This window comes from Pleurodeles waltl, chromosome 9 (genome assembly GCF_031143425.1).
Source record: "Pleurodeles waltl isolate 20211129_DDA chromosome 9, aPleWal1.hap1.20221129, whole genome shotgun sequence".
In the NCBI taxonomy this organism is placed as follows: Eukaryota; Metazoa; Chordata; class Amphibia; order Caudata; family Salamandridae; genus Pleurodeles; species Pleurodeles waltl.
The window spans coordinates 588937304-589009392 of NC_090448.1; positions in this window are offsets into that span (position 1 = coordinate 588937304).

Here is a 72089-nt window from a genome sequence, read left to right on the forward strand (position 1 = left end):
AAGGTGGAGGGTGACACATCAGTTGCGGCAATCTGTTTCTTCTTCTCCACCTCACTGGCCACTTCCTTATCAGGAATACCTTTCTTTTGGTCATCTTCAAGCTCTGTCATTTAGCCGCACAAGCTGAATAAGGCAGAGGAAGACTGAGGTGGCATGGTGTCACTTTGTGCCAGCCTTCTGTTTGGTAGTACAGTGGGTGATTTCCCCGGTGCAACTAAAAACAAACAAACAAGAAAAACATTCTGTGAAATGTGGCATTTTTGCAATTTGAATTATTCATACAGACAGTATAATGTATTGAGGTTATCCCAAATAATGAACAACAATAGTGCATCCATTGACCATTCCAATCCAAACCATAACATAATATTTCAATCAGGATAACAACAACATACACATTTAAAAGTTAGCTTTATGTGCCTCCAATGTGGGATACCTGTGGCAGGTAGGCGGGTGTAGGGAGAAATTGAATAATCCTTAAGAAATGAATGCTTGTGGGCATATATTGCCTAAGAGACCCTTGGCAGGCAGAGGGTGCTGGGCAGGGAATAATGTAATAATCCGTAAAAAGATGAATGCAGGTGTATGCCTAGGGTCTAAGAGACCTATGGCAGGCTGGAGCTACAGGGAAAATTGATGAATCCTTAAATATGTAGATGCTGGTGTTCCCCTTAGGCCTTAGGGACCCATGGAAGGCAGAGTGTACAGTCCAAGAAAAATGGAATAATCCTTAACAACATGAATGCTGGTGGGCGCCTATGGTGTAAGAGACCTATGGCAGACTGGGGTATAGGGAGAAATGGAATAATCCTTTAAAACGTGGATGCTACTGTGCACCTATGGCCTAAAAGAGCTATGTCGGGCAGGGGTCGCAAGCCAGAAACAAATGGAATAATTCTTTCAAAGGTGAAGGCTGGTGTGCACCTATGGCCTAAGAGACCTATGGCAGACAAGGGGGGAGCAAGGAAATGGAATATTATAAAGAAATTAATTGCTGTTGTCTCACTAGGGACTATGGCAAATCCTTTGGGAGGCAAGGAGGTGCAGGTGAAAATGGAAATGGCATCTAATAGTATGTAAATACTGTACATATATACTACAATTATCATCAAGCACATTAAGCTGTCAGGGAAAAGAATAAAACAATGAACAAAAAAGGCACAGTTCTCTTCAATATCCTTTTCAATGTCCATAGAAAATAGTTTTGACAACTGGAAAAAAGTATTTAGCACACTGGCCATACAGGGAGTGCAGAATTATTAGGCAAATGAGTATTTTGACCACATCATCCTCTTTATGCATGTTGTCATCTCTGTAATGAGAAGGGGTGTGGTCTAATGACATCAACACCCTATATCAGGTGTGCATAATTATTAGGCAACTTCCTTTCCTTTGGCAAAATAGGTCAAAAGAAGGACTTGACAGGCTCAGAAAAGTCAAAAATAGTGAGATATCTTGCAGAGGGATGCAGCACTCTTAAAATTGCAAAGCTTCTGAAGCGTGATCATCGAACAATCAAGCGTTTCATTCAAAATAGTCAACAGGGTTGCAAGAAGCGTGTGGAAAAACCAAGGCGCAAAATAACTGCCCATGAACTGAGAAAAGTCAAGCGTGCAGCTGCCACGATGCCACTTGCCACCAGTTTGGCCATATTTCAGAGCTGCAACATCACTGGAGTGCCCAAAAGCACAAGGTGTGCAATACTCAGAGACATGGCCAAGGTAAGAAAGGCTGAAAGACGACCACCACTGAACAAGACACACAAGCTGAAACGTCAAGACTGGGCCAAGAAATATCTCAAGACTGATTTTTCTAAGGTTTTATGGACTGATGAAATGAGAGTGAGTCTTGATGGGCCAGATGGATGGGCCCGTGGCTGGATTGGTAAAGGGCAGAGAGCTCCAGTCCGACTCAGATGCCAGCAAGGTGGAGGTGGAGTACTGGTTTGGGCTGGTATCATCAAAGATGAGCTTGTGGGGCCTTTTCGGGTTGAGGATGGAGTCAAGCTCAACTCCCAGTCCTACTGCCAGTTCCTGGAAGACACCTTCTTCAAGCAGTGGTACAGGAAGAAGTCTGCATCCTTCAAGAAAAACATGATTTTCATGCAGTACAATGCTCCATCACACGCGTCCAAGTACTCCACAGCGTGGCTGGCAAGAAAGGGTATAAAAGAAGGAAATCTAATGACATGGCCTCCTTGTTCACCTGATCTGAACCCCATTGAGAACCTGTGGTCCATCATCAAATGTGAGATTTACAAGGAGGGAAAACAGTACACCTCTCTGTACAGTGTCTGGGAGGCTGTGGTTGCTGCTGCACGCAATGTTGATGGTGAACAGATCAAAACACTGACAGAATCCATGGATGGCAGGCTTTTGAGTGTCCTTGCAAAGAAAGGTGGCTATATTGGTCACTGATTTGTTTTTGTTTTGTTTTTGAATGTCAGAAATGTATATTTGTGAATGTTGAGATGTTATATTGGTTTCACTGGTAATGAAAAATAATTGAAATGGGTATATATTTTTTTTTGTTAAGTTGCCTAATAATTATGCACAGTGATAGTCACCTGCACACACAGATATCCCCCTAACATAGCTAAAACTAAAAACAAACTAAAAACTACTTCCAAAAATATTCAGTTTTGATATTAATGAGTTTTTTGGGTTCTTTGAGAACATGGTTGTTGTTCAATAATAAAATTAATCCTCAAAAATACAACTTGCCTAATAATTCTGCACTCCCTGTATGTTGAACTACCAACAAGTAAGAAGACATGGACAACAAAGCACACATGCAGTCCTTTGGCAAAAGCACACTTGCTGGCTACACAAAATGGCCACCCTTTCACATGGTCAAGCACCAAGCCTGGGGGCATGGTCAACAAATAGCATATACAGACCTATGGCAAAAGCACACTGGCTGACTCCACAAAATGGCAGCTGGACATATGGTAAAACAACAAGCAAAGCGGTATGGATAACAAAGAAAACATGCAGATCTTTGACAAAAACATATTGACTGACTACACAAAATGGCCGTTAGCCACTTAGTCAAACAACAAGTAAGGAGGCAAGGACAACAAAGAACCCAGGCAGGCCTATGGCAAAAGTGCAATGGCTGACTACACAATATGGCCTCTGGCCACATGGTCAAACAACAACAGCAAGCAAGGAGACATGGAGAACAAAAAAATATATGCAAGCGTATGGCAAAAGCACACTAACTGCCTACACAAAATGGTTGCCGGCCACATGGTCAAACAACAGCAAGCAAGGAGGCATGGAGAACAAAGATCACATGCAGGCCTATAGCAAATGCCCGTTGACTGGCTGCACCAAATGGCCGTCGGTCACATGGTCAAATAAAAATAACAAGCAAGGATGTATGTACTACAAGAACACATGGAGGCCTATGGATAGGCACTGACGACACAAAATGTAAACCAGCCATTTGTTTTGGAGAGCAAAGACAAAATGATGGCCTTTAGCAAACACACACTAGCCAGCCAAAGGAAGTATGGTAAACAATGAAGAAAACACTACCATTAACTCAGTAGTGCCAGAATGAAAATTATGTCAGCTATGAAAATGTTAACAACAACAATACACATTCTCCCAAGGCATAATATTACCTGACCAAAATACACTTTTTGCAGGGCAAAATGTGAAATGCAATTTTTTTATTTTTTTATTTAAGCCATTGCCATCCCAGGTCTAAGTCATAGATGTTTAAAACAACATATGTCACAGAAACAGTTGTTTCAGGGACCCAATAATTACTACTGGCTGGATGGCCCATGGGCACACTAGGCCACATGGTAATAGAGAAAGAATAGTGGAAACCTAACAAACATGGAGAAGATGTACTTAACTATGCAACCATTTTTCCTTATAAAAGCTGAAAAAGTTCAATAAAAAAAAATCTGTACCCCTACTGCAACTCCAGGTCACCCACAACAAACACAATTACAAATTTTTAAAAATGAATAAAAGTACAAAAATATACTGGCTTGATCATGCCCTCTATCTAACAACACCCTTGTCCAAATGTTTCTTACTTACTCATGTTGTTACAAAAACAAGGCCTTAATAAAATCCAATAGTATATATGCAACAGGAATTGCAGATGAAGGGAGTGATCCTTTCTCCTCAAAATTCAAATGAAAAGTGTCCAGAAGGTAGAAAAAGCACTGGCATGAGCCATCTGGAAAGGAAGAGGAAGTTGGAGCCTCTGAGGTACTTCCTTCCTGTTGAAAAAAAATAATAATAATAAAAATGATTTTTGCACTAAAAAAGAACCTGAACTGTATGTTTGAGTAGAATATCAACACAAAAAGGTATGTTTGAGATGATTTAGCTGGTTCTTGAGTAGAAACTCTACTCGAGAAGCAGTTGCAGCCACCCACGATCACTCATGTCACAAAATGGCACCGGGTGACTCTGTGGTGTCCGGATTTTGCCCTAGCTCTCAGTAAATCTCGCTTGCAAATGCACGTGACTGGGCCTCTCATTGTTTAGGTGAATTTTGCAAGGGACTAACTGGAAAGTAGTTCCGCCACACGCCAATGGGTGGAATTTGGCAGGAACTCCGTATTACACTTGTAATGCAGAGTTACCAAATTCCGCCAATTTTGAGAATGGAATTAGATTTTCCATCTGGGCCAACTTCTGGACAGGAAGAGGAAGTTGGAGTCTCTTTGGCACTTCCTTCCTGTTAAAAAAAAAATGCTTTTTGCATTAGAATATCAACTCTAAAGTTATTTTCAAGTTGATTTAGCTGCTCCTGGAGTAAAAACTAAAGAAGCAGTCATGGCCGCTTGAAATTGAGCTAGTAGCTGACAAATCTCACTCGCGCTTGCAAGTGGCATTTTAGAGCCTCACATTGTTTATGTGATCATGGCAAGATGCCAACAGGAGGAAAATTCCACCACTTGCCAATAGGTAGAATGTGGCAGGAACTCTGCTTTACAATCATAACACAAAGTTACCAAATTTGCCAACTCAGCAGAATTAGATTTTCCACCTAGGCCTAATGTGACCATGGCAGTGTGACAAATGCCTTGCAACCTGTTTAAAATCATTGTTTGCAGAAGGCTGGTACTTCCAAGTACTGCTTTGATTGCACCTTTTTTCACCCCTTTCAAAACGCAAGCAGCTACAATTCAAACCAATTTTCAGGACAAACACAGCCAGATAACCAATGGCTGCATTTGGTGGGTTGGGTTGTGGTAATGATGACATAAAATGTCTCGGGCAGTAAACTTTGGAGATCTCAGCCTTGCCTTTGTGCATGCTGCTATTGTGACCATGGTTTAACAGATGTGCAGCTTCCATTCTGGCCAGTTGAACATATTTAATGTAGATTTTAATGTGTTTACAAATGTAAGGACTACATGTTCACAATAACTTTATAAACCATTGTTAGAAATTGGTTATTGGTTTATGGGTATGAGCCCTGGTTAAGCAGCACCTGCAATCTTAGTCAGGATAAGGTACAGGCAAGCCCTAAGGTAACCTTTCCTCACCCTCTGGTAGCTTGGCACAAAGCAATAATACTTAACTTAGAGGCAGTGTGTAAAGTATTTGTGCAGCACTTCAAACAGTAAAACAGTGAAAAACCCACACAAAAAGATTCCACACCAGTCTGGAATGATAGATCTGAAATTAATAAATAAAACAAGATAAAAACAACAAAAATCCAATTAGCAATACCGGAGATTTTGAATTTCAAAGTTTTAAGTAAAAATAGCACCAAGAAGCAAAAAAAGCTTTTGGGGGTATCCGGTCACCCAGGTCTGGACACAGTCAAAAGTTGAGGCTGATTACATTCAGGCCAGTGGCAGGGACCCAGTTAGGCCTGCTGAGCCAACGTACCTTAAATAATGGTTGCATCGGTTCCTGAAATGCAGCGAGACTGATTGCAAGCTGTTGTGTCAATGTCAAGGAACCTGTAGATAGGGCTTGCGATGCGAAAGCTGGTGTTGAGGATGCGTTGAGCAGTTGAGCAATGGGTTGGTTCCAAATAGCGGTGTAGCTGCAATGCAGAGTTTCCATGTAGTTGTTGAGGCTGATGTGACGGGCATGTAAGGAGATTGTTCTGGGAAAAATGTTGCTCAGCAGTGATTCTGAAGGCAATTCTTTGAACCCAATGTGAGATGCGGCAGCGATGCAAGTCTTTTGCCATGAGTCAAATCCATACAACAGTGGTGATGTGTTGGTTCTGCTCATGGATGTACCGCTCAGCCAAGAAAATGCATCAGTTTTACTCAGGGATACGTCGTACAGCAGATGGGATACATAAGTTCTACTGGTAAGCTCCGTAGGTCCACTTTCAAGAGTCCAGTACTAGGGTTGCATCAAATAGCATTGTAGACTCACAAATGGCAGAGTCCAGGGGCAGAAGAAAGGGTATTGTAAGTCTTTTATGTCCCTGAGACCTCAGATCAGGAGGCCAACTAGTCAGCCAGCAGGTGAGCACAACAAAGCGCGAGTCCAGCAAAGTGGCAGTCCTTCAGCAGCACAGCAATCCTTCTTCCTGGAAGAGTATTCACAGTTCTGGAAGTGTACTGAAGTGGTGGGGTCAGAGGTCCAGCTCTGGGGGAGACTTCAAAGACAAGCCTTTGTAGTGCACAGAGGCCCTGACCTTCCTGTCCGGGCTCCAAACACATTACGGGTGGCATGCAGTCCTTTGTATGGGGACAGGATACAGCCTATTCATTTGTATGTGAGGCTTGGTCCAGCTCCTCCCTCCTATCCTGCCAGGAGGGTCCATCAAGTCACACCTAAGTTCCTATTGTGTGTGGCTGTCTAAGGGGAATGCACAAAGCTCAACTGTCACCCACCGCAGACATGCAATCAGAGACAGACAGCTGACACCAAATGGCTAAAGTAAGAAAGTGCCAACTTTCTAAAGATGGCACTTTCAGAATTGCAATTTAAAATGGACATCACCATAAACTAGGATTTTAAGTAGTGATTCCAGAAACACCAAACCTAGAACGTCTTACGCATCCCAAATTGGGATTGCACTTATAAAATGTACTAAGGTAATCCCAATGTTATCCCGTAGGAGAAATAGGCCTTATAGTAGTGAAAAACAACTTTGGGAGTTTTCCACTACCAGGACATGAAAAACTTAAAGGTTTATGTCCTGCCTTTCAATTATATTGCACCCTAGCCTCTGGGTTGACCAGGGCCTACCAAATGGATGACTTATATGGGTAAAAAGGGAACGTTTGGACCTGGCAAAAAGGGTTATTTTGCCAGGTCGACATGGCAGTGTTAAACTGCACCTACAGGCTCTTCAATGGCAGGCCTGAGACATGGTTAAAAGGCTACTTAAGTGGGCGGTATGCCCAGTGCTTAAGCTCCAATAGTAGCATTTAACTTACAGGCCCTGGGGACCTGTAGTACCATTTTACTTTGGATTTATAAGTGAATTAAATATGCCAATTGGGATTGAACCAATATTACCATGTTTAGGAGAGACGGTGGAAGCACTTTAGTACTGGTTAGCAGTGGTAAAGTATATAGGCCCATATTTATACTTTTTTAGAGCTGCATTTGCGCCACTTTTTGACGCAAAAACGGCGCAAACATGCAAAATACAATTGTATTTTGCATATTTGCGCCGCTTTTGCATAAAAAAATGACGCAAGTGCGGCACTAAAAAGGTATAAATATTGGCCATAGAGTCCTAAACCCAGCAGAAACCATACTAAGGCTGACAGGTCTAACCTGTGTCCCCAGCTGAAAGTAGGGAGAGCTACACAACACTTTGGAACTTCTCTTCACTAAAGCAGAAGAACCAAGAGAAACCTTCACTATTGGTGTAGTCGGATCCTGGGCGGGGTTCCACCATAAATTCCATTGCATGTAGGGAGATGGACCACCTCAACAGTGAGATTTTCACCCCTCATCTGTTTGAGACATCAGAGGGGCCTGTGGGCTGTCTGAACCCGGAGTGAGACACAAACAGGTATGGTCTCAGCTTCTTCAGTGCCCAGACCATAGCAAAAGCTTCTCCCTCAATCACACTCCACCTCTGTTTCTGTGGAAGAAGCCTCACAAGAATGAAGGCTACCAGTTAATCTAGGACCTCCTCGTTCAACTGTGCTAAGATGATTGCTCCAATGCCATGACCTGAAGCTCCCATCTGCACTATGAATTCATTCTTTGGAGTAGTCAGGAGCTTTGAGTATGGGGGCTGTACACATAGCCTCCTTGAAGGTATAACAATTTCTCTGGTAAGCATCAGTTCAGATCACCAATCTGGGCTGCTTCTTTGAAGTCAGCTCTGTTGACAGGGCAACAATGGTCGCATAGCCCTTATTACGTTTTCTGTAGCATCCTGTGAGGCCTAAGAAGGCTTTCACTTCTGTCTGAGTTTTCAGGGTTGCGATGCCATGATAGTCTTAATCTTAACATGGAGGGGCAGTGCCTTGCTCTGACCCACCAGGTGACCCAGATACGGTATGGAACCCTGCCCAATCTGGCACCTACTGGCATTGATGGTCAGGTCTGCCTGCTGTAGGGCCTGAAGCACCTCCTGAAGGCAGTGCAGGTGTTCCTCCCAGCTGGAACTGTAGACAGCAATGCTGTCCAGGTAGGTGGCACAAAAGGCCTCCTTAGCAGCTGGATCCCTGTTACCCAACCTCTGAAGTGGCAAGGGTTTCCTTCAAGCCAAAGGGCATCACCCAGAATTGGAAGTGGCCCTCTGGGGTTGAGAATCTTGACCTCTCTTCTGCCCCTTCAGTCACAGCAATCTGCTTGTACCCTGATGTTGAATCAAAGGTACTGAGGAATCTGGCAGCATCCAGTCTGTCACTGAGCACATCAGCTCAGGGGTTGGGGTGTGCAACAGTCCTAGTGTTGGAAGTGAGTCCCAGGTAGTCCACACAGAACCAGATTTCTGAAGTGGCACCAAGCGGGCAGCCTTTGGTGCCAGCACCACAGGTTTGGACCTGGGACTATTGGAGGGGTCAATCACCCCAAACTCCTGCATCTTGGAAACCTCCTCCTCCTCACCTCCTCACCTTATCTACCAAGCTGCACATTTTCTTCTTCACAGGTAAGCTGTCTCCAGTGTCGCCATCATAGACACGTCTGTGAGTCAAGAATTGAGGGAGAACAACGAAACAAAAACTGTCCCATTAACCGGTAACAGTTGCTCCGCTGCTCTGGAGTCAGGGAAGGAGAGAGGTTAACACCTTCCACTGACCCATCATGTTCCTGGGCAGATAGGAGGTCAGAGAGAGGCTCACTCTCCTCTTCCACTCCCTCATCTGTCCCTGAGAGCATGTTCACTTCGGACCTCTTGAAGTGAGGCTTGAGGCGATTCACATGGAGCACCCTTAAGTGGTTCCTGGGGGTCTGAAGATCCACCAAGTAGTTGGACTCCCCCTTCCACTCCTTCGCTTCATATGGGCTTGTCCAGTAGTCCTGGAGAGCTCTAGCCTGTACTGGCTCCATGATCACATTGAAACTCCACCAGAATGCGCCTCTGGTCATTCCAGAGCTTCATGACTTCTTGACTGGCCTCAACATTGCCTTTTGTCTTCTTTCAGAGCTGATGCATCTGGTTGCAGATGGCCAGCATGTAGTTGACCACATCCTGGTGGGGGGGAGTTCCTCAGAGCTTGCTGTCACCCCTCCATAACAAGGCCTAGAGGTCCCCTAAAAGGGTGGTCATAGAGGAGTTCAAAAGGGCTAAACCCTACTTTCTTCTGTGGCACCTCCCTGTAGGCAAAGAGAAGGCATAGAAAGAGGATGTCCAACTTATGTCTCATGGGGTCAGGCAGGCCCATAATCATGCCCTTAAAGGTCTTGTTGAATCTTTCCACAAGACTACTGGTTTGGGGGTGATAGGATGTGGTGAACTTGTAGGTCATCCTACACTCATCCCACATGGAGTTCATATATGCTGACATGAAGTTATTGTCTCTGTCAGACATCACCTCCTTGGGGAACCCCATACAAGTGAACAGTCCCATCAGAGTTCCTGCCACCACCGGTGTAGTCACTGACCTCAGAAGAATGGCCTCTGGGTAGAAGGTGGCATCGTCCACCAAGACCAGGAAAAAACTGTTGCTTAAGGCTATCTTGGGGTCCAAGGGTCCAACAATGACAATACTACTCTTTTGAAGGGAGTGCCAATGACATTTAATGGGGTCAGGGGTGCCTTGTTCTTTTCCCCCGACTTCCTATTGGCCCTGCATTTTGGACAGGACAAACAGAATGCTTCTGAAGCTGTCTTCATCCAGGGCCATTAAAAGTAGGCCACATGCCTGACAAAGGTCTTTTCTTGTCCTAGATGTCCTGCCAGTGGTACATCATGAGCCAAACCCAATAGGAAGATTCTGTAACACTGGAGGACCACCAGCACATGGGCTGCCCCAGTACCAGGACCCTTAGGCTCACTATAAAGGAGTTCCTTCTCCCAGTAGATTACTTGATCCAGGAGTTGTCACCTATTGCCTGGACAGCAGCTTGCTGTTTGAGGCCCTCTAGAGTGGGGTGCTCTTTCTTCATCTTATAGTACTTCTCCCTGGTGGGCCCACCATCGACTTGCCAGTCAGCAAGCACAGGCAGTTCACCTAGGGTGTCAATGTCTTTCCAGTTGGCTTAAGGGCCTCCTCCTCCCCAGGGGTTGCATCAACCTCAACCATGTGTACTGTAGGGGCTAGTTTCCCACACCTCTTTCCCCCCTCCTTCTTGGTAGTTGTCTGGGCCCTTTGTCCAGGTTCAAGATGCCCTTGACTCCCTTCACTGGAAGCCATGGATCATTTGGTCATACAGACCTAGTCAGGCAATCCAGACATCTCCATGTGTGACCTGAGCTCTACTTCTCTCAAGGCAGTGTGTTCCAGGTTATTGTCTGACAGACAATCTATAGGCATGAGAGTGCTCACAGCTACTTTCAGAGAACCTGAGACCCTCCCACACTAAGGGGACCAGAGCTACCGATAGATAGCTCTCACAATTGTCGGCGACTATGACTTGGTGGAATGTGTTTGGGAAGACCTGCTCGGCAGACACCAGCTGACACTTACCAGTAGTCATGCTGACTCCTGTGTCTCACAAAGCCTCCAGTTATTGCCCATTGATGGTGACAAACTGCCTGTACTTTTACATATTGGTAGGCATATGGTCTTTTGGCACCACCTCCTCATCCTCCTGGAAAACTAGGATCACCCCTGTCTGTTCCACAAAGCAAACTGGGACTAATGCATCCTCGGGAGCTACACTCACCAACCCATGTGTCTGCTCACTGGTGGGGTGGCATGTGCCCTCTTGGGACATTTGTAGTTGCCCATACTTGCCCATACTTGTAGCACTCAGTACATTGTGGTACAAACTTCCTTGTCCGCTTATCAAAGAACCCCTTCTTCTAGGGATCAGACTGGGACTGTTTAACACTACTCCCACCGGAATTATTTTGAGACCTTTTAGAAAACTCCTTACTTGCAAGTTTTTCTCCCCCTCTTTCTTCTGGTTGGAACCCTGATGGCCTTTGTTGGAGTCCCCAAAGATACCTTTCTGGCCCAGGGGTTCGCCTCCTCAGCAAGTTTCCTAGGGTCAGTCAACTTACTCTCAAATAGGTGCTAACTGAAAATCTGTAAAGAAGACACTGAGCATGTGCTCTCTCATGATTAAACTATAATGCCCAACATATTCATTAACTTTGCTGCACCACACCCAACCGTTCAATGCCTTGTTGGAGTAATCTCAAAAATCTTCCCATGACTGAATGGGGAGCTTCTGTCTGTCACTGAACCTTTGGCTGTACATTTCACACATTTTGCAAGTAAAATGGCCTTCACGGTGGTGCACTTGGTTCAGTACCCAATCTCTAGTGTCAGAAATGTGTCCTGCCCCACAGTAGGCATGTGTTTCCACCGGCCACCCCCATGAGCCCTTCAGGTACCTCATAAACTATCAGTTCTACTTTGCAGGCAGAAAATCATTTGTCTATGTCATCTCCCACCACATACCTGGGCATGAAATCCCTGGGTATATGAACCCTTTTATCTCCTTCAGGTATTTCTGATATGCTGCCACCATCACTGCTCAATTCTGCCTGCCTGGCTTTGATTTCCAGCTCTTTCAGACTCAGTTCTTGGGTCCTAATAGCAGCAAAATGTAGGTCATAAAAGTGGAGGAGGCAGGCAAAATGTTGAGGAGAATACCATCCTAAGGCTGATAAGTCTAACATCCATCTTGCTTTTTCAAATGTGCTTTAAAATACACCATTTGCCCACTGGGGAGTGCAAGGCACAGTCTCTTAGGTGGCCCAATATCTTTTTGGGGCATGAACCTCCCAGCCACTCCTATGCCAGTCGGGCTCGCATGTGATGTAACACTCATCCCTAACTTTTATGCTATACTTTGAAATGTCACCAGCCACCACTGAGCATACAGCCTTTTTTTTAAGGCAGGTTAGAGGGTTTTCAGATGGATGCTTAATAGATGTGATAATTAAATGCTGGGTTTCTTCCTGTTAGGATTAGAATACCAGACTAGCAATTTTAGAATTTTTGCAATAATCATGGCATATACTTAGAATCATTCTCATCCATGTAGGTGCAGAACTTCTTAGAAGGAATATGCTTTAAAACATTCTGTCTTACCACTAAATATCTATGCAGTCTTATTATGTCTATCTGTGTTTCCATATCTTCGTCCACTTTGTTCTGATTTTGAGGCCTGTCATGAGCATACAGTTAAGTTGTATGTCACAAAATCGAGTACAAAATAATCAGCCTTCCAAAATAAATATTGATAACCACAACCTTGTTAAAGTAAGTATACAATGGCAAGCATATATTTGCTTTTATTAATTCCACATCTGTGTGCCTTGCCCTTCGTGGTCAGCTTGTTGCCCAGGCCACTTCTGCCTGCCCTCTGTTTTCCATTTTCTACCCCACCTACTCCCACCTGTCCTCTGAGGCCCACTTGCTGCCCTTGTCAATCTGGCCTGCCATCTGTGGTCAAGTTGCTGCCACTGAACTCCCTGAATTACCCTCCTTTGGCAGCGCAAACCCTCCTTGCCCTCTGTGGTCAGTTTGCTGCCCCTACAACCAGCACCCAATAGTCATCTTGCTACCCCTGCCCATCTTGCCTGCCCTCTGTTGTCACTATGCTGCCCGACCCTTGCACCTGAATGAAATCTATGGCCATCTTGCTGGCCCTGCCCCTCTATCCTGTCTTCTGTAGCAAGCTTGCTGGTCCTTTCCATCCTACCTGCTCTCCATTGTCCACGTGCTACCCCTGCCCCCTCCAGCCTTCTGCTATTGTCAGCTTGATAACCCTTCCCCTCTAGTCTCCCCTCTGTGGTCAACTTACTGCATCATGCCCTCCATTGTCCATGTCCTTTACCTGCCACCTTCAGTCTGTTCTCCATAATCAGTTTGTTGTCCTCCCCCCTCCAGCATGCCCTGCATGGTCAGTTAGCTGCCCCTGCCTCTCAAGTCTGCTCTCCATAGTCTATGTGCTTCCCTTCGCCCCTCTCAACTGAAAACAGGCTGATTGGACTAAGGCCAAATATTTTGGACTGGACACCCTTTGACAAACTCAAGAGGTAAATATAGATAGGGCCTCCTAAGAAGGATGGATTTGGGGCACATAACAGAATTGGAAACGCAAGAACCTCCAGGTCCAAACATAGCAGAAGAACTGACAGCACATTTGATTACAGAATTTGTGACATTCCCGACTGTTTGTAATAACACAGTCATTTCTTCCTATGTAATTTGATAATTTATATTGGTTTTATTTTTAGTGTATCATCAGAAGATTGTGTTCAAATTCAAATTGTTTGATACAGACAGTGCAATTTGACGAAATGGAGTTGGATATTCTATAAATGTTGAAAAAGCTATGTATGAAATATATGAGAAATAATGTATACATGGTTAATAGTTGTAATCATGAAAACCCACTGGGCCCTTATGTTTTTAAGACATATAGGGCCAGATGTAGCAAGTTGGCAATTTGCAACTTGCAGATTGCGAGTCCCTGCGACTCGCAATTTGCAAGTCGCAAATTGCTATGCAGTACGGTGTCTCAGACACCGACTGCGACTCGCAATGGGGTCGCAATGACCCACCTCATGAATATTCATGAGGTGGGTCGCAAATTGCGGCCCCATTGCGAGTATAGGCACTTGCTAACATGGAGGCCTGCTGTCGTCAGCAGACCTCCATGTTTGCGACCTGCTTTTCAATAAAGCAGTTTTTTTTTTTTTGAAGTGTAGCCCGTTTTCCTAACAGGAAAACGAGCTGCACTTCCAAAAAACCGAAACCTTTAGTTTCGTTTTTTTTTTCAGGGCAGGGAGTGGTCCCTTGGACCACTCCCTGCCCTGAAAAAATAATTTGGGGTCCAGTCACAAACTGGAAGGGGTCCCATGGGGACCCCTTCCAATTTGCGTGTGGGTTACCATCCACTTGAAGTGGATGGTAACTGCGAGTCCATTTGCGACCGCGTACGCGGTCGCAAATGGAATTGCATCCCACTGCGACTCGCAAATAGGAAGGGAACACCCCTTCCTATTTGCGAGTCGGAAAGTGGCTTTTGCGCCTCGCAAACGGCGATTTTCGCCGTTTGCGAGGCGCAAACACTTTGCTACATCTGGCCCATAGACCCTCATTATGACCCTGCCGGTGATAACTCCCATAGACAGTCAATGTACCACACCAACCGCCAGGGCAGAAACAACACTCACCATGGCAGTGGCCGTTAACAGCCAGGCGGAAGACGAAGTACGGGCCACCATATTTTGACCCATCAATCCACCACATTTTCCGGGGCGGTACCAACACCATGAAAAGCCTGGCGGAAACAGATCCTGCCAAAGACTCACCATCGGAGACACAGGGAAGAACAATGCCGCCATGGAACTGGAACGGCAAGTCTTCCCGATGCTCATCTACGTCATGCTCCACCTTGAACACCAACACCGATGAGGACGTACAGCTGCTTAGCACACAAGGGAGGGAGGGAGAGAGGAAAATGAGAGTGACACACACACACACACACAACACACACCCAACATACACACACCATACACACAACCAGCTGCAGATGAAAAACAATGGCCCAAAATACACAGCAGAATAATGCAAGGACAACACAAATGCAGTAATAAGAATGTATTGATATAAACAGCTACTAAACAAACCAATTGTTTGTGAAACAGATAATGTGCAAATGTAATCAAAGGGCCACTGCCCATTCCAATGTACTAAGGGCCCACATGGCCATAGGGCACAGTCCAAGGCCCAACTCGAATCCTGACTTCATCTTGATAGAACTCTGCAGGGGCATCAGTTTGCAAGTGGGCAGGCACCTCAGGGAGATGGGGGTGGGGGGGCACCTCAGACAAAGTCAGGAACAAGCCCACTGGTTCTGGAGGGGGATCCATGCCCAATACTCTGTGCTGGGGAGTGCAAGGCCACAGTCTCTGGAGTGGGTGTCTTTCCCACTAGTTCTGGAGGGGGCTCCATGCCCATTACTCTGTGCTGGGGAGTGCAAGGCACAGTCTCTCAGGTGGGGAACATGCCCACTGCTCCTGGAGGGGGCCTGTTGTGCAGCAGTCCCTGGAGGGTGGCCTACATGCCCTCCGCTGGTGGTGATGGCTGCACTGTGTCATCTGGAGGTGAGAGCTGAACTGTGGTGGCCGGTGAAGATGCTTCCTGGGCAGCCTCTGCTGGTGGTGAGGGCTGAACTGTGGTGACAGGTGGAGGTGCCTCCTGGGCAGCATCTGTTCGTGGTGAGGGCTGAACTGTGGTGGGAGGTGGAAGTGTCTCCTGGGCAGCCTCTGCAGGTGGTGAGTGTTGATCTGTGGTGGCTGGTGGAGGTGCCTCCTCGGCAGCTTCTGCTGGTGGTGAGGGATGCACTTCCTCAGCTGGCAGTGGGGGCCCGTGACCACTGGTGGTGGTGGTGGAGGTGTCACCCTGACATTCTCCGCTGCAGTTGAGGCGTGAGATCCTTACCCTTCCTGGCAGGGGTTGAGGGTTTCTTCCCCTTCATGGCAGGTTGTGCGTGTTCCTTAGCCTTCTGGGCAGGAGTCAAGGGCTTCTTCCCCTTCATGGCAGGAGGTGTGGGATCATTAACCTTCTTGGCTGGTGGAGTCACAGACTTGCCACCACGACTAGGTGGTGCCACCACTGTCCGCGTGGACTGTTTGGCTGAGGTGCTGGGCTGGGTCATTGGGACCCTTCTCTTACAGGCAGGACAGGGGGGTGCGTGGGAGGGAAGAGGTCAAGTTGGGCAAGGAAAAGCTTCTTAGGGGCGGTGGGGCGGGAGGAGGAAGGAGGGATGGGAGTGGAGGTTGAAGGAGTGGTTGTAGGAGGTGTATGTCTGCTGGATTTGGGTGCAGGTGCATGGGCAGTGTGCTGATGTGAGGTGGATGGCTGTTGGGTATGTGAGTGCTTATGTTTGTGTCCTTTAGGAGGAAGGACAGACATGGTGGGAAAGGACACAGGGGACGCATGGATGGATGTTGTTGTGGTGTTTGCTAGTGAGGTGTATGTGCTGCTTCGCGTGGTGATGCTGGAGGTGGATGTTGATGCAGTGCATGCAGGTGTAGTGTAGACAAGATTGTGAGGGAGGTGGAGGAGGAGGAGAGGGAGACAGTGGAGGCCGTGGATGTGGTTGTGCCTGCAACTGTCTGGTGTTTCCATGAGTGCTTGTGGAATGAAGTGTGGTATCTGTGTTTGACAGCCACTTTTGGGTGTTATCTTGTATGCAGGCTCATCTGTATGTGTGCATGGGATGGGTTGGGGGTGAGGAGACTGCGACTGGGAAGTGGTAGTCGGAGGGGAGACAGTAGGAATAGGGACAATGGCTGCCATCAGAGAGGAGGCCAGAGTCTGAATCGATCTCTGTTGGGCCGCCAATCCACTGTGGATGCCCTCCAGGAATGCATTGCATTGCTGCATCTGGGATGCCAGCCCCTGGATGGTAATTACAATGGTTGGCTGCCCTACAGAAATGGATATCAAGAGGTCAATAGCCTCCTCACTCAGGGCAGCAGGGCTCTCTGGGGCAGGGCCTGAGGTACTTGGGGCAAGGGAGATGCCAACCCTCCTGGGACCCACAAAGCCCTAACTGACATGGAATGCTAACAAGCTAGGTTACCTGCATTTGCCATACACACAATACCCTAGAGTTTACTCACGCTGCAATGTCTGGCCTGGCCTTAGTGGCACCCACTAACTCACATCCACCACCCGGATCCCATGCCACCTGACAATTATTTTAATAATGTCCACTATACTCCACTATACTCACCCCCTTGTGGCTGCTGTGATTCCCTCAATCGCTTATCCACCTCTGGGTAGGCTACCAGCAGTATGTGGGCCATCAGGGGGGTCAGGCTCAGACGGGCACCCCTTCCTCGTTGGGAGGCCATCCCCAGCTGGGCCTCCGTGGTCTTCCGTGCATAGCTTCTCAGGTCCTCCAACCATTTCCGACAGCGGGTGCTCCGCCTGCCATAGACTCCCAGGGTCCGCACGTCCTTGGCAATTGCACGCCATAATTCCTTCTTTTGATGGGCACTGACCTGCAGAGGTAAGACAGATAGGAGAACACCATTAACCATACAATCCAGTCTGTCATACATATGGCCCAGCAATCCCGTTTCCGTCACCACTGCCAAACACATAGGCTGGCACACACCATCTACACCACCACAAGACATTCCCCCACTGATGACACGATGCTTGCACACACATCCCCATGCATCCTTTGTACATGCATCGTGCCCAAAGTGTACGCACCTGTTGGACTGGAGGCCCAGACAGCAGTCCGCACTGGGGTAGGACCCCATCCACAAATTGCTCCAACTCCTCTGAAGTGAAGGCAGGGGCCCTTTCCCCGGTCACAGGGACCATGGTAGGTTCCAGACACAGGTCACAGCAGCACATGCAGGTTAGGTGTTCTTCTGTTGAAGGTCAGGAAACAAGTGAGAAATGGTGATCACGTCCACGGCGGTGTACACCGTCACCGCCAGCGCAGATCCCCATTGGCCACTGTACTCCATAGAGCCCCATATTATCCAATGAGGAATTGCACAGCGGTGCAAGACTGCCTTCCACCATGGCGCCCAACGTCAGCGAAGTTACCTCACTTCCACCTATCCCTACATACAAGGACAGGCAGTCGTCATTTCATGGTGGCGGACAACGGTCATATCAACCTTAACTGCGTCACAGCCTAGATTAGCACATACCTCGCCATTCCCACTGCCCCATCACATAAATGCACTATGCACACTGAAGTTGTGGTTCCATTGTTCAAATTGTGACAGGCTACTCACGCTCATGTCCCTTGGATACCTACTGCTGCGGATAAATAGGAGGAGGAGACATACCCCCGTGTACAGACTCCTTGTGGACTTGCCTACACTGGAGGACAGGCACATTGTATTCACCTATAGACTGGACAGGGCCACGATAACTGAGCTTTGTGCCCACTTGGAGCTAGACCTGATATCTGCTATCCGTCATCCCACTGGGATCCCGCCTCTTGTGCAAGTGCTATCAGTGCTCCATTTGCTGGCAACAGGCAAGAGACAGTGGGCTTGGCAGCTGGAGTGTCACAGCCAATGTTCTCAATCGTGCTTGCAAGAGTTTTGTCTGCCCTGGTAAAACACATGTGCAGCTACATAGCCTTCCCCTAGGTGGAAGATTTGGCCACAGTGAAGGCCAGATTCTACGCAGTGGGACATAGACCCAATATTATTGGGGCGATTGACGGAACACATATTGTGTTTGTTCCCCTCCCACCAGAATGAACAGGTGTTCTGGAATCGGAAGAGTTTCCACTCACTGAATGTGCAAATGGTGTGCCTGGTGGACCAGTACATCTCTCACGTCAATGCTAAGTATCCTGGGTCAGTGCATGATGCCTTTGTTCTGAGGAATAGCAGCATCCCAAATGCGATGGCCCAACTACAGAGGCACAGGGCGTGGCTAATAGGTGAGCCATGATACCTACCCACTGTATGTTAGTGTATGCCTTCAGATGTCATCCCTATAACATTGTGTGGGGCTAAATGTTGTTCCTCAATACTTGCAGGTGACTCTAGGTACCCATACCTATTGTGGCGGCTGACCCCTGTGAGGAATGCCTGGACAGGGGCTGAAGACACATTATAATGAGGCACATGATCAAACCAGAAGGATCACCGAGAGGACTTTCGGGCTCCTGAAGGCCAGGTTCAGGTGCCTCCATCTGACAGGTGGATCCCTGTACTACTCACCCAAGAAGGTCTGCCAGATAATCGTGGCATGCTTCAAATTGCACAACCTGGCACTCAGACGGCATGTTCCCTTTCTGCAGGAGGAAGAGACTGGAGATGCCCCTGTGGCTGCAGTATATCCTGAGGACAGTGAGGATGAAGAGGCTGAGGATGAGGACAACAGAACACCAGTTATCCGTCAGTACTTCCAATGACAAACAGGTGAGACAGTGCAACTGAACATTCCTCCGACTATTGATGTATTCTGTGTGGCTGTAGCATGATGGCATTAACTTCCTTTGCATCTCAACTTATTGTCACCTATGGCTTGTCATTTTACATATGTTGGTGATATCACAACTGTGTACTGATGTGCTGACTACAGACAGCTACAGGTCATTATTTCGATGCTCTCACAGTTTTCAGATCATTTGCACTAGATGTGACTGTTTCCAGAAATGCACATTTTCAAAACATAAAACACTAGTAGTCAAGTTGTGTTCAAAGGTGTTTATTGTGGTGCTATGAAATTGAGGGAAACGTGCAATGGAATGGGGTGATGATGGAGGAAAGTCCAGGGTATTGTTCCAGTCTGTTTGTAGCACAGGTCCAGTGTCAAAGGGGCCATAGGAATGGGAGCGAAGGCAGTTCAAAGTGAACAAGGTAACAGGGTAGGACATAAGGGGGACAATCAGGAGAGTCTCATTTCCTAGCGGTGGTTTTGGAAAGTGTCTCTGGCTTCTGTCTGGGCCACAGGGAACGTTTGCGGGTGGTTCACCTTCTGCAGGGGGGGGGGGGTGCTGGTTGCCTGTGGGTCTTGTGGTGGGGCCTCCTGCCCACTAGCTACAGTGGAGGTGGAGGGCTGGTCAATGGACTGGCTAGTGGTAGGGGCCCGCTGCTGTGCTATTGCCTCCCTCATGATGTTGGCCATGTCTGCCAGCACCCCTGCTATGGAGATCTCAGGATCTCGGTGAGTGCCTCCTGGAGAGTCGGATCCCTGGGCCTGTTCTCCCCCTGGTGCACAGCGGTCCTCCCAGTGTCCCTGTTGGCTTGTGCCTCTGTCCCCTGAACGATGTGCCCACTGACATGAGGTCCCTGATTGTCATGGGTATGAGGTGTGGCCTGTGGTTCTTGTACAGGTGGGCACACTGCTGATTGATGTGTCCTGGGGACAGAGGTGTGGGGACACTGGGTGGGTGCTGTGGTGTTGGATACTGATGGGGAGGCTCTGTGGTGGTCTGTTAGTGGGCTTGGGTGAACGACTGTCCAGTGGTCCCTGATGGCCAGGTTGTTGGTCCTGATCCAGAAGTCCAGAGTTACTGTCATCACTGGGGGCATCTTTTGTTAGGGGACTGGTTTGTTGTGGCACCTCCTCTCTGCTGACATTGGCTGGGGCAGCTGTGGGGATGTAAGTGATATATTATGCTTCATGTCTTTGACATATTGTACATCCTTTGTACCCTTTATTGTTGTTGTTGCCCTGCCACCTTTTGCTTGTGTATGGTGATGTATTGTGTGATTCTTAGTTTCCCTATGCTGTGCATGCTTTGGTGATGGGTGTCCATGCAGGGCTGGGAGGGGTGTCCATTCATTGATAAGGCATGCAGGGCTTGGCATTGGGGTTAGTCACATGTATAGGTGCAGTGTGTGTGATGGATGTGAAGTGATGTGAGTGAGGGGGTGAGATGGCATGCAGGTATGGGGGGTGATAAGTGGTAAATGTTGACTTACCACTGTCCAGTCCTCCGGCTACTCCAGCGAGTCCCTCAGGATGCAGTAGTGCCAAGACTTGCTCCTCTCATGCTGTGAGCTGTGGGGGAGGATGTGGGGGTCCACCACCACTCCTCTGTATGGTGAGCTGTGCCTTGCTGCCACGGAACGTACCTTCCCCCGTAGATCGTTCTACCTCTTCCTGATGTCGTCCTTTGTTCTTGGGTGCTGTCCCACGGCGATCCCCTGTCCATGATTCTCCACCATAGCTCCATCTTCCTTGCAATGGATACCGGTTGTACCTGTGCTCCAAACAGCTGTGGCTCTACCCTGACAATTTCCTTCACCATGACCCTTAACTCCTCATCAGTGAAACGGGGGTGCCTTTGTCGGGACATTGGTGTTGTGTGGTGTGTTGGCGAGAGTGTGTTGAGTAATGTGGTGGTGGGGGTGATGTGGGGTGTGTGAGGGATGTATGGATGTATGTAGTGTGTGTGTGTGTAGTTGTCTCTGTGCTGTTCGTGTCAATCTCCTAGCAGTAATTGTTGCTCATAAAGGGATGTAGGTACCGTAGGTGTGTGTTTTATAGTGCTGTGGGTGGGTGGGTGTTGTGCGTGTATTAATGAGAGGTGTGTTTTTAGTATTGGCCAATGTAGTGTTGTTTGTATGTGGGTGTACATTCTGAGCGCAGCGGTATGTACCGCTAATGGTTGACCGCCACTGAATGTCCTCTGTGGTGATTAGTGGGTCATAATGTGGTGGGCTTTGTTTTGTTGGCGTAACTGTATGGGTGTTGGGACTCCCACTTTAGCACTGACCTTTGATTGGCACATTTGTGTATGTGGCAGTATTCTGTCGGATTGGTGTGTGTGTGTGTGATAATATGGAGAACGGATATTCGCCACTGCAGCAGTATGTTGGTGGCCGTAAGCAGGATTTCCAATGTTATAATGAGGGCCATAGTCAGGAGAGAGTAATAGCCATATATAAGATATGGATAATTTATCACCACTTGGCCCTCACATAGTGGTATTCACCATAAAACAATAGAGATAGTTTGTGGCAATATTTAAAATGTAAAAATTAAGGCCCATATTTATACTTTTTGACGCTAAACTGCGCTAACGCAGTTTAGCTTAAAAAATGTTTGCGCCGGCTAACGCCATTCTGAAGCGCCATGCGGGCGCCGTATTTATTGAATGGCGTTAGCCGGCGCAACCAGACCGGCGCTGCCTGGTGTGCGTGGAAAAAAAACACGTACACCAGGCAGCGCCGGCGTAGGGAAAAATGGCGTTAGGGCGTCTTAAAAATGGTGCAAGTCAGGTTGACGCTAAAAAATCGCCTCCACCCGATTTGCGCCATTTTTAACGACGCCCAGACGCCATTTACATGACTCCTGTCTTAGTAAAGACAGGAGTCATGCCCCCTTGCCCAATGGCCATGCCCAGGGGACTTATGTCCCCTGGGCATGGTCATTGGGCATTGTGGCATGTAGGGGGGCACAAATCAGGCCCCCCTATGCCAAAAAAAATATATAAAAAAAGAAAAAAATAATACTTACCTGAACTTACCTGAATGTCCCTGGGGTGGGTCCCTCCATCCTTGGGTGTCCTCCTGGGGTGGGCAAGGGTGGCAGGGGGGGTCCCTGGGGGCATGGGAGGGCAGCTGTGGGCTCATTTTGAGCCCACAGGTCCCTTAACGCCTGCCCTGACCCAGGCGTTAAAAAGAGGCGCAAATGTGGGGTTTTTTGACCCGACCACTCCCGGGCGTGATTTTTGCCCGGGAGTATAAATACGACGCATTTGCGTCGCAGTCATTTTTTGGGACGGGAACGCCTACCTTGCATCTCATTAACGCAAGGAAGGCGTTCATGCAAAAAAATGACGCTCTTTACTCATACTTTGGCGCTAGACGCGTCTAACGCCAAAGTATAAATATGGCGTTAGTTTTGCGCCGAATTTGCGTCGAAAAAAACGACGCAAATTTGGCACAAACGGAGTATAAATATGCCCCCAAGCGTTTCACATAATTGTTGAAGTATAAAATATTAAATGCCTGTCATAATAATTAAATCAATATGAGGTCGATCTATAAATAAAGACTCAATGAATTTGGAATAAGGAGTCTTTCCGCTCTGTTACTGATTTTACACTCATCATCTAGGATTCAATGGAAGAAGGGGAAATGGCGGTATCTACCATGAACAAGGCTGTTGATGAAGCTGAATCACGTCGGTTACGATGCTGCATGAATTTAATAAAAAACACTTGCCACTACAGCTCTTGAAGAGCGCATATTTGTATGTGGTGAAGATGTACTTTAGAGAAAAGATAACTTGGTTGCTTATTCCACTACAGGAGGGCAGTGGCAAAGAGATGAAAAAAATAAGAATATTTGTGTGAGTTTGTGGGTGTGTGCACGTAGTCAAAGTAAATGTATGTGCAGTTAAGTGTAGTAAACTTACACTTACCTATAGATCTATACCTTAATAATATTTTGGTTTACGACATTTTATCCAATTTTATCCAATTTATTTTAGACAGTACATATTTACTTCTAGATATTCTGTTAGCAAACCTGCAGTGTTTGTTTTGAACATGAAACAGGTATGGTCAAGCCAGTTAGCGCACTTAGGGGCCCAATGTATCAAGAAACCGAACTGCATTTCTTAAGTAGCGAATTTTAAGAAATCGATATTTAAGAAATGCAAAATGGTATGTATGAATTTTGCGATTCGGTAATATCAATTTCTTAAAATTCGCAAATGCTATTACCGAATCGCAAATAGAGTATCCGACCCCATTCGCACCTATGGGCCTGTAGGCCCATAGTTGCAAATGTTTTTGCATTTCCCAAATTGCAAATGCCAGTTAGGAATTTGCAAATTAGAAAATGCAAATCCCATGGTGCTGGGGCCTAATCCCCCCTCTACTGCACCCCAATTTCTTTTTAAGGACATGAGAAGCACACACATGCCTTAGGGGGATGCGTGCGCTACATGTCAATTTTAAAAATACATTTAAAATGTATTTTTAAAATTTGCATATGGTTGCCATCAAACTTTAATTTGTGGTAATTTCATTTCCTAAATGCCCAATTCGCATTTAGGAAACGCTTGATGCATGTGCTTTGGAAATCGCAGATAGGAATTCTCTATTTGCAGTTTCCAATTTAGAGAATCGCAATTTGCGATTCTCTAAATGGGGTCGCACTTTTAAGGAATCGCTATTTTAGCGATTGATTCCTTAAAATGCCACTGTAAATGCCTTTCATACATAGCGAAAGGCATTTTTGCATTCGCAAATGGCCGAATTGTGCAATTTGCACCGTTTGCGAATGCAAAAAAGCTTGATACATCTGGCCCTTAGGTGCATATTTATGAAAAGTGGCGCTGCACCTTGTGCAAAGGATTACAAAGCGGCGCGATTCATGCATTGCAAAACCTTGTAAATATGGCGCAGCGTTTTTGGCCTTCTAATGCCACATTAGCGTCAAAAAAACGATGCTAATGTGTTGTTAAAATGGTGCTAGGCCCTCTTAAAACTGGGCCTTAGCATGAATATGATATTTGTAATGATGTTTATGTTTTTATGTTATTAATCTTACAAATATAGAACGGTGTGATGGTGACTGCTGGTAAATAATCAAAGGATGAATGTGATTCCCTTTTGAATAAGTCTTCATTTATTCATACTGAACACAATGGGAGTGCCCTGAAACTGGGTTATCTCATGTAAAATGTGCCAAAATGGGTGTCCGCTTTCATGACTTGCCATAGGTAACATTCAGGCCTGACCTTTGCTCAGATAGAGCCCTGGAAAACTCATTTGGCTTCTGGCGCCCAGGCTGCTACTACTCATTAAAGCAAGATTAAACAGGGGGTCCCATTTCTATTCATGGGCCAGTTGCTACTTTACGCAGTGAGTGCCACTGAACACAAACACTTCTATACCTACCCGAACCTACCTTAATTGCCTACCCCACCTTTTGCCTCCTTCACACTGGTGACTGTAACAGACTTGTCTCCCTGACCTCGTGCTAGAGGTCAGGGTGAGTAAATAAAAGGAGGCGAACCCCACCCATGCACCAGTTCAGGAGGTGCAGAGTTAAACTGTACCTACGCCTGCTGTATCCCTCATTTATCAGAAGGGCAGCAAATCAGATAACCCCACTCCAGCCATTACTAAGTTGGAGACAAGGATGAAGCTGGCCCTGCAGTCCCAAATCCTCGGCTCCCTGCTCACGTCTGACCTGTCATGCCTGAGACGTGAGCCCCACACTGAGCTCCCCTCCTTCTTGCTGACTGGATGGAGGCATCATAGAAGTCAGATACCACTTTCGACTGCAACGTTCTTGCACAAATGCATTGGTGATGCCCACTGCCACAGCTGTGAATGACTACTATCCAAAAGTGAATTCTGATGTGTTTGCCTCCTCGGCCAGCACCTCAGCCTTCCTTACTGGCATCCTTTGCCACACTCTGGCTGCACGCTCTTCAGCTCTTAGCTCCTTGTTACAATGAATACAGAATCACAAGATAATGTGCAAGCTGTGCTTCCAGAATGCCCCCTGGCTGCACATGCCGTGATTAGTGCATCCATCTAGTTACCACCCTTTGGAGAACACTGTGACCTAGCCACCGCAGCAACTCGTCGCCATAACTGGGTGTCTCACCTTGTCAACTAATTAAAACCCAGTAAGGAATCCAATGGTGAAACCAAGCACTCCCTCTTGCTGCAATAAGCTGGGGAACAGATCTTCAAACTGTTTCGCAACCTCCACAACACTGATGCAGAAAATGACTATGACGGTGCTATTAGAATCCTAGGCGCACACTTTGACCCTCAGATGAATCTTGTTTTTGAGCACTTTAAGTTACGTCAAGCTCATCAGCGTGAGGGTGTATCCATCGACCTCTTCTATGCTCACCTGCATGAGCCGGCAAGCATGTGCACAGAGGAAGATCCCCAGAATGAAGTACAAGCCCAGATCATACAGAGCTGCTGGTCAGCTACATTGGAAGGTCACATTCTCTGCTGACCCAGCATGCCCCTTGGAAAAATCCTCATGCTTGCCCACTCTCATGATCTCTCCAATGATTGCGCCGAATAGATACCACTGATGATTCAGAAGCTTTCCACCATGCCAGAGCTGGCCCTGCTGCCCATCAAGGTGGACGTGGCTGCTGCCCTCACCAGAGTCAGTTACAGACCGAGGGGCTACTACAGTCTCTCACCGCACCCTCTCTATGACTGCCCGGCCAGGGGCATGACTTTCTTTGTGTGTTTCCGACCAAACCATTTTTATAAATATCTGCAGAGAAAGCACCGGCTGTTCACTCCTCAAGGCCGCAGTGCACTGCGGCCAAAAGGAGTGAGGACAGCCAGACATGACCTTGCACTTGCTCTGGGGAGTGAGCTACCAATGTCTGCATCAGGGCCCGATGGCGTCAGAGGCAAGGATGACATCATCCCTCATCTTTTTTGCCCTGACACCAGGCCAATGTCCACATCGAGTCCATCATCAATGACACCCTGACCACTTCCCTCATCGACACAGGTGCCTCTGTTAATATTATCAGCTGACAACACTTCTGCAAATTCACTCTGTGGCCTACCTAACAGCCCATGTTAGCTCACATCTTCGCCTGCTGGAGCATGACTTCATACCTTTGGCCAGGGTCTTCACATGTGTACTGTTATATTGTTGTGAGGCCTTCTTTGGCCCAATCTGGCTCTCCATTTTAGCTTAGTTTTATATTTTACATTTTACAAGTTTTAGGATGACATTGCTTTTTAGCAATGTCATTTTATGCACTTTATTCTTGCACAATATTATTTCAGGAATACAGTGTGCACGCTGCTTGTTTTTAGTTTGCCTTTCTCGACATGTTATATGTACACTCTGTTCAAAGCTAGGAACATAAATCAGGATATCCTTGTGCTTGTGTTGGCCATTCAGAGACAGCTTCTAACATCTAAACATATCATTGCAATAGAGCTATACCTCTAACACAGTGTGGTTTTGATTACATAAATGGTTGACTTTGCCCTGCACGCTTTTGGATTACATCTGACATACCGACGTGCTGATGTCCGATCAGAGGTTGGTGGAGCAGAGTGGATGAGCAGCGGCTCCCAGCCCACGCCTGGTGCCTGGGTAGTCGCCATCGGCTATCAGCTGAGGCGCCCATGGGTCCCGGATCTCGACAGACCAGACTCGGAGGCCTGGCAGCAGCAGCAGTGACGTGAACGAAAGCTGGAGCCCCGGTGCTGCGCACCAGGGGGTGGACCCGCGTCACTGCCCCACAAGGCTGAGCCTGCTAGACGGCAGCTAGATGGTTCCGGCTCTGGCCCTGGTTCTGGTGACGAAACATACAACCTGCCTACCCGCAACACTAATCCTAAAATTGGGGATATTCTGGGGACACCGAGCAGGAAGGAGCAGAGAGAGGAAAATTCCAAAGGTTCTGATTCCACCTGAGAACTGGTGATGGTGACTGGTGAGCAGTCAGCTGCACAGCGCACAGTGCACCTTAAGGCGCAAAACATTGAGCACAAAGCAGAAAGGAGTTTACGGCACACAAATCCCTGAGTGGTTCACAAGGCTGAGCACGTTTGTTATCAAATTAATTGTTATAATAAATCCCACAACTTACAATTGTTGGATTTAATATAACTTGTTCAGGTAAAGAGTTTTAAACTTTACCTAAAAAGTTGCAAACTTCAGCTCTGTAGTGTTTTGCTCTGATTGGCCAGCCTCTGGCAGCCTGGCCAGGTTCCCTTGATGAGGTGTAAAGTAGCCTGGGCTGAACACAAAGAGATGTGCCTGGGGGGGAGAACTTCCCTGGCAGATGGAGAAGCAGGAAGGGGGGAGGGTTGCAAACCTGGGCTTCTAAGACAGGAATGATATTTGGAGCCACCCACCACCTCCCTCACATCCTGCAAACCCAGAGAATTTGGTGCCCCTTGATTAGATTAGGAGAGGGCAGGAGAGGGGCGTGTTTAGAATTTTTAGCCACACCAGTGTGTGGGGAGAGCCAGATGTAACCTCCAAAAATCATTTTCAGCCATGAAGGATTTTTGAGGAATGGTGCTCCCTGGGATTGATTTTTGCCACACTTCCCAGGAAATGATCATCACAGGGGGGAGGACCCTACACCTGATTGGAGAACCAGAACCCCCCTGTGTTTTACCCAGGAGCAAGGATAAAAATGGCAGACCTGCAACCACACCTCATATCCTTACAAGGAAGAACTACAGTAGAAGAAGGACTGCCCTGCTGGACCCCTGACCTGCACCTGGACACTGCACTCTGGAGGATTGCATCAGCTGCACACTTGGCTTCACCACAAGAAGTATTTTGCCTGGCTTAAACTGGTTCAAGGAAGGCCTCCCTGTTTGCTACAGGTGAAAAATTGTAAAGCAGAGTCTCCTACACCAACCCCCTGATAAAACTGACCAGCTAACCACTGTCCAGTAGCCAATTTGAAGTTTGTGCCAGGTGCACTCTGGGAGCTGTAGTCTGCACCCTCAAGGAGCATCTCCGAGCTTCTGGAACCTTGGGGTGAGCTGTGGACCTCAAAAGAACCTTAAAAGAGCATCTGGGAGACGATCCAGAAGTGTGAAGAAGTTTGGAAAACTTTTTAAAAAAGCTCCATAAAGGGACTGATCCGCCATGGCAACTCTTGCCGGCTTGCCTTACCCGCCACCCAGCATGACTTGCAGGTTCGTCCCGGTGAAGAAAATCTCTGAAACAGTGACTACGTCCGAACGTAGAAATTTGACTGGGACCTCCCAGGCAGTGTATCCGAAGAAGGCTTCAAGGACTTTAGATCAAAATTCAGGTTTGCCCCAGTCGAAGGATTTTTATCTCGAAAAAACTACTGTCTGAAGGGAAAAACCTCCACCAAGGGCTCCCGCAACACGTATCTGAAGAGGAGTTCCAGAAGGTCGGGTCGGACTGGCGACTTGGTCCCGCTGAAGAAAATCTTCAAGAAAACGACTAAGTCCAAAGGTAAACTTTTGACTGAGGCCTCCCGTGGGCTGAAGCCGAGCAGGGCTCTATCAAAGTCGGCTTTAAACTGTGACTTTGCACCGGTCAAGGTGCAACCAGATGACCAGATTGACACTATTCGTTTCTAAGCGCTAAAAAGTATTAATTCATTAGAAATTCATATCTCCGGTTCTTTTTATAAAGCTAAAAATATGTCCTATTTTTATGACCTGGTTTGGGATTTTTTAACTGTTTCCTGTGTTTTATTTAATTACTGTATTGTGATATTTGAATGCTTTACGCTTTGTCTCCTAAGTTAAGCCTTGTTGGTCGTTACCAAGCTACTAAGGGTTGAGCTAGGTTTAATTTATTGAGACCTAACTAGACCTAATTGGAGGATAGTGGCCTATTGCTAAGTTTAGGTACTTACCTGCCCTTACCAATAACCCATTTTCCAACACTACAAATGCTTGAAAACTGGATCAATGAAAACAATATTATGGGGGTCATTCTGACCGCGACGGACGGCGGTCGCCGCCCGCCAAGCGGTTCCCGCCGAAAGACCGCTCCGCCCGCCAGCCCAGCGGGAAACACCCTTCCCACGAGGACGCCGGCTCAGAATGGAGCCGGCGGAGTGGGAAGGTGCGACGGGTGCAGTTGCACCCGTCGCGAATTTCAGTGCCTGCAAAGCAGACACTGAAATTCTTCGTGGGGCCCTCTTACGGGGGCCCCTGCAGTGCCCATGCCATTGGCATGGGCACTGCAGGGGCCCCCAGGGGCCCCGCAGCACCCCCTACCGCCATCCTGTTCCTGGCGGGAGAACCGCCAGGAACCGGATGGCGGTAGGGGGTGTCAGAATCCCCATGGCGGCGGAGCGCGCTCCGCCGCCATGGAGGATTCTCAAGGGCAGCGGGAAGTTGGCGGTACACCGCCGACTTTCCGTTTCTGGCCGCGGCTGAACCGCCGCGGTCAGAATGCCCAGCGGTGCACCGCCAGCCTGTTGGCGGTGCTACCGCTGACCTCCGCCATGGCGGTAATTACCGCCAGGGTCAGAATGACCCCCTATGTCTCTATACCAAACCGGTTTTAGAACCTGCTCTTCCACACTAGACAACACACTTGCCCTTTCGTACCTGGCTTACAAAGCACAGAAGTCGTTATCCCAGCTGCTGTTTGCTTGCTTTATTGATTACACTGATGTTTTTGATGGTATTGAGCGCCATATACTTTGGAAGAAACTAGCCGGAAGTGGGATACTCAGAAAGTTGCTGGCATCAATAATATCGCTTTATTCCGATACATGGGTACGGATTAAGATTTTGCAAATGCATGGAACAAAGAAAATCTATACTAACAGAGGATTAAAACAAGGTTGTGTTATCGCCCCCACTCTGTATAATCTTTACAAGGCCTACTTGGGGATGGAACTGCTCAAAGGAAACACATTTCCCTCAAAGCTCAGACAGACAATGCTTCCTATAATTTAATATGCAGACGACTTGGTCCTGCTTGCTTAGACATGGATAGGGCTGAAAAGAGGATTGGATATATTACACAGATATAATGAAAAGAATGCACTGCAGTCAAATGCGACTACAACTAAAGTTATGATCTTTAGCCACCAGGCAAAAAGAGTTCAAAGTGACTGGAAACTTGGCCCACAAAAAATATAGGCAGAATCAAAATAAAACTACCTTTTCGGTCTGGCTGTCAAATTCAGGGAAGCCTTCATATTATATAGCAGATCTGGCAGCAAAGGCAGTAAGAACCACATATGTCCTCTCCAAACTCCATCATCAACTTAACTATCCGACCTCTGAGACAATCAGGAGACTAATCAAGGTTAAATTACTACCAACAAGCTTGTTTGGGAACCTGACACATCCTGGTAGGCTGACTGCATTGTTAGAGAACTGTCAGGTTAAAGCCTACAAGAAGGTATTCCAGATCCTCAACTCCACTAGACAGGCTGGGATACATCTGGAATTTGATCTGGAAAGGATGGACATTAAGGGGATGATTCTGAGTCTGGCGGGCGGCGGAGGCCGCCCGCCAGACTTCCCCCCTCCAAAATACCGCTCCGCGGTCGAAAGACCGCTGAGGGTATTTTGGTTTTTGCACTGGGCTGGCGGGCGACCACCAAAAGGCCGCCCGCCAGCCCAGTGCAAAACACCCTTCCCACGAGGACGCTGGCTCAGAATTGAGCCGGCGGAGTGGGAAGGTGCGACGGGTGCAGTGGCACCCGTCGCGAATTTCACTGTCTGCAATGCAGACAGTGAAATTCTTTGTGGGGCCCTCTTACGGGGGCCCCTGCAGTGCCCATGCCATTGGCATGGGCACTGCAGGGGCCCCCAGGGGCCCCACGACAACCCATACCGCCATCCTGTAACAGGACGGCGGTATGGGCTCTCAGAATCCCCATGGCGCAGCGGAAAACCGGCGGGAGACCGCCCGTTTTCCCTTTCTGGCCGCGGCTGAACCGCCGCGGTCAGAATGCCCAGCGGGGCCCCGCCAGCCTGTTGGCGGTGCCCCCTTCATTTTAGCCCTGGCGGTCTTGGACCGCCAGGGTTAGAATGACTCCCTAAATGTCAAATGGACATTTTTAAGATTTACCACTGCGTTTGTAGGGCCAATGCTGACAGCCTGAGACAATCCCCGAAGGCAATATTTACAGAGTCTTCCAGTATCTGGGCCATATATCTCAGAAGTGTGGAGGAACTCCTGAATGTGTCTGCTACTCATGTACTTGACCCACTTATAATGAACGCTCTATTAAAAAACACTCTGAGGGAGCATGGGGGTGTGTGCCACAAGGGAATGTGACATAGCCAGCTTCAGGAACATCAGGAGCACTGAGGGGCTTGCGGAGTCCTACATGACCAAAAATGGGCAACCATACACGAAAATGGCCCTGGGAGTGCCTCCCTTTCAGCTTATATTGCGGATGCGACTTTTAACTCTTCCCGCTTGAGAGTACAAATGACACTGGAAGCCTCCACACGGCTATCAGCAACAATGCTCTTTATGTAAATATCACACTGAATCAATCGTACATCTTGTATGTTGCTGCTCGGGCTTGGCCCTTGAAAGATGTCTACTATTAAAGCCTATATTTTTGGTGTGAAAAAATGCAAAGAGGCTATAAAATGTATATTCACTGCAGAAGTGTGGAGCTGGGCTGCTTTGGGAATTTTTTGCCAGGGCAGTCAGGACCTTACAGGATGCTAGTGATCAACAGAAGTTAACAATTGGTACGGGCAACTTGGTTTCGGAAAATACTCCTTTAGTTGAATGACTGCTCCAACCACGTTAATCTCTTACTTCAACAAGGACTGAATTTCCATGCATTTCTGCAGCATTTTGTTGGTACATTGCCTCCAAAGTCGTTATGACTTTTAGAATCCTGGGAAATGGTAAATATTATCTATGTACTGCAGCTATTTATACCTGTACCACAAATATTAATATTGATATGTGTATATCCATAACATAACAATTTTAGAACTCACTTGAAAATGTCAAGTACACCCACAATATGTATATATTCACACCAGAACGACAATCTTAATTCACTGATGTTATAACATGAATTTTAACCTGTTTGACTATGTAGGTCTCTGCAGTGAGACTATGCTGGGTGGAATTGGGCATAAAATCCGAGGCCCTCTTTCTATGTTTTTACTTTGAGTGATACTTTTAGGCAGCCAAAGTTTGTCACCAGTACCATTTTAAACAGTTCTCCCTTGATGTTGTTATACATTTTCTTTTTTAATGTTGATGGTGTAATGATTTTAAGTAATCATGCAATAAACATATCTGTTCACTTAAATGGCACACTACCCCAGAGGGGTCAGAGGAGCACCCCAGTCACTACTGTTCTGGAACAAATCCTGCATTTAAAATGCAGCTCTGCTGACACTGATCTTCCATTTTGCAGAGAAGGATTGCCACCTTCACTCTAGCCTGGCACCCTGGCTCAGCTCTACAGTTATAGAAGTTTCAGACAATCCTTTTAGGTCAGGGAGATTGTAGATAGTGTTACGTAGGAAGATTTTGGGCCATATTTATACTTTTTGACGCAAAACTGCGCTATCGCAGTTTTGCGCCAAAAAGATTAGCGCCGGCTAACGCCATTCTGAAGCACCATGCGGGCGCCGTATTTATTGAATGGCGTTAGCCGGCGCTAGCAGACCGGCGCTGCCTGGTGTGCGTGGAAAAAAACCACGTACACCAGGCAGCGCCGGCGTAGTGAAAAATGGCGTTAGGGCGTCTTAAAATGGGGCAAGTCAGGTTGAGGCAAAAAAATCGCCTCCACCCGATTTGCGCAATTTTTAACGACGCCCAGACGCCATTTACATGACTCCTGTCTTAGTAAAGACAGGAGTCATGCCCCCTTGCCCAATGGCCATGCCCAGGGGACCTATGTCCCCTGGGCATGGTCATTGGGCATTGTGGCATGTAGGGGGGCACAAATCAGGCCCCCCTATGCCAAAAAAAAAAAAAAAAAAAAAAAAAAAATTATACTTACCTGAACTTACCTGAATGTCCCTGGGATGGGTCCCTCCATCCTTGGGTGTCCTCCTGGGGTGGGCAAGGGTGGCAGGGGGTGTCCCTGGGGGCATGGGAGGGCAGCTGTGGGCTCATTTTGAGCCCACAGGTCCCTTAACGCCTGCCCTGACCCAGGCGTTAAAAAGAGGCGCAAATGCGGGTTTTTTTGCCCCGCCCACTCCCGGGCGTGATTTTTGCCCGAGAGTATAAATACGACGCATTTGCGTCGCAGTCATTTTTTTAGACGGGAACGCCTACCTTGCATCTCATTAACGCAAGGAAGGCGTTCACGCAAAAAAATGACGCTCATTCCTCATACTTTGGCGCTAGACGCGTCTAACGCCAAAGTATAAATATGGCGTTAGTTTTGCGCCGAATTTGCGTCGAAAAAAACGACGCAAATTTGGCACAAACAGAGTATAAATATGCCCCTTAGTTTTAAGATTGCCATGACTGTACTTCTCAATCTTTGCATCATGCTGGTAACCCTGGCTAAAATGCTTTGTTTAATCTGCTTAATAATTGCAGATCATTCTCTTCATGCAAGAATACGATTGCTTCAATAAATATTTGAAAACCTTTATTCGTCCTATTTTAATTCCAGCCCTGGCCCCAGACTGGTAGGGGGTAATCAGACCATTGTGTGGGACAGAGGACCATGCCTATTGAAGCTTTAATTGTCAGCTCCTCCTTCCTCTTCCTGCCCAGGAAGAACCATCAAAATGAAGATGAGTTTTCAGTCACACCCACCCTTCCTGTTTTCGTGGATGTCTAGAGGGAATGCACCAAGTGTAGCTGTCACCTACCCAAAATGTGTATTTGATACAGGCTGCAAGGCACACAGAGCAGTAAGAGCAAAGAAATCCCCACTTTCTAAAAGTGTCATTTCTAAATTTTAAACCTGACTTTTATCACTTTACCACTACCATTCAAATAATATGAAACAGGATGTGGCGACTCCTTTTTGATCAAGAATTACAGCTTAAAAATATATGAAATAATTCCCAATTCTCTTCTATGAGAGGAGTAGGATTCATAGCAGTGAAAAAATGACTTTTGGGAGTTTTTCATTGTCGGGACATGTAAAACGTAAAAGTGAATGTCCCGCTTTTTACTTACATAGTACCCTGCCCTATAGGCTGCTGAGGGCCTACATTAGGGGTGACTTATAGGCCATAAAAGGCTTTGCAAGGAGTTTTAAATGCCATGTAGAAGTAGCATTGAAACTGCACACACAGGCTCTCCAGTGCATGCCTGAGATGTATTTAAAGGGCTACATAAGTGGGTGGCACAACCAATGCTGCAGGCCCACTATTAGTATTTAATTTACAGGACCCGGGTATATGGTATACCACTTTACCAGGGACGTACAAGCACATTGCCATGGGTCATTCCCGAAAAACAATATTGCACGCATACATCTTTTTCTAAACAAACCTTGAATATTATGCTTATTAGGACAGCAGAATTTTGTATTGTGCGCTATGTAATTCTAATTAGGTCCCAATTACAAATGCCTTGGGGAAGAATGCAATATCTATTGCACATGCTATATTAGATACCAAGGGGACTTGAATTTCATCAGGTGTGATAAATGGCATCAATTACGATTTCTGTCTGAAAATGGGACGAAAGACACAGATTTTAGCTCTCTCTGTACCAAAGTCTGCATGCTGTGGTATTTACAAGTTACTTATCCCCCAGTAAATGTTTTCCCTGTAAATATTAGCTAGGAAAACCTGTGGAATTTACCTGGGAAAAAATGTTATGGTTATTGGGCTTGTGGCTCCTTATGTGCTGTAGCAAAAGTTACTATGGATTTTAAAATTAACTGGGCCAAACATAACTGGGGGCTTTCACCACTTAAATTCACATAATAACCTCCAGCACTTAAGAAACATATCTCAAAAGATTTTTAAATGCCTCAATTCTTGTGCTTTTGAAGTTGTAGCTAATTCTAAATGACTACCATTACTCCACAGCACAAGACAAAATGAAGATATACCCGTCAAGTGCTCTGGTTTTAAAAAACAACAGAACTGCAATACATTGTAACATTAGCTTTCCTGAAAACTGTTTAATTTAAATATATATATTTGTGTACTACGCTAAAAACGCTGCGCAGTAGTTTATAGTTTTGGACCAAAGCCTGTATGCTGTGGTATTTACAAGTTACTTATTCCCCAGTAATGTTTTTCCCAGGTAAATTTTAGCAAGGAAACCCTGTTGAAAATTACCTGGGAAAAGTGTTGTGGTTATTGGGGTTGTGATTCCGATATGTGCATTAGCAAAAGTTACTATCGTTTTTTTATAATTAACTTGTCCAAACATAACTGGGGACTTTAACCACTTAGTTTCACAAAACAACCTATTACACTTAAGAAACGTATCTCAAAATATTTTTAAATGCATCAATGATTGTACTTTTGAAGGCGTAGCTAGGTCTAAATGACTACCATTACTCCACAGCACAAGACAAAATTAAGATATATATGCCAAGTGCTGTGGTTTTAAAAACCAATAGAACTGCAATACAGTGTAACCCTATCATTTCCTGAAAAATGTTTAATTAAAATATATATATTTGTGTTCTACGGTAAACACGCTGCACAGTAGTTTATAGTTTTGGAAGAACGTAAATGTTCTGAGGTGTGAACCATTTTATCAGTACCAAAAGGATGAAAGTGTGAGATGCCCTTGTGGGAATTCGAATTTAAATCCTTGTGGCGGACTTTATGGCTCTGTAAAAGTAAGGCTTCTCACTGCCACCCACACTCTAATCTCATGTGGCAAGAATTAAATAAAACCATTAACCTGTAATGTAAAGCTGGTGAAGTAATAGCCATCTAGTGGCTGAAATTCACAATGTGAAACTAGAAAAACAGAGATCTATCCTGGCTTCTCAGCTGGATCAAATGGTGTGCTATTAGGCAATGTTTAATTTTACCATACCTCTTTTTATATCATTGTTGCTCATGACAGCACCTTAAAATACGTGAGTTCGGAATGTGTACTGTATAAAGATATCTCCCATTTGATTTACTAGACTACATGAAGAATAGAAACCTAGGTCACATTTAGGGAGCACGTGAAAAATGTCTTGCCTCGTAGTTCATTAATGGCATAAGGGTGGAGGGGGAATGAATGTTTTCTAAGTTGATGATAAAAACTATCACTTATAATAAATACGCATCAATGAAGTTATCTCTGTTGTACAAAGGTCAAACACGTCTGCAGTTTAAAGAATTGCACTTTTTTGAACTTTGGACAACTTACCATATTTTGTGTGATGTTTTGTTGCACAATGTGAATACCTACCATTTGTATTACTTGCCTCCTGCACAGGCCCTTAGAGCTAAACCATAACCTTCGCATGGCTCAGTTCTCCCAGTTAATTTCCTGGCTCACCCACCTCTATGTAAAACGCATCTTTAGCGAAATGCATATTGTTGGCATGTTTTGTCATTGAATTTGGATAGCACGCCAGGTTACCTTTGTCAGGATGCTATATTTTTTTTAACTTATGTCACTCTACACTTTATGATTGGTCTTATACCACTAAAAATAAAACAAACTACTGACGATATTTATGTTGCAATGTCATGCACAATTCTAATGTCCTGCAAGTTTCCTTTCCAATCGATAATCCTTCAGGCATTTCAGTGTGTCTGTCTAAATTTCCCCGTGATGAGCTATTATTATGCAGCTTTTATTGCAATGGCAGTGTTTCAGGGCACCCCTATTTTGTATTAGGGATGAAGAAGGATCTTATAACAGCAGCTTTCATCCGTGCTGCTGCTTTCACACCTCGTCCATAGATCCATTAGGGAACGCTTAGACAGAGTAGGGAGTGTGAAAAGTGGGCACCTGAAAGGAGAAAGAACGAAAAAATAATTACCGCAGGTCTTCCTTTAAACGTGGGTTTTAAGGTGAGGTGAATCCTTTTCAGTGACTGACTTGAAGGCCAGACTGACAGGCAACAACTCCAGCCCAGTCTACTGCAGCTGATTGGGTGAGGGGGCTAAAGCCTGTTCAGCCCAATGGGTGGTGTGCACCTACAGGAGATTCATTTCCCAAGCTGATGACACCAGCAATCCTGCTGAGACAACTCACCAAGGCATCATCACCATGGCTTTGGGGTCCGACAGAGGAGAATGCTTTCCGAGTAATCAAGGAAGCACTTTTCCAAGCCACAGTTATGGCATACTTCGATCCCCACCTAAGACTCAGAACTGCTGGTTGACGCAGGCCCCATTGGTCTGGAAGCTATACTCATGGAACATGCCACAGATGACTGCTGTGTCCAGGGCGACTGTGCCGGGCAAGCTGTCACAAAAGACTGAAAACCATTGAAAAAGAATCCCTCGCCATCAAGTGGAGCTGTCACTACTTCCATCTTTGCCGGTATGGTCCGTTCAGTGTCATCAGAGACCACAAACCTCTGCTGTCCCTACTTGCTTGGACTGCTCCAAACCTGCCACCCAAGATTGAGAAATGTGTCCTGTAGCTTCCCAAGTATCAACTTACTGTAAGATAGCCTGGCCGACTACCTCTCCAGACATCCTCAGTAGGTGGCAAAGGGCTCAACCACCCTCATGCATGGAGCGGACGAGTATGCCTGCTTGGTGGCAGAGCTTGCCTTCCCTAACACTGTGGGGGTCATTCCGACCCCGGCGGTCAAGGACCGCCGGGGCCGGGGATGCGGGAGCACCGCCAACAGGCTGGCGGTGCTCCTCAGGACATTCTGACCGCGGCGGTTCAGCCGCGGTTAGAACAGGAAAACCGGCGGTCTCCCGCCGGTTTTCCGCTGTCCTGCAGAATCCTCCATGGCGGCGCAGCTTGCTGCACCGCCATGGGCATTCTGACACCCCATACCGCCATCTTGTTCCTGGCGGGTCGCCCGCCAGGAACAGGATGGCGGTATGGGGTGTTGTGGGGCCCCTGGGGGCCCCTGCAGTGCCCATGCCAATGGCATGGGCACTGCAGGGGCCCCCGTAAGAGGGCCCCACTTTGTATTTCAGCGTCTGCTTTGCAGACACTGAAATACGCGACGGGTGCCACTGCACCCGTCGCACATACCCACTCCGCCGGCTCCATTCGGAGCCGGCTTCCTCGTGGGGAGGGGTTTCCCGCTGGGCTGGCGGGCGGCCTTCTGGCGGTCGCCCGCCAGCCCAGCGGGAAAGCCAGAATGGCCTCCGCGGTCTTTCGACCGCGGAGCGGTCATATGGCGGCTCCGTCCAGGCGGGCGGCGACCGCCGCCCGCGGGGGTCAGAATGACCCCCTGTATCTCTTCAAGACATTGCTGATGCCACCACACAGGATCATGCACACCAAAAAGGGCAGGAGACTGCCGCCTTTGGGAAATGCAAGGATTTCCTCCAGGGCCTGAGGAAGTAAGACAACACCACCCAACTGGACCTATCTGTCCTCTGGAATATATGCCACAAGCTCAGCATCACTTCAATGGGCATCCTCCTCCACGGTAAACAAATTGTCATCCCCCCGTCATTGTGACCAATAATGCTGGATCTCATTCACACTAGCCACCAAGGGGCCATAAAGACCAAAGCATGATTTGGTGTCCTCAAAACTCTTGGGATCGATAATAGGCCTCCATTTCAAAGTCTGATCTTCAAAAACGATTTACAATCCGTGGCCATTGAGCATAGGACCATGACACCCTAGTGGCCTCAAGCCAATGGAGAGGTAAAAAGACTTATGCGTACCCTCAACAAGGCAGTCCGAATTGGGTGTGAACTAAGTTAACATTGAGAGGGCAATCCACAAATCCCTTAGAGCATACAGATGCACTCCTGATAGCACAACCCACAGATCGCTCACCAATATCATGTTTGGACATGCTGCCAGAGGCAACATACCCCACGCAACTAAATGGACCCGACAACCTGTTGATGTGGTAGGCAGGCAACAAAGGAGAGCAAAGTACATTGACAGATCCAGCCTAGTGCATTGCACCACAACTTCTGATATTATTGTGGGAGACTGGGTCCTGGTACAAAACCGACACCCGGGAGGGAAATTTCAACTTCACTTTGAGGTCCGCCTGCTTCTTGTGGTCGATCGAAAAGGGACAATGGTGATCGCCAAAAATGACTCAGACTATTTTTCAACAAATGTATCTGCCTTTACCAGATTGCGACATCCATATGCAGGCCACTCAGACCAACAAACCCCTTATCGCACTCATATGCCTGGAGAAGAGGTGCACAGCATGGATGTGGACCAACCCAAACATAGCCCCAGATTTATACTTTCTGACGCAAAACAGCGCAAATGCAAAAGTATAGTGCCGGCTTGTGCCATTCCAGGACACCAGCTAGGTGCCAAATTTATGGAGTAGCGCAATCCAGCACAAAGGGTGGGCTAATGTAATGGAAAATGGCGTTAGCCGGGTGGCGGTGGCGTTATGGGAGAATGGTGTTTTGCACCAAAAAATGATGTTAGGCTAGTTAAAGTCAAAGATGACTCTAACCAGCCTTGCGTCATTTCTTGACACAAAACCCTCCATACCACATGACTCCTGTCTTATAAAAGACAGGAGTCATGCCCACCACCCCAAAGGCCAGCACAGTTGAAAAGGGTCCCCTGGGCATGGCCATTACACCCAGTGCCATGTAGGGGGGAGCCATTTCAGGGGCCCCAATGGCACTTTGAAAATAAATAAAAATACTTACTTCTACTTACCTATACTTACCTGGGATGGGGTCCCCCATCCTGTGGTGTCCCCCTGGTGTGGTAGTGGGTGTTCCTGGACTTGGGGAGGGCACCTGTGAGCTCTTTCCATGGCGTTTCACCATGGAAATGGGTCCACAGGTCTCTTAACGCCTGCCCAGACCCAGGCGTTAAATAATGGCGCTAAGCAGGTTTAGCGCCATTATATAGGCCTGCTTCCTCCCGTGCACCATTTTTGCACGGGAGGATAAATAAGGTGCTAGGGCCTTAGAGTCATTTTGTGGATGGGAACGCCTACCTTGCATCTTATCTACATAAGATAGGTACACGCATCCAAAAAATGACTTTAACTCCAATATTTTGGTGCTAGACTAGTCTAGCACCAAAATATAAATATGGAGTTAAGTTTGTGCTCAATTAGCGTTAAAAAAAATTACACTAATTCAGTGCAAATAGAGTGTAAATCTGGGCCATAGTCCTGAGCCCCCAACTGTAACCCATCTACCCGAAGAGAAACGTCACCTGCAGAGACACCCCAGTCCACCAGGCTATCTCCATCATCTAAGACTCACCCCAATCTGAGACATCACATCTCAAGGCACAAAAGACAAGAGGACTACTTGTGTAGTAGAATCTGGAAGGCCGGTGGTACCATAACATGACTGGCTGTCAGGAGTCCCCAAGGTGCCTCCTGCGTTATCTGTCAGCATCCCCAGGGATTAGGGTTTAATCATATCTCTGTTCTTGGTTAAACCTTCATGTTTCTAAGTAAACATAATGTTCTGTGTTACACAATTGGTTTTATCAATGCTTGATTTACCAATGCTTGTTTGCTAATGTGAGCAGGTGTAGACATGTGCTTCTAATTGGGTGTGGTGTAGACATGCGCTTCTAATTGGGTGTGGTGACTCATCCACATGTGGAAACTCAACTGCTTTCCTGATTGGCTATAAATAGCAGAGTGAAGCATGCCTCCCTGCTTGGCTTTGTTTTGCTTCCTGATCTCAGCATCTGATTTGGCAGTCCAGCCCCTGCTGTCATCCTCGTATTCCGGACTTTTGAGGCAATTCTTTTCTTCGTTCCTGTACCAGCTGACACCAGGCATTCCTCCAGCACTCCGGAAAATCTGCAGCTGAGTGAGTGAGTATTCTTCAGGGAGTTTGTTCTTTGACTGCCGCGCTTTGCTAGAACAGCTGGTGTATTTCAGACCTCGTATTTTGGCGGAGTGCTTATCTTGAAGAGACAAATGCATTTCTGAACATTCTACATTATTATTGTAGTTACTTGCCTAAATGTGCTTCAGGAAATCTGCTTGAGCTCAAGTACTTCAAAAAGTGACAGTGCAATTTTAAAAGAGCATTTACGTGACTTTTCTTTCTCTGATAGCATAACTCTTGGATTTAAATTGTGTCATTCATGCCTGTTTAAGGTGTGAGGAATTTGCTTTTGAAGGGTTTTTCACACACACAGTGAAACCAAACAAACTGTGCCACCCTAACTGTTTAAACCCAGAGTGGACATTTGTATTTCATGGATTGTTTTTGTTCCTTTTAGTTTAACCCGATGCATGCAGGACAGTTATACGTGATATAATTAATGCCCTTGTTTGTCTTTCTTGTGCATGATAAGTGCAACCACAGTTCTAATTGTAGTGTGCAACAGTGAATCTCTGTGAAGCCAGCCCTAGTGTCGCAGTACTTATTGTTATGGTACTCAGTTTGGGTTTTTGGTAATCCAGTGTTAGTAATTGTGCCAACAGTTATTATTATCCAAGAAAAGTGCTGGAGCATCCTGGTGTTCTTCTACATCTCCCGTGCCCATATCAGAAAGAGAGATTCAGTTTCAAGGAAGTTGAGTCCACTAACTCTACTATCACTCTGTCAACAACAATCTGCCCCCGAAGATACAGGGTGCCTGGCTGGACCGGCAAGACATGGCAGTGTTTTGTCTCTTTCTCTTCCACTCCCCCTTTCCTTTTGGGACACCCGCTGGGGTTTCTGTGTCCACCAGGAAGTGCCGAGAGGTGTTCCAGGAGGTCGGGGGCATACCATCGCCCCTGCAGACATCCTGCTTTTCAGGTGAGTGGCCCCATCTCGACACTGACACACAGAACCCAGGTGGGTCCCACATATAATGCTTGAATTATGCCATGTTGTCTTCATTGAACGTTTTGGAGGAATGCAACATAGTTGCATGCATTCCCTGACCTTGCTTTAGAGGTCAGGGTGAGTTAATATAAGGCAATGAACCATGACCACACGCTAGCTCCCGGGCGTGCAGTTAAACTGTTCCTGTGCCTGCTGTCTCCCTCATTCAGTGCAAGTCCAGTGAATCAGACTGTCCCATCCAGGCCACTACTATAATGACAAGATGGTGAAGTAATTGGGTGTAAACATTTGAGATGCCAGAGATTCAGAGTTAGATGGGGTGGGGAATTGCGTGAGTTAATAGGTGCCAAACACTGTGCCTGCAGTTAATGAAGACTAACTAAAGCCCTGTTAGAGTGAGACTGCTGCATACACAGCCTTCATGCCAACAAGTCAGTGGGCTATTCTCTAGGTTGGCACCCTAAGCATAACCAACCCATCAATGCCAGAAGCCAGCCATTGGAGCACCTTCTGCATATGCACCTGCGTCCAGTCCTTCGGGCCAATCCCCCCTAACCTCCCAACACCAAGCTGCGCATGGCCTTTGTCTGTGTGGGGTGGGTGTTGGCTGCAGGGCCTGTCTCTCTGGGTGTGAGAATAGATGTAAGAGGTTGCCTCTTGGTGTGAGAGTGGCTGTGAGTGTGTCTGTCTGGGCGTGAGACTGGGTGTGAGAAGGTCTATGTGGGTGTGAGAGTGAGTGTAAAAGGGAGCATTTTCTACTGGTTCGTTAGTAAGTACTACCTCATTGGGTGAATGGCCAGTGTGGTGGAAGGGGGCCCAATGGGCCCTGCTCCCCGGCCTATTTCAGTTCCGGGGACCCCCTTTGCCAGGGCCCATTACAATTCAATGGGGAGGACACACATCCCCCACTCCCTCAACTGATCTTGGCCCTGGGGATCCCATCTCCAGGGCCCACCCTTCATTAAATGGAGGAGGGTGGCTACACTATCCCATCCCCTGGCCCATTTCAGCCCTGGCCTTATAAAGTGTTTTTGTGGGAGGAGGCTGTGTGGCACACCCCTCCCTGGGCCAATCTCAGGTTCCAGGGACCCCATCACCCAGGGCCCGACCTGAACATTATTTTTGGCGGGGTGTGCCTATGTTGGCCACAGCGACCTTTTCCCCAGGGCCTACCTTGACACCAGGGTGCCTCCCAGGTCATTCAGTCAGCTCAATTGGGGACCGTTGGGGGAGCCTCAAGACCCCTGCGGTCCCAGCTGACTCCCTGCCTCCTGCAGGAGCCAGCATTGCTGTGACAGACAGGGAGCTGCTAAACATGCAGCTCTCTCTCTGTGAGAGCAATTGTATCCCTGCTGGCATCTCTGCAGTCAGGGAAACAGAGAACACCTCTGTTTCCAGCAATAGAGAGATGTTTGACAGCTCTCACTTGCTTGAACAGGATTTATGACAGCTGTCAAAGCTCCTTCCAAGTCAGAACAAACAGCTATGTCCTTGGGATGGGCACCTCGGGACATAGTAGGATCGCCCCTTGTGGGTGGTGGTCCCCAGGGCTATGTATGAGGAAGTAATTGCCCCAGGGAGGTGGCAGTCGCCAGGGCTGTAGGTGGCCCTTGCGGCCCCCTTAATTTAAATAAATAGCCCAAGGGAAGTGGCAGTCCCGGGGGCGTGGGGGGTGTGAGTCCCCCAATGTAAATCAATGTTTGCCACAGGAGGTGGTGATCCCTGGGCTGCAGGTGAAGGCCAAATGACCCCCCCAAAATAAATCAAAGTTTGCGCCAGGGAGGTAGTGGTCTCCAGGGCTGCAGGGGGGTCATGCAGCCCCCCATGTCATTGAATGTTTGCCCCATGGAGGTTGCAGTCCCCAGGGCCTGGGGGATCTGCAGGACACCCCGCTCATATAATGTGCTGATTTTACCCCAGGGAGGTGGTGGTCCCCGTGGTATGGGAGCTGCTGTATACTATTGAAATAAAGCCCAGGGGAGGTGGCTATGCCTAGGGTATAAATAAACACAGGAGGACATCCCCATACACCCCCTCCTTTATTTTGTACATGCCCCTGGGACTTGGCCCACCCAGGGGCATTCTTAAAGCAAGAAGTTGTTTTTAGGTTGAGCGTTAGTGTTCGACGTGTTGTGTACTTTTAAGTATACTTATATTGTGGGTTCAAGTGATTTCATTTGTTGGTCCCAGTGTCCTTTCAAAATCCTTGCTTGCTAGTGGTCAGTTCTGCTTCTTTGTCCTGCCTTTTTCTCTTCGGGAGCAGCACAAAGTACTGTAGAATTACGCTATGTCCTGTTTATCTCTTCTGTAAGGGACTTTTTTTGTATTTGCCTGTTTGTCTTACACTGTGGGTGTGTGTTCAGTCCTTCCTCCCCACCAGCTCCCTCTGTAAACATAAACCAACAGCAGAGGGGGGCTTTTCCAGGGCCAGCTCACCCTTGTTCTTTTTCTCTTGTTATTTTCAGTCTGTGTGGCACGAAAAGTCCAGTCAGTAATTTACAAAGCTAAGAGCTCTAATTCGAGCAAACACAAGACCATTGAATTCCAAATGCTTGTCATTTTTATTGTTTCCTGCTCATTCAGCGCCCGTCACTGCTCTTAGCTGCACGTGTCCTCGGTGAGTGTTCAGTTTCGGGTTTACGGTTTGCGCACGGTGCATCTTCCAGTTCAATTAATCTCCCTTTGCCATGATGCCCCCAACTTCCGCCCCTCGCTGCTTGTTATAAGTTGTGTTTTAATTTATTATTTACGTGCACAACATGTACCATGTTTAGTGCAGAAAGACAAATGGGCGGGCTGTATACATTACGCTGATGACTTCAGTTTACAAACACCCAATTTTTTTTAGTTCCTGCACATGCTTTGAAGGTGCCTGTTCCGTGTACCAAACCCTCCCTCTGTTTTGCCTCTTGTTATAAGTTGTATTTGTATTTATTATTTATGTTCATGGCCTGCACCGTGTTTAGTGTAGAAAGATAAACGGGCTGGCTGTATACATTGCACTGATGGCTTCAGTTTACAAACACACACATTTCTTTGTTTCTTGCACGTGTTCCGAGGGCCTCTGTTCCCTGTACCTAACCCCTCCTGCTTGTTTAACCTCCTGGGGCAGGTTTTGCATTGTCATTGTTTTTTTTGTGTTACCTGCTCATTCGGCATCCGTCACTGCTTTTCATAATTTGTATTTTTCTTTATTATTTATGTACACAGTAAGTACCGTGTTTAGCACAGAAAGGCAAACGGGCGGGCTGTATACATTGCACTATAAGCATTGTGTTCTTTATGCAGCAGAACACATGGACAACCATTTGTTTTGGATCAGATTCTTAGTGTAAGCAGACAGGTTCACACTGACGGGGCTGCTCCATGTGGATTCCTGGTTCTTTTAAATGTTTCCTTACAGGAGTTCTGTTTTAGTTACTTTCCACTCTTCATATGCTTCTCTCGCCAGCAGCTATTTCCTTTTCTCCCATTTCTTTTGTTATTTGTGGTGTTGTCTGGACCACCTTGAGGAGAAACAGCTTTCTTGGGTTAGAAATGTAAACCGCATAAGATAATACAGATAACTCATTTCCTGAAAGTATATCCATCAATTATGTGTATTAATTACTGATAAGTAATTGCCTACAGTATGAAAGAGTGCTGACAACGGTGTGAATAGTTACTTGACTTGTCCGAGTGTTTATGAAGTATATACAGCTGTTGCACGCCAGTTCATCACGCACCTCTAGTCTCCTTACTGCATTTCAAATATATTCTGTGTGATATGCAGCAAGCTGGTTCATGCGGTTCGTGATTCTGTTTCATGTGTGCAAACATGCTCATAAACTAAATACCTTGGTCAAAAAGGGCACAGCAATTCAAGCAGGAAACGTACCCAAATCCCGGTAGGCACACACTAATGCTAAGGATAGATGTGCATAAAACATCTGCTCATAAGTAATGTGATTAAAATATTTCTTAACCACCTTGAAATGTTCAGCAGTGGGACCTCACACTGAAGCTTCTTTAGTTAACTTAGCTCTGGTAGAGTAGACTTGACGGGCACTAAGAACTGAAAAGCCATCCTTTCCAGATTTACATGACTGTACATGCTTCCCACATTGAATCGTAACCCTACTGCGGTGTATGACTACTTTTCTAATCGTGATGAATTTTATTGTCTCTGTATTTTGCACTTTCAGTTTACTGTAAAGTGCAATGATACCTTCTGCAAGAAGAGTGCTATATAAAACCATTAAATATAATAATGTACCTGGTGTTTATTTTTGGCTTTGAAGACCCCTTAGAAGGGCCTTCTAACTATCCTAAACTGTTTTTGATTCATTTTAAGAAGATAAAAAACAAGAATATTTTATGAACCAAAGGCGATTTGTTGTCACGAAATTCATGCAACGTTTATCCACTTTGAAGGCCCAAACGGGAGGAGTTCTATTTACCTCCCCATTCTCCCAAACTCCTATTATGCCAGTCATCTACCTCATAGCCATAAGTTTATCATCCCTTGGAATGACGTCTAACTTGTATACAGAGAATACATTTTTTAGCTCAAGAGTAGCACATTGCTGTTATTGAGTTGGTGCTTCTTGCCACAGTTCTTCAATGAGAATGTATTCTAAACTTCAGTTCAGTCAAAGGCCTACTGCTCTCCATCCTGGAGAGTGCTAGACGGACGAAGATGACTGGTGAGAAAAGGCTGCACCTGTTACTGGGGAGCAGTGAAGGTGTAACGATTGTGACAAAATGAATGCAAGGAAAGAATGGTTTGACACAAAGAAGGCTCAAAGAACAAACAGAGTAAGCATTGATTAACTGGGGGCATGTTACCTCCATGAACGTTTTCAAAGATTGAGATAAAATGCAATCAGAATGGAGTTTTTGGAGAATGACTTGCTTCTTTCAGATTGTCAGTAAAAAACGTGGGGTGGAGGTGACAAGAGAGGTTGGCTGCCCAGCCTTTTTCTTTTTCTTTTTTGTTTTGTTTAGAGTTTCCTCTACTTACTTAAATGGACTTAGGATGAAACTCCTCAAGCCATTGGCTTCTTTAACTCCGTATCCTTCGGCCATTGGCATGAGACATTGTCAGGCACATCCTTGATCGCCTCACCATTTTGCTATTTTCTTTTTCACTGTATCATCTGGTGGAATGCAAGGGAGACTGTTCTTAGGTCAAAGCCTACCTGGCAGCACAAATGTCTGTAAATGAACTGTGCAGATATTTCAGAATATGGAAAGAATGAATTAAGCATATTTTTGGGTAATTCTGAATGTGGTGGAAAGAAATATTTGAATGTGATTAAAACAAATCAATACACCAGGTGATGTCATTTCCACAAATTATCATTTGTGTGCTGTATACTTTTTTCAGTAAAACTGTATGTCTGTGCAAATGTAATGGTCATTCAATTGAAAATGTGTTGTCTGTAATGCAGTGCGCTACCACACCATACATACTCCACCTCAACCAACTCCACTCTACTGTGCACCACTCCACACTCCCCCACTCCACATGGCGTAACTGAACTACACTCTGTACCACTCCACACTATGCCTCCTTACCCTACTAAAACACATGGGTAAAAGACACTGTCATTTACAACTCCAATAGCTCAAACTCTTGCAACTGCGAGACCCATTGGATTGCAAATGCTTGTATAAAAATTCTTACCGCAGGTTTGTTAACCCATTGGCAATTTACTGTAACATGGCTCATTTTCAAATTTTTTACCTTTTTTTCTAGGACTCCGCTGAAGCCATGTCAAAGATATCGGCAAGTAAAAATACACTTTTTCTATAGAAATCCGAGAAAAAGTGGGGTCCCAAAATGCATTTTCCCCATGCATTTTCCTATAGGGATTTTGAACACGATTACAGCCCACTGGGCAGAATTACACCAAATTTGAACCAGAACGCATGCTTTTTATGGAAATCCATTCAGTAGTTTTGGAGGAATTAGAGATTAAAGAATATAGATATCTAGGAATGTGTATCCTCCACGGATCCAACTGTCTCTGTGCTAATATCTGCTTGGTTGTCAATACTTTAACAAGGACCTGCTGGCAGCCTTCTTGGGACTCAGCTTCAGTCCCATGAAAAAAAAAAAAAAAAACAAGGGGCCAGAGTAGGCTCACCCTGAGCCCCTAGTCTTGGTCTTGGGGTCCTTCATGGACACTACCAGGGATAGAAAACATGTTTTTTCAAATCTTGAAAATTCTACAGATCTGGAATTACTGTTTTTTTCGACTTTTCCCACCTTTTTTTTATTTTGTCCCTGGCTGGACCAGGTCCCAAGGGAACTTAGAGGATTGAAAAAGGAGGAGGGTGCATGGGCCCCCCTCCTAGGGCTTCTATTTGCCCCGGGAACCACTCCCCCCCCCCGGGCTATGAAGCAAAAATGTGGGGGGGGGAGCGGCTGCAGATATGGAGGCAGGAAAACAGAGGAAACTATTGCTCTCACAAACAGGGAGCAGCATATTTCGCACATTTAGTACCTCCACAGGAGGCAGGAAGCTTGCTGGTACCAGGGGCCAGGATTGGGTCACCCTGAGCCCCTAACCTTGATCAAGGGGCCCTTCACGGACCCTGCCAGGGCTAAAAAACTTTTTTTCAAATCTTGGAAAAATCTGCAGATCTGGATCTACTGATTTTTCTGAAATTTGTCTCTAAAAAGAGCAGTCTCCTGCCCTTTTTTAAAATGTTCCCCCCACTGAGCCAGGTCCTAGGGGCATTAGGATGATTGAAAAATGAGGGAGGCACACAGGGCCCCCCTTTTAGGGCTTTTTTTAGCAACAGGGACCCCACCTTCCTGGGGCTATGAAGAAAAAATATTGGGGGGCAAGTGGCCAGTAGGGCAGGGAAACAGAGGAAACTATTGCTGCCACAGACAGGGAGCAGCATATTTAGCAGCAATGCCGACTCCAGCAGAGAGCACGGATTAGGCAAATTTCTGAAAACTTCACCAGTGGAGCGGAATTCTTCACCCACCCCTCCAAATCACCTGGAAGCAATGCCTGCTTGACACCACACCATCTATGCATATGTCTTTCTCCCTTTTGCCAAGATGATGGACAGCTTCCCAAAGGGCCCCAGTTCGTTTCTGGCAGATTTTAAAGGTGCGTTCTCGATGCAGAGGAATATGATGACATCTCCACAAAACAAAGAAGTACTTACTTCATATAGATAAGAAGAAGGACCCTGGTTTGGTGGAGATTGAGGTCTTTGTAGTCACATTGGCCTCTCTATAGGGGGGGTTCATCTTATCACAGAATTCTTGAGAAAGATGCATGCCAAATGCACACAAGGTCACTGGTGACATTGCCTTGTGCTCCATTACACAGCAGTAGTGTAGAATACATACTAGACATTTAACCGGGGAGGCAGAAAGAACTACACTTGGGGTAGATATTTTGAGGAAAGCTGTGGACTCTTGTTGGATAAAAGGTCAGGTGAAGCTTCTTGGTGGCAGAGTCACTCACACAATGACTGACACATCCACACAGACACTCAAACACCGATTCACAGATGCACTCAGATGGACTTAGTCACTCATTCAGACACTCATTCATCTGCTCGCAGACCCACTCAAAGACCCAGGCACCCACTCACTTACCTACTCAGAGACTTATGCACCCACTTACAGACCCACTTGGACACTCAGGCACCCACTCACAGACCCACCCAGACTCACACACTCACTGACACGCCCACTTAGATATTCATGCATTGACTCACAGACCCACTCAGACATTAATGCACCCACTCACAGACCCACCCAGACTCTCACACATACACTCACAAACCCACACAGGCACTCACACACCCACTCACAGAGACACTCTCAAACCAGTTGTCACACCCAGAGACACCCTCTTAAACCTACCCTCACACCCAGACAGAGACTCTCGCAGCCACTCTCACACCTAGAGACACCCTATCACACCTATTCTCACACCCAGCGAAATGGGTCCACTACCACTGGACACGGTCAGCCCTTCCATCCAACCCACGCTGTGCATGGCCAAAGCCCATGCATGATGTCGGGTTGGGTGGTTATATGGCTTGGCCACAGGGCCTGGCTCAGGCCAGGCCCTGCTGCAAACCCCCACCATGCATGGCTGGAAACCATGCATGGCAGTAGTTGGATTAATGTATAGTAATGAAAAATACTTTACTTTAAAGAAACCATAGAAGCTCAGTGAAAAAAACAAAGGTTGCAGAGATGTTATAGTTAGGAAATAGATGGGTTTTTTTTAAAACAGAAATTCACCTAAAAAAAGCAAAGGTTACAGGGACATTATAGGTAGGTTCTGAATTTACTCGTACAAAACAAAACTAGAGAAATTCAGCAAATATAGTTAGAGTTATTTCAGGTAACTATAACTCGCAGCCTAAGGTAACTATAAATCGCACCATCGGCATACAATGCTAATTACCCCAGTTATTACAGCACCCATGACAACTTTTATAACATCAATAAAAATATCAATGAAACATTAGAAGTCAAATTATTAAATAAAAAACTATGTAGGGGGCGCAAGTCATGGTTATCTTAGGCTGCGACTTATAGTTACTTGAAATAACTATAACAGCTGAATTTCTCTGGTTTACATATATTAATATATATATATATATATATATATATATATATATATATATATATGTATATACTTAGGCATATATATATATGTATATGTAGATAGATAGATAGATAGATAGATAGATAGATAGATAGATAGATAGATAGATAGATAGATAATTATGTACATATCATATACATTACCTACTGGCGGTCGCAGTAGGTAGGTATAGTTAGGACTTAGTTTTATATAAAAAGTGTTTTTGACTTGGCTATAGCTTGAATGCCCTTTGATGAATCTTCATGAAATTTTGAAAAAAAAAGTGTCAAGTTGTGCCCTGTATATGGAAGGTTTCAGGGTGATCCATCAACCAGGGGTTGAGAAAAAGAGGGGGGTCAGAAAAAGTGTGTTTCCCATGTTAATTCCCATACAGTTTTTAGACATGCCTGCAACCTGAACCGCTGGATGGAATTACACCAAATTTGGCAGAAAAGTGGCTTTTGGTCTGGAGTTCACACTTTTTGTTATTTAGTGTAAATCTGTTCACTAGATTTAATCCTCCCTTTTGTAAAGTACTAATCATCCTAATTTCATGTGCATGGGCACTGAAAAGCAAGTAAAAAGTTATCTGTAAACATTGAAGGTGGTGTTTTCCTTCTTGCTTTGTTTGAGCGCAATATCTCATGTAGTGACTGTGACTAGCGGGTTCTTTCTTGTCATCTGCTGCTAAGGCCAGATATCGTATTAGCCCTTTTCCAAGGAAGATTGATAGCTTTCAAAAAGGACCCCAGACACATTTCCCATCAATTTTAGAGACACATTCTTGATGATCAGGAATTTAATCACATCTCCACCAAACAAAGAAGCACTTCATTGGTGCTGTGGGGTAGCCAACCCCTGCCATGCATGGCCGAAGGCTGTGAGTCATGTGGGGTTTGGTGGGTATAGGGGGCTGGCTGCAGGTCCTTGCCACAGGCAAGGTCCTGTGGCCAATGCCCACAGTGCATGGCCGAAAGCCTTGTGTGACATTGAGTTGGGTTGTTATCAGTGTTAATTCCCACCCTTCATTGCCTTTGGCCTTTCTAGGTAATGGTATGGGGTTTGTCACTAAAATATATTATTTTTCAACAATGAGATCTATGAAGAAGAATACGGTACAGCAATGGGCACCTGCTTTGCTCCCAGCTATGCAACCATGCATATGGCCTGGTGGGAGGAGCAGGTGCTCATTAGTCCACCTTTAGACAATTGGAATAATAACATCACTCTATGGTTAAGGTTTACCAAAATAATTTTTGTAATCTGAAGAGGGAAAAAGGTTAGTGCCTTGCAGCTTGTTTCTGAGATCGATTGTAATGACCTCCATCTTAGCTTTACGAGTAACATTGATCACAGGGAGGTGGAGTTCTTAGATATGACGGTGAAGGTTGTGAAACAGAAATTAGAAATTGTTCTATGTAGGAAACCTAGTGCAGGTAATATAATTTTACATGTTAGTAGATTCCATCCAGAACCACTAAAGAAGAATATTCCTTGTGGGAAACTCCTCAGATCAAGATGGATTTGCAGTACAGAACAGGATTTCAAGTGAGAAAAGATATGATGGGAAGATTGGCCAAGAGGGGTTATAAAGCTCTACCCTAGAGAAAACCAGTAGAAAAGTGGAAGCCAAAGAAAGAGATCTCATCCTTTTTTTTACAACAGGAAAGAAAGAGACTGAATGGAAAATGAAACATAAATCTTTTACAGGCTATCACAGTGCACATCAGGAAGTTAGGCATGCACTAAATAAACATTGTCATCTCCTGAGGAGTGACCTAATTATAGGGGATGAGGTACCAAGGTGCCCATTAGTAACAAGTGATATCAGAGCAGAGAAAAAGATGTGGCTGAAAGCTAAAGGAGGGTTTGTGAAATGTACAGAGTGTAAAGCCTGCAAAAATGCCGAAAGCATCACTGAGGTTATTATAGAAGGCAGAGAAGTACACAAAATAAAGGAATGTTTTACTTTGCAAAAGTGACTCTGTGATATACATATCGACGTGTAGCTGTCCTAAGATCTAGGTAGGTAGCACGATATTGCAAGTACATAAAGGAGTTCTACAGCATTTGAGAGCAACCAAAAATCACAACTCATATTCAGTTGCCAGACACTATCATCAGTTTCGTGAGGTGAAATAAACAATCTGAGATATAGGGCCACATGTAAAAATAATTTTTCTAGTCGCAAATGGGCCGATTCGCAGAATCGCCTCGTTTGCGACTAGAAAAATGCTTTTTGGAATGTACAAGGCCCAAACTGTGATTAGGTAACTTCTTACCGAATCACAATTTGGGTTTTGTGATTCGGTATGATAACGCGTCCCTTTATGATAATTTATTACACATTAGGACTCGTTTTAGGCCAATGAATCTTTTGACCCAGTTGAGAGACACCTTAGGACGAGATAGCTAATCAATATGTCAATCAATACATCAATAATGTCATCAATATTTATTACAACAATGCATTTCACCTTAGTCAAAGACATTAATCAACTTAAGACACCACCATGACCTTGCAGTCATGAATAACCACACCAGTTTAGTAGAATTTTATGAGTTTTATTCCCTATTTAGTTACAATTTTAAACGTAGATGTGTTAATCTCAAAACCAAGAAACAAAACAGCATAGTCACGATATGGCAACTCTGATAAGATTTCATTAAGGTAAGAATCACAAACATCAGAACACAACACGACATGTACATAGATCAACTTTAGCAGAGTGTCATTAACGTGTCAGTTTGACAAAGCATAGACTCAGTCGTTTGTCTATTTACGTCAGTTTAGTGAGCACCTGTCCTAACCACTGATTAGCATTGGCATGTTGGGCTTCATGCAAAACAATTTAGAACACCAATTTGGAAAACATATAGCTATGGTCTCTGTCAAAAGTAAGCAGTTGGTACCTAGAAAGGAAAAGCAAACAGACAAATCACAATTTCATTGTCATAGTTACCCTTCAAAGTATAGGTCAGCACTCAGGATAAGTCTTCGTCTTCAAGACATCAGTTGATTCGCCATCAGTCAAACTCAGCTCTGGGGCCTAAAAGGGGCACTTCCCTCATAAGGAGGCAAATTGTAAAATTGACAATCTAAGGAAAAGGATGGTTTTAAGTAAACCAATAAGTCATCAAATAGAGTGACAAAGTTTCTGGATAAAATCAATAGCATTCCCTAACCCACCTAGATGGCTCCCTGTGTCATGGGTTTTTATTCCTTTTTCGTAGTACATTCCCCTAAAACTTCATTGGTCCATGGTTATACCCCACTATCTTTACCCTATTAGAAAACAGATTATGGGGGTCATTCCGACCCTGGCGGTCCATGACCGCCAGGGCCGGGTACCACGGAAGCACCGCCAACAGGCTGGCGGTGCTTCCAGGGCCATTCTGACCGCGGCGGTAAAGCCGCGGTCAGAAAAGGGGAACCGGCGGTTTCCCGCCGGTTTTCCCCTGGCCCAGGGAATCCTCCATGGCGGCGCTGCTTGCAGCGCCGCCATGGGGATTCCGACCCCCTTCCCGCCAGCCTGTTTCTGGCGGTTTACACCGCCAGAACCAGGATGGCGGGAACGGGTGTCGTGGGGCCCCTGGGGGCCCCTGCACTGCCCATGCCACTGGCATGGGCAGTGCAGGGGCCCCCTAACAGGGCCCCATGAAGATTTTCACTGTCTGCTTTGCAGACAGTGAAAATCGCAATGGGTGCTACTGCACCCGTCGCACCCCTGCAACACCGCCGACTCCATTCGGAGCCGGCTTCTATGTTGCAGGGGCTTTCCCGCTGGGCCGGCGGGTGGCCTTTTGGCGGTCGCCCGCCGGCCCAGCGGGAAAGCCAGAATGGCATCTGCGGTCTCCTGACCGCGGAGCGGCCATTTGGCAGTGACTGCATGGCGGGCGGCGACCGTCGCCCGCCGTGGTCAGAATGACCGCCTATGTCATTAATCTTTCACCCCATATTATTTTACAGCCATTTTATTGGTCCATATCATTGACGTCTTCAGAGGTAGCACGTCCGGTATGATTTAATCCTTCTGTAATTCTTTGCACATCTTTTGGTCAGTAGCTCCATTGTCTTCACCGGTTAGAACGACCTTGTAAAATATACTAATCTACAATGTTGCATTTTAGTTAAACATTTCTACAAGCAAGATGATTTTCATGAGAACGGATCCACTATGGTTACATTCAGCTTCTAGTTGAAGAAAAACAAGAGGTCATGTCCTTTTGCGAGTCAGCACACTGCACGTTTAGAAAAACACATTTAATATGAGAGCCAGGCAGCTAAGCTTCGACTCATGCTAACTTAAGGCCTACAAGATTCATTTAGCAAAACTTTAATAACATAATCATTAATAATTAGTACAAAATCATACTTTAATACCAGAATACACAAACATTAGTCATTTCTATTAGTCCCGTATACATTGGCGGCCACTCCCCGTGGTCACATTTCAAGTGCACGTTTAAGCAAAATATTCTAATACAGTTTCTATGCGGCATTATCACACATTAGTGCATAAACATTTCATGTTAATAATGATTATATAAACTACGCTCTCTCAGGTATTAGGAAGAGGCGTGTTCAGAGCATCCCTTCCTAATGTCGAATCTAAGTGGTATGTATGATTGTTTTGTGACCATGAATGTGGTTGCAAAACAATAGCAGTTAGCACCAATTTCAAATTGGTGCGAACCCATTCGCAAAGGAGAAGGGGACCCCAAGGGACCCCTTCTCCTTTGTGAATGCTTGCGAAAACGTTTTTGGAGTGCAGGCAGTGGTCCCACGGACCACTGCCTACTCTTCAAAAATGAAGCTGAAACGTTTCATTTTCTTCCCTTTGAAATGCAGCCTGTTTTCCTTTAAGGAAAATGGGCTGTGTTTAACGAAAAAAGATTGCTTTATTTAAAAGCAATCACAGACATGATGGTCTGTTGACACCAGCAGGCCACCATCCCTATGATTTTTGTGATTCTCGTGGGTCACAAATTGCGATCTACCTCATTATTATTAATGAGTCAGGTCTATTTGTGGCCCACCGGGAATCGCAAAAGAAACTCAATGGAGTTTCTTACATTTACAATTGTGATTCCCTAATTGCGATTTACATGGAATCACAATTTGGGAAATCGCAAATCCAGATATTTGTACATGTGACCCATAGTGTCATAGAGAGATTGGCAAGGACTCAAGAGGAGGCTATAGAAAAAGAAGTGAGGCCCATTACAATTCAGGTATATACTAGCCTTTGATAGTAAAGAACCAAGCGGGCTGAATTATGTTGAAGAAATGCACATTCACCTGTAATATAATACCACGTGGAATACATTTAGATAAGGAATCCTGCTTTCTCTTGAATGTATTGAAAGTGTTCACAAGGCATTAAAATCAGCAAAACAACTCTCCCTGTCATCAGTGATGTCATAAGTGATATCACTGACCATGTCATGAGTGATGTAATATGTGAGGTCAGAAGCAGTACATTGCGGGGCGTAAGTTATAGTTAGCTCAAGTAACTATAACTGCTGAATTTAACTGCTTTTGTGTGAGTGAAATGTGAGCCTAACTATAACGTCCCTATAATCTTTCTTTTTTCTGTGAATATATACATATATAAATATATTAACTGTAGTTATAGTTAGGACCATGTTTCCATAGAAAAATAATTTTTTGACTTTCCTATATCTTTGGTGCCATTTGACTAACCTTTACAAAATTTTCCCAAAAAAGTGTGAGATAATTCTCATTGCACATGTAAAGTTTCAGGGTGATCTCTCTAGTGGGGGCCAAGAAAAAGAGGGGTAAAAAAAGATGCCTTTCCCATGTTAATTCCCTGTAGAGTTTTGAACATGACTACAGTCTGAACCGCTGGACAGAATTACACCAAATTTCGCAAACAGTTAGCCTTTGATCTGCAGATTATACTTTTTGTTATTTGGAGTAAATCAGTTAAGTACTTTTTGAGAAATTAAAGGAAAAACAAATTTGCACATGTTCAATTTGTTTTTCCTTTAATTTCCTTTAATTTCTCAAAAAGTACTTAACTGATTTACTCCAAATAACAAAAAGTATAATCTGCAGATCAAAGGCTAACTGTTTGCGAATAGTATGCAGGGGGCTGCACTGCCTGCACCCCAGGGACCACCACCTCCCTGGGACAAAATTGCTCAATTACAGTAGGGGGGTCCTGTGGACCAACCCCGAATCCTGAGGACCACCACCTACCCGGGGCAGAAATCAAAGAAGATGGGGTCCATTGCAGACACCGTAGACCATCACTTCCCCGGGCTAAGTACAAACATTGGAGGGGCCAACATGGCCCTCCTCGATGAGTCAATATTGGCCCTGTGAAATAGCTTGTTGCTGTGTTTTGGCGAGAGCTTTGACAGCTCCCTAAAGTCACAGCAAACACAACTCCACTCCCTGTAAGCAAGAGCTGTCAAATAACTATCGCTTGCTAAGAGCAGAGGCTTCCTCCGCAGACATGTGGGCAGGGAAACAGAGGAAATGATTGACTCACAGACAAGGAGCTGCATTTTTAGCAGCGCCCTGTCTGTGACAACAATGCCCGCTCCCACAGGAGGCGGGGAGCTGGTTTAGACCGCAGGGGCATTTAGGCTCCCCTGCGGTCCCTAACAGTAGTGATTGGGTGCCCTGGAGGGTACTCAGGTGACATGGCCGGACCCCAGGAGACGTGGTTCCTGGGACCGAGATCGCCCCAGGGAGGGGGGTGCTTAGCCCCCTTCCTAACACTGGCCGCTCACCCAATGAGGTAGCACTTACTAACTAAGCAGTAGAAAGTACTCCAGTTGTATAGACATTTTGTCAAACCTGCTTTTATTGTATTTTAGGAATATAAAACATTCAATTACCAATGATAGTCACCCCACAGTACAATGTGTAGCATCTTGAGAAGACCGTTTGCAATGCAGTGAGTGACTCTATTTTGAGCGTTCATCATACAGCAGTTATATCTGCAGTATAACATTAGACATCATAATCAACAACATTGAGGAAAAAAAGAAAAAATGAGGTAAAAAAGGAAAAACAACGCAACAGAGTCTAGTGTGTCCAAGTGTCTTCTTGGATACACAGTTTAGTGGTATAAAAGTACCAATCAAAGAGAGGTTTGTAGTAGGGTTCCCTCAGGAACAATGAGCGGTTATATTTTAAGATATCCTTTCATAAAGCGCTCCAATGTTTGTCGGGAATGGTAGCCCCAAAATGAATTCCCAGATTGCCATATGTCAGGGTTTTATGGTACTTAGGGGCATATTCATGCTCTGTTTACACCGAATTAGCGTCATATTTTTTTTACTCTGATTCAGTGCAAAACTACCTCCATATTTATACTTTGGTGCCAGACTCGTCTAGCGCCAAAGTTATGGAGTTAAAGTCATTTTTGGGACGTGGAAACCTATCTTGCCTTAATGAAATGCAAGGTAGGCGTTCCAGTGCAAAAAATGACTTTATGGCCTTAACGCCATATTTATAGACCTGTGCAAAAATGGTGCAGGGGAGGGCGGAGGGGTCAAAAATGGTGCAAAGCTTGCTTTGCTTCATTTTGTAACGCCTGGGTCAGGGCGGAACACCATGGAAAAAGCCCACAGGTGCCCTCCCCAGGCCCCAGGGACACCCCCCCCCACACACCATAGGGACCGCGGAGGATGGGGGACCCCATCCCAGGTAAGTACAGGTAAATATTTTATTTTATTGTTAAAAGTGCCATAGGGGGCCCTGAAATGGGCCCCCATACATTGCACAGGGTGCAATGCCATGCCCAGTGGACCTTGGTCCCCTGTGCTGGCCAATGGGGTGGTGGGCATGACTCCTGTCTTTTCTAAGACAGGAGTCATGTGGTATGGATGGTTTTGCGTCTGAAAATGACTCTTGGGGTTAGAGTCATTTTTTTTTACTCTAGCATGCCTAACGGTATTTTTTGGTGCAAAACCTCCTTCTTCCATACCGCCAGCCCCACCCTACTAACGTAATTTTTTTTTTACAATAGCACCGGCTTGCACCATTTCATAAATATGGTGCCCGGCTGGTGCACAGAAATAGTGCAAGCCGGTGCTAAACGTTTTGGTGCAAAACTGCATTGCTTCAGTTTTGCCCCAAAAAGAATAAATCAGGTCCCTAGTGTTGTAAGAAGCAGGGAGTAAAGGAAGGAGATATTCCTCCTGGAGGTGCCTGCTCGGTGAACAAATTGTTCTATGGGCATTATGGTGGTCATTACAATCCTGGCGGTCGGTGTTAAAGCGGCAGTAAAACCTCCAACAGGCCGGCGGTAACAAAATGGAATCACGACCATGGCGGAAACAGCCAACAAAGACAGCCACTTTAACACTCCGACCGCCCGCCACGGCGGTACAAACAAACACCGCAGTGGTTACCGCCAACAGATAGGCGGAAGACAATGTACTGCCCACAGTATTACAACAGGCCAATCCGCCACCTTTTCCAGGGCGATTTCACCGCAAACAAAAACACAGCAGAAACAGTACTTGGAAGTGAAAACGCTCCCCTCTACACACCCCATGAGGAACCAGGAGGCCATGGAGCCGGAACTCCATATTCTCCCTGCATTGGTCTTCCTGCTCCTCTACTGCGAAGACCATGGTGAGTAATGCACCTACGACACAGGGGAGGGGGAGGGAAAAGAGAGTGACACAAACACGCAACACCCCCACCCTCACCCACTACAACACACACACTAATACATGTTGATACAATATAGTTACACCCCTCAATCCCCCCAGAAGAATGCAAAGACAAAAGGAAATTATTTGAACGATTGTAATCTATTAAAATCCAGTACTCAAAAATATATTTACACTATAGACAAATATATACACCAATAATACAAGTCCAGGTATTGCACCATTAAAGTCCGTGGACCACTGGGCCCAAAATGCATGGACGAGGCCCACACAAGATACCCGATCAAAACGGAGAGAACACTGCAGTGGCATCAGATAGAAATACAACAGGCACCTCAGGGGGAAGGGAAGTGGGGGCACCTCAGCCGGATGAGTGCACAACGCCAGATCCACAAGGGGGCTCCATGTCTACTGCTTTATCCTGGGGAGTGCAAAGCCACAGTCTCTCAAGTCTCTTCAGTGGGTGGTTTGCCCACTGCTGCATCCTGGGGAGTGCAAAGCCACAGTCTCTCAAGTCTCTTCAGTGGGTGGTTTGCGCACTGCTTTATCCTGGGGAGTGCAAAGCCACAGTCTCTCAAGTCTCTCCAGTGGGTGGGTTGCCCACTGCTTTATCCTGGGGAGTGCAAAGCCACAGTCTCTCAAGTCTCTCCAGTGGGTGGTTTGCCCACTGCTTTATCCTGGGGAGTGCAAAGCCACAGTCTCTCCAGTCTCTCCAGTGGGTGGTTTGCCCACTGCTTTATCCTGGGGAGTGCAAACCCACAGTCTCTCAAGTGGATAACAGTCTCCACTGGTTCTGGAGGGGGCTTTGTGCCCAGGGTGCTTCATCCTGACAAAGACTGAGGTAGTGGATGCCTTTCTCCACTGGTTCTGGAGGGGGCTTTGTGCCCTGAGTGCTTCATCCTGCCAAGGACTGAGGTAGTGGATGTGATACTCCACTGGTTCTGGAAGGGGTTTTGTGCCCAGAGTGCTTCATCCTGCCAAGGACTGGGGTAGTGGATGCTGTTCTCCACTGGTTCTGGAGGGGGCTTGGTGCCCAGAGTGCTTCATCATGCTCGTGGCGGCCTCAGTAGCGGCGGTGCTTGCAGCGCTCATTGGCCTGCGGTGCTGGTGGGTGGCTCAGTGAGCATACTGGTGGCGGCTGTGTCCTTGGCAGTGGTGCTGCTGGCGGTGGTGTCCTGGGCAGCGGTGCTGGTGGCGGCGGTGTCCTTGGCAGCGGTGCTGGTGGCGGCGGTGTCCTTGGCAGCGGTGCTGCTGGCGGAGGTGTCCTGGGAAGCGGTGCTGCTGGCAGCAGTGTCCTGGGCAGCGGTGCTGCTGGCGGTGGTGTCCTTGGCAGCGGTGCTGGTGGCGACAGTGTCCTGGGCAGCGGTGCTGGTAGTGCTCTTGTCCGCCGTGCAGGTTGGCGGCTACTTCCCTTTCTTTCTGTGCCCCTTTCCCACCTTGGTTGGTAGTGAAGCTTTCTTCCCACTCCCAACTGTAGTCCTGGGAGGGCCCTTGGTGGCAGATGTTTTAGCCTTCTCCCTCTGGGCAGTGGCCAACTTCTTATGCTTCTGAGGTGGGGGACTGTCCGTGGTCTGGCTCCTTGGCACACTGGCTGCCCTGCTGCTTGGTGCACTCCAGAAGCCGGTTACTGCTGGCACCACTGTCCCCACTGATGTGGTGGCTGAGGTGCTGGGTTGGGACCTGGAAAGGCGTGCCCTTGGGGACTGAAGCGGTGGGGAAGGTGAGGGGAAGAGGTCAAGGTTGGACAGGAAAAGTTTTTTAGACACACTGGGACGGGTAGATGGAGGGGGTTTGGGAGTGGAGGAAGAGGTAGTGGTTGTAGGAGGTGTACGTTTGACGACTTTGGGTGAAGGTGCATGGGCTGGAGGCTGTCGTGAGGTGGATGGCTGTTGGGTGGGTGTGTGACTGCGTTGGTGTACCTTGGGAGGTGGGCTCACAGACACACTGGGAGAGGACACAGGGGATGTGTGAATGGTAGTGGGGGTGGTGAGTGCACGTGAGTGGTGTGTGGTGATGGGTGTGCTGGTGATGGACGTAGTGGCTGAAGATGTAGTGCATGCAGGTGTGAGTAGAGACGTGACAGGGAGGGAGGAGGGAGACGAGGAGGAGGGGGACACAGTGGAGGCAGTGGATGTTGGTATGTCTGCATGGGTATGATGCTTGTGTGAGTGCCTGTAGGATGTGTGGTGCTTATGTTTGTCAGAGCTACCCTTGTATGTTGAGGTGTGTGCATGCTGGTCTGATGGTGTTCTTGGGATAGGATGTAGTACTGGGGATTTAGTCTGGGTGGAGGAAGTTGGAGGTGGAGGCTGAACACAGGGACAATGGCTGCCATCAGTGCTGAGGCCAGAGTCTGAAAAGCTTGCTGTTGTGCTGCCTGACCAGAATGAAAGCCCTCCAGGTATGCATTTGTCTGTTGCAACTGCGTCTCTACACCCTGAATGGTAGACTGCCCAACAGTGAGGGATCTGAGGAGGTCAATGGCCTCCCCACTGAGGGCAGCAGGGCTGACAGGGGCATGGGCTGAGGTGCCTGGGGCGAAGGAGATGCCCACCCTCCTGGGTGAGCGGCCACGGGGCACACGCTGAGGGGCTGCTGGGAGGGTGGTGCTGGTAGGGGGGGTGGCGGCTGTACCTGTAGATGCGGTGGCACAGAGGGGGCCTGCCACTGCAAGGGAGCTCCCATCAGAGGAGGAGTCCGTGTCGCTGGTCTCAGCTCCTTTCCCCGCCGTGGAGCTCCCCTCGCCCTCAGTCCCACTGGTGGCTTCCGACTCCATTGTGTCACCCTCTAGGGCCATGTGGGATGCAGCTACCTCCTGTTCCAGTGCCACTGCTCCTCCGCCTGCTGATGCTATTGCACACAAGAACAGGGAGAACAAAAAAAGGGGGAGGGGAGACAGAAGAAAGACATGTTGAGTGCATGCAATACCGCTACCGTTGGCGGACACTACAGACACAGAAGACCTCTGCGCTACGCCATGCACTTATAGTTCCCTAATTCATCACAGGGACATGGGGTACAAGGCCTATGCCCGATTGATGCACACATGGAAGTCACACGAGCCTGACTAAGTGTAGTTGCCTCTGAACACTGGTGGGGTAGTGTGCCACATGGCCTGCCTTACGAAGGTACCCTGCCAACTAAACTCGCCCTGGCCCAGGGGAACCCACAGCCCACCTCCCCCACCCAGACACCTCGTAATGCGCGCTGAATCAGCAGAATGAGAGTGTACTCACCCCCTTGTGGCTGCTGTGATTCTCTCAAGCACCCATCCAACTCCGGATACGCCACCGCCAGGATCCGGAACATCAGGGGGGTCATGGTGCAATGGGCACCCCTCCCACATTGGGAGACCATCCCCAGCTGGGCCTCCGACATCTTCTTGCTCCAGCGGCGCATGTCCTTCCATCTTTTCCGGCAGTGGGTGCTCCGTCTGTGGTGGACCCCCAGGGTCCGGACTTCCTTGGCGATGGCATGCCAAATATCCTTCTTCTGGTGGGCGCTGACCTACAGGAATAGTACAGGAGAAAAGGAGAAGATATAACCGTCCGGACCATCACAGTCATTGGCCTGCATTCCTACCCTTGCCATGACACACATGCACTCACCGTTGTTTCATGCACGCCTCATTCTAGCCCCCCTATCTTCCATCGACACAGGCGTTGCCCATACAGCATGCTCACAGTGTACTTACCTGTTTGTCTGGAGGACTGTAGAGTAGTGTGTACTGGGGAGGACCCCATCCACTAGTTTCTTCAACTCCTCCGTGGTGAAGGCAGGGGCCCTTTCCCCAGACACAATAGCCATTGTCTCTTCCAGACTGAGGTCAAAGCAGCACTTGCAGTGTAGGTCCTCTCCTGTCGAAGATCAGGTATCAAGTGAGTGAACAGATAGAAAATGGCTGTCACGTCCGCTGAGTTGCGTACCGTCACCGCCTGCATACATCGTCATTGGCTCCTGGGACCCATAGGGTCCAATGTTAACCAATGCAGGATTGCGCCGCAGTCTTCGACCGCCTACCGTGCCGGTGTGCAACGCCAGCGCAGTTACCTCATATCCCCTTGTTCCACATTTCAGGTCAGGCAGCCGCCATTTCAGGGGGCCACATGGCATTAATTTTAAATGTGTCACATATATCTAGGCCTTGCATACACATTACGACATGGACATAGCAGATTGAAAAATGTGTGCAATAAAGTAGTGTTTTCGTACCTCAGTGTTGGCTGACCCTCTGATCGCTGTTCTCCTCCATAGAGCACGTCCGCTGGGGCAGGTCAGGAGATGGCGGCATCCTCCGGTGTACAGATCGCTGGTGGACCTGTCGACAAAGGAAGAGCGACATGTAATTGTCACCTACAGACTGGACCGTGCCACAATCCTGGAACTGTGTGCCCAGTTGGAGCCGGACCTGATGTCAGCTATCTGCCATCCCACAGGTATCCCCCCTCTAGTGCAGGTGCTGTCAGTACTCCATTTCCTGGCAAGTGGGTCTTTTCAGACGACAGTGGCCATAGCATCAGGGATGTCCCAGCCTATGTTTTCCAACGTGTTGTCCAGAGTGTTGTCTGCCCTGCTGAAACACATACGCAGCTACATCATTTTCCCTCAGGTGGAGGATTTGCCAACAGTGAAAGGTGACTTCTATGCCCTGGGACATATCCCCATCATCATAGGTGCCATTGATGGGACACATGTAGCCTTGGTCCCCCCCCGCAGGAGTGAACAGGTGTACAGAAACCAGAAGAGTTACCATTCTATGAATGTGCAGATGGTGTGTTTGTCCGACCAGTACATCTCCCATGTGAACGGCAAGTTTCCTGGCTCAGTGCATGACGCTTACATTCTGAGGAATAGCAGCATCCCTTATGTGATGGGGCAAATCCAGAGGCACTGTGGGGCATATTTATACTCTGTTTGCGCCGGATTTGCGTCGTTTTTTTTACGCAAATCCGACGCAAAACTAACTCCATATTTATACTTTGGCGTTAGACCCGTCTAGCGCCAAAGATCTTGGAGTTAGCGTCATTTTTTAGTGTGGACACCTACCTTGCGTTAATGATATGCAAGGTAGGCGTTCCCGCCTAAAAAATTACTCCAAGGCATGTGCGCCTTATTTAAACTCCCGTGCAAAAATGGCGCACGGGAGTGGGCGGGTAAAAAAAAATGACGTCCAGCCGCTTTTGCGTCATTTTTTTGCGCCTGGTCAGGGCAGGCGTTAAGGGACCTGTGGGCTCGGAAGGAGCCCAGAGGTGCCCTCCCATGCCCCCAGGGACACCCCCTGCCACCCTTGCTCACCCCAGGAGGACGCCCAAGGATGGAGGGACCCATCCCTGTGAATTTAAGGTAAGTTCAGGTAAGTATTTTTTTTTTTGTTGTGGCATAGGGGGGCCTGATTTGTGCCCCCCTACATGCCACTATGCCCAATGACCATGCCCAGGGGACAGAAGTCCCCTGGGAATGGCCATTGGGCAAGGGGGCATGACTCCTGTCTTTGCTAAGACAGGAGTCATGTCAATGGAGGGTTGGAGTAAAAATAAATGGCGCAAATCGGGTTGAAGCAGTTTTTTTGCCTCAGACCGACTTGCCCCATTCTTTGACGCCCAAGCTCCATTTTCACCTACGCCGGCGCTGCATGGTGTGGGTCATTTTTTTTTACGCACACCAGTCAGCTCCGCCGGCTAACGTCATTCCATAAATATGGCGCCCGCATGGCGCTTTGGAATGGCGTTAGCCGGCGTTACATTTTTTGACGCACAACTGCGTTGGCGCAGTTGTGCGCCAAAAAGTATAAATATGGCCCTGTGTGTCGCTATTAGGTGAGGACATGGACCCTATACCCTGTGAATAGTTGTCTGCGTCTGGGGTTGTCCCTAATGGTTAGTGTGTGTCTAACAGTTGTCCCTCGACATTTGCAGGTGACTCTGGCTACCCCAACCTGTCATTGCTACTGACCCCAGTGAGAAATCCCAGGACAAGGGCAGAGGAACGCTACAATGAGGCACATGGGCGAACTAGGAGTGTTATAGAGAGGACCTTCGGCCTCCTGAAGGCCAGGTTCAGGTGCCTCCATATGACAGGTGGTTCCCTATTCTACTCACCAAAGAAGATGTGCCAGATCATAGTGGCCTGCTGTATGCTCCACAACTTGGCTTTGCAATGACAGGTGCCTTTTTAACAGGAGGATGGTCCAGATGGAGGTCTTGTGGCAGCTGTGGAGCCTGTGGACAGTGAAGACGAGGAAGCAGAAGAAGAGGATATCGACAACAGAAACACAGTGATTTATCAATACTTCCAGTGAGACACAGGTAAGAAGACATCACTGCCTGCTACATCTGATCTATCGACTTGTTCTACCTCTCATCTGTCTGTCAATTTCACCCAGTGTATGGACCCTGAGTTGTCACTTTTCCTTTCGATTTCACAGATGTGGGTCCCACTGTGTGACATCTGCTTTCTTTCCTCATGGACTAGAGCTGTGTGACATAGGTATGTTGACAATACAATGGATATATAATTTTTCCTCAATTATTGCAAATACACATTTTTGAAAGCACAGACTGACTCCAGATAGTTTTGTGATTTAAGGGTGTTTATTTAAGTGCTAAATAGTGGAGGGGGTTGTAAAATGGTCTGGGGTGATGGTGTGCAATGGGTGGGTGACCCTGTACCCCAGTGCTTGCATTCTTGTGTAGGACCTTGTGTGATAATTGTTTAGGGGTGTGTGTGGGTATGTGCAGTGGGCATGCATTGGTAATGGTTGTCCATGCTTTGTTGTTGCATGCAGGGCTTGGTGTTTGGATGGGTGGGTTGTGATAGAGGGACATATGCGAGGAGTTGGAGTGATGGGGGTGAGGGCGAGGGTGGGGGTATGTGATAGCATGCAGGTATGGTGGGGGATGAAGTAGTGAAAGCTTTGACTTACCAGAGTCCATTCCTCCAGGTACTCCTGCGAGGCCCTCAGGATGCAGTATAGCCAAGACCTGCTCCTCCCATGTTGTTAGTTGTGGGGAGGAGCTGGGGGTCCGCCGCCAGTCCTCTGAACCGCAATGTGGTTTCTTGAGACCATGGAACGTACCTTTCCCTGTAGGTCGTTTCACCTCTTTCTGATGTCATCCTGTGTTCTTGGGTGCTGTCCCACTGCGTTGACCCTGTCCACGATTCTGCCCCATAGCTCCATCTTCCTAGCTATGGTGGTGTGCTGCACCTGTGATCCAAATAGCTGTGGCTCTACCCGGATGATTTCCTCCACAATGACCCTGAGCTCCTCTGCAGAAAACCTGGGGTGTCTTTGCAGTGCCATGGGGTGGTGTGGGTGATGTGTGAGGTGGTGTGTGTTGTAATGTGTGGGGTGATGTTTAGGGGTGTGTGGTGTTTTCTGCGTGGATATGTATGTGTGATGGTGTTGTGTGCCTCTGTGTGGTGGGGTTGTTTTTGCTGTGCTGTCTCTCTGGCCTTCGTCTAAATTTCTGGTCGTAAGGATTTGTGGGTGATGTGGGTGTGTGTTTTATATTGTATTGAGTGTGTGGGAGTTGTGTGTGTATGTGTATCAGGTGTGTGTATTTAGAATTGTCCAATGTGGTAGTGTTTTGTAAATGTGTGTGTATTTTGAGCGCGGCGGTGTGTACCACCAATGAAATACCGCAGTCGAAAGACTGCCGCGTGGATTCGTGGGTCGTGATAGTGTGGGCGCATTCCTGTTGGCGTGACAGTGGAGGTTTTGTTATCACCAGTTTATCACTGACCTTTGGTGTGGCGGAATTGTGTGGGTGTCTGGATTTTGGCAGATTCTGTGCTGTGGGTCGTAAAAGCTGTGGCGGAATTCCGCTGCCGCAGCGGTTTGTTGGCAGTCTTCTGCTCGGCGGTAAGCGGCATTTACCACCAATGTTGTAATGACCCCCTAAGTCTTTTGTAGCTGCCAATTAAACCTCAGGTTTTGGTCACTTTGTCCCATACTTTTAGCATTGTGCTTGTTGGTGTTCTAAGGTAGGTATGGGTGGTCAGTCTGCTTTTGTCTTCTGTAGTACATCTCAAATCCTTCTCCCCACAATCACCCTATCCATATAAAGTCAATTCTCGCCTGATTCACAGAGGGATAACTCAGAAATAACCATAATTGGACAGCCTTGCAATAGACAGGGAGTGCAAGGCCACCTGCCTCTGGGAGTGCAAGGCCACCTGCTTCCTTAGAGAGTTGTAGTACCTTGAACGGCAGGCTGGCTCTATTATTCTGATAGATGAAGTGTATAACCAAGGAGTGCAATGCTGGAAATAAGTCTCTCTCTAGATTTATAGGCAAGCTCCGAAATAGGTGTAGCACTCCTGGGAGCACTGACATTTGTACTGCATGTATCCATCCTAACCAAGACAGGTATGCCGGAGCCCACCTCTTTAAGTTTGTTTTTAGTTGTGACTGAAGGGGTGGAAAATTTGCACGGTAGAGATTGGTAACTTTTAGTGTTATCGTAATGCCCAAATAAGTGATTGTGTTTGTGGCCCAAATGAGGGATGACATGGTCACCAGAGCTTTAATTTCCGCAACAGGTAATGTCAAGATAAGCATGTAGGATTTGGTCAGGCTGATTTTAAATCCAGCCACCTTCTGGAAATGGCTTAGTTTGTCCTGAAGCTTTGCCAGTGAAAGGTCCTGCTTTGTAAGTGTTAAAAGCACATCATCAGCAAATAGGGAAATCTTATGTTCCACTAAGCTAAAGGGAATTCCCTGCATGGTAGGTGTAGCTCTGATTCGGGCTGCGAGGGGTTTGATGCTGAGCAAAAATAGTTGCAGAGATAAGGGGCATCCCTGCCAAGTCCATCTTTCGAGCTGCATAAGATCAGACCTCACTCCATCCACGAGAACCCTAGCTTTTAGTGTTGCATAGTTTGTACAAACAATTGCTATAAATTGGTCCGGAACCAGTAGCACTTAAGAGTGTGGAATAAAAAAGGCCAATCCACCCAGCCGAATGTCTTCTCGGCAACTTAACTTAGTAAGTTTCTGGTATCTTTTTTCCATCTGATTTTTCCGCAAGGTGGATCATTCTTCTCAAATTATCGTGTATTTGCTGCCCTTTGATGAAACCAGATTGGCCTGGATGGATCAATGCTGGCATGAGGTTATCTAATCTGGTAGTCAAGATTCTGGAATAGAGCTTGGGGTCCATGTTTAGGAGTGCTATGGGTTTGTAGCAACCACATGAGTGGGGGTCCTTCACTTGTTTAGGGAAAACAGTGACAGCGCTTCGCTCATTGAGGGTGTGACCATCCCTGTAACAGCTATGTAATTAAATAGGGATGTTAAATGTGGGATGAGGTCCGAACTGAAGGTTTTTTTAAACTGAGCTGTGAGGCCATCTGGTCTGATAACTTGTGGAGTTTGAGATTTGCTATCACTGATAGTACCTCATCTTCACTGATGGGCTCGCCTATCATTTCATTTTATAAGAGGTTCACTTGTGGAAGTTGTACTGTGTCAAGGTAGGTCGATTGAAGATTTGAATTTGCATGATCAGCCATGTATAGTTCTTTGTAAAAATGACCAAATATGTGGCTGTTCTCTGTGTCTGAGCAATTAAGGTCAATAGATGGCCGCCTGATATCTCCTATGTAATCTTTTTCCCTTTTGACCCTAAGCTGTTTCACCAGGTATGACCCTACTTAATTCCTCTGTTCATAAGATGTGCATTGTAGGCGGAGTAAGGTGAGCTCTGCCCTATTGGTGCAAATGGCATTGAGTTAGCCCCATAGGGCTGTGATCTGGCACTGTAGTGACAAGGTTTGGTGCTTCTTGTGTATCTGTTCCAGTGCCGGTAGTTCAGTTTCCAGGGTTTGGCGCTCTTTTGTCCTTCCCAGGTATTAGAGGGTGACGTGTCAGTGGGTGTGTTAAGTTGAAAATATTCCCTAGTGGCCTTCTGTAAAGCGTTTTGGGTGAAGCAATCTTGGGTAAGGGAGTTCAGAAAGAACCAACTGTGAAATTGTGGTGGTGGGTCCCCCTAAATCCAATGTAGTACATACCGGCGCATGATCAGAAAAAGTAATTAGATAAATCGTACAGGCCTGCAGGTCCCAAACTCTTGATTGACTAATGAAAGTGTGATCTAGTCTAGAATAGGAGCAGTGACAATGAGAGAAAAAGGTGTAATCACGGGAAGTGGGATGGAGTATCTTCCAGGCATCAACTGCACATAGAGCCTAAATTGCTTGTTTCAGCACCCTGGAAAAGTTCCCTGTAGTCGATAATTGGGGGTGTGTACTGTCAATATTAGTGTGCTAGGTAAGGCATTATGATCTCTCCCTCTGCAAAGCCTCCCAAAAACGACAAGAAGAAATGCAGAAACTGGTCTTGGCCAGTGTTAGGGGCAAAAAGAAAACAAAAGTCATAAGCAGCCCATGGAGATTGCCTTTGACCATTAAGATCCTCTCCTCCATATCAGTTTTTGACCCAAAGGTTGGCACTTTAGGGTGAGTGAAACATTAGCACCACACTGTTGTGTTTAGTACTAGAGGATGACTGAAGTAGCTGTAGGTAGGCTTTATGTTTCAGTCTACGGGCTTAGTTTCACTTGAGATGTGTTTCTTGCAATGCCAAAGTAAATACTTCCATAGTTTGCTGCGCTTAGCAGGGGAGTTCAGGCCCTTAAAATTCCAAGTAAGTATCATCACCACCACCATGGCCTACATTTAAAGTCTGTATTGCGCATGCTTGATTCCTGATATGTGTATGTAAACTTGTCCTTCTTGGTTTGTTTAATTTGGCTAGACCTATCCCCTCCCACGTTTTGTCAAGCGCAGTGGTCAGTGTTCCCATCCTGTTCCCTCTGATGGTTAGTGAAAGCCAATGGATGAAGCACCCAGACTCCTTCAGTGTTGAGTTTTCACAAAAGGAATGTCGGGACAATGGGTTCCCAAACTCAGAAAATAAGCTATGTGTATCTGTATTTAACTAGGCGATAAGCCTATAACCACTAATGCATCTTATCAAGTAGCGTGTGTAATTAGGGTGGTAGCATACAGTCATACGGTACCAAGAATATAACATCATTGTTTAACCCAAAAGTTATTAGACAAGTATATGACTGGTGCCTTCACTGCCAAGGTCTCCCCAGACAAATGATCTCTGTCTTTTAGTGTTATGGTAAATTCTGTCAATTCACAAGATAGGTGGGATTAGGAGGTTTTGGGGTCTCAGATTGTGTGTTGTCAAGGCTGCTGTGTACTCCCCATATCAGGCCAAGTTTAATGGTAGTGCAAACCCCATATCACTTTGCCAACTGCTCTCTTTCGTGCATCAAGGTGCAGGGGTCACAGTGTGCTTGTTAAGTTCCAGTTAGCTGTCTTTGATTCTCTTCAGGGAGATTGTTGCAGGGAGTCTGCTTTTGCAGAACTGTGCCTTGGAAAAACAGAACGTCAGATTGCAGGGGCTGTGCCACGTCTGCCAAATCAGTACTTACACCAAAATACCTGACTAGCTCACAATGCCTTACTTGCCCTCCTACCCATACAGAGTGACAAGCAATTGTGGCAATACAAAAGGTACAACACTCTAGCCCCCTCTCTCAGGGAACGGTGGAAAACAGGTCAGTCCTTTTCACACATTATATCAGTCATACATATCCATGGAAACAGTAAAAAAGACACAATGAAAGTACACAATATATTTATTGCAACTAACATAATCTATTATGAAGCAAATTAGATGCAACTACAATACTGGCAATAATTATGAAAATCAGAATAGCAGTTAGAAAACTGTGTAACACAAATACTGCCACCATAATGCAAATTTAGTGGCCCTGTAATTGTGTGTGCAGGAAGGCAAATTATTATTATTTATGATCTCTGGGAGTGGAAATCCCCATACCTCTTTTTGCATACTCAAGTAGTCCTTATATGGAAGTGTAAACCCAGTTTACACAGGCTGCATGGTCCAGAGGGCATTTGTTCCCCAGACCTGTCAGCTCTTCTGGAATCCTTCTCTCTAAAAATAAACACTACAGGACCTAATTTATAATGTTAGCCTGATACAGTGAAAAGCTACCCTGTTAAGTCTTTAGGAGTCTGGAACGGTTGCTGGGTGAACAGAAAACAAAACCTGGCACTTGTTGTGCCCACTGACCAATTGAAGAATTTACAGACAGAATCCCAGGAAAGTGGCTGTACAGCAAGTAAAATTACAGTGAGTTCCAAAACAATGACACGAAAGAAAAAATGTGCAATGTACAATGCAAGGCAAAGACCGTGATTTCTAGCATGCTTAACAATGAGACATACCTATAGTGAGTCCACGCACAGGCCTCATGACAACCCTCCTATGGATGGGACAGAAATTTAATACACAAATGAAAATAAAATAGCAACATATAAGCCAAGCAAACTCAAAAATATTTACAAAGGGCCAGGAAGAATTTTTGAAAAACGGGCCAACTCAGTTGGGGGGTGAAGGTACCCAAGATCTCTTCCACCAAGTCAATGGTTAGTGAATAAAGGTCAGATTCCATCTCTGCAGACGAATGGTGAGCAG